The sequence below is a fragment of the Miscanthus floridulus genome, chromosome 8 (genome assembly GCF_019320115.1).
Source record: "Miscanthus floridulus cultivar M001 chromosome 8, ASM1932011v1, whole genome shotgun sequence".
NCBI classification, from domain to species: Eukaryota; Viridiplantae; Streptophyta; class Magnoliopsida; order Poales; family Poaceae; genus Miscanthus; species Miscanthus floridulus.
In genome coordinates this window covers 125,665,684-125,737,772 of record NC_089587.1, presented here as the reverse complement: position 1 = coordinate 125,737,772, position 72,089 = coordinate 125,665,684, and the positions used below count along the sequence as shown (strand labels likewise).

Here is a 72,089-nt window from a genome sequence, read left to right as displayed (position 1 = left end):
CGCCTTAGGTGTTGCTGGACCTTGCAATGGCAACTTGCCAATGGCGTAGCAAATGGTGCACTAGCAACGCCGAACGTGTGTTGCAACACAATGTATTGCCATTGCCACACATATCGATAGTGGTAAAAGGATTATGTCGCAACACCAAAAAGTGGTGGCAACATGTGCAATTGCAACGGCCAACATTTGGTCGCTATAAGGTGCCGCCGCTATTACTACGCAAAATGAGTGTGGCAACTTGGATTGTGTCGCAACACCTAGAAGAGGTGGCAACATGTGCAATTGCCACACCCAACATTTGGTTGCTATAAGGTGCAGTCGTTATTGCTACGCATAACGAGTGTGGCAATAAGAATTATGTCGCAACACCAAGAAGTGATGGCAAAATGGGCAATTGCCACGTTCACAATGCCGTTGCTATAAGGTGCAACCTCTATTGCTACGCCGATTATACGTTGCTATAGGATATATTACCACAAAAAATAGGGTTGCCAATATCCACTTTTACAACGCTTTTCGTTTGGTGCCACCGGACAATATTACAACACCATTAATTAATTCAAAACTCAATAGATATCAACAAAACATTTGAATGAAGTCATTGAACCAAAATAGACATCTATTCATTAAATAGACAATCTGTTGAAATGATATCTACACCGAGAATTTCATGAATCTCAAAACTTTCAAAACTACAACATATTCTAACATCTCTACAACACTTGCACCCGCCTGAGCGTGCTTGGGCGTAGCTTGTTTCATATTTTACAATTGCTTCACTTGTGATCATGTCAGGACTCCAAGCATTGCACTAAGTTGCATCTTCCTGATGAATAAAAACGTTCATATTAGCATGTGATTAGCAAATTTAACAACTTAGATGCAAATAGAAAAGATTAACTAAATAATTCAACATACAGGCTAGCAAATTCACAATGGCAACATCGTCTCTGATTTATCCGTAGTAGCTAGTTGATGTTAACTAATTCTCAACACACAAACAGCTATATATTCTATCAGATATAACAAGCATGGATTTATACAGCTCTAAGTCACAAACAACATATCAGGATTGAGGAAGCCGATGACAATGAAAACAGTTAGTCGTAGATGCTGTCAGTACACAATAAGATATATGTCCATCAGAGGAACTAGAAATAATTAAAAGGTCCATTGTAGAGGAACTAAACTAATAAACAAAAAGATTCAACAGACAGGCATTAATCAGGACTAAGTCACAAACATGCATTGACAGATAGTTCATCAGAAACATTAAATGAAGCAGAACATACAAGCAGTCCAAAACTCCAGAAGAATGTCATCCTGTGCACAGAACATAGAAGCTCTTTTAGTCTAACTGGTTCAGAACATACCTACATACCTTCCGGTCTAAAATTTTGGTATTTCTACATCCGAACACATCCAATTGGGTACAGCTGAACACTATGTAGGCTAGTAGAATTCAAAACATTATGTAGGCTATTAGAGAATCTGAAGTTCTGAATCATCATGGAAAGATGATGGCATTACTGTGGAAGCTTGTTCACTGATATCATGGAATTAACAACATTACATGTTTTCGAAAGAGCTGACGAGTTAAGTAGCCAACAAAGGAAATAAAAACATAAATTTTTAAGAACCCAACCTGCAGATTTGAAGAATTATAAGCTCCTAGCCTTCCCATGACATACCAAGCCTGTGTAAAGAACACTTCACGTCAAGATAGTATGTTGTTTTCTTTTTGCCTGATTGATAGATTAAATATTTATTCCTAAATATTGGCAAATTGCCTGTCAATATTTATGATTTATAAAATGTATTCTAATGGTAGCGATGAAGCATTCGTATAGATTAAGTTTACACTTACAGATTGCTACTAATTTAGTGTGACTCTCAGCAGGTAGTACACAAAGATGGCATTGGCGGGGCATGTGGATCCCTGCTTCATCACTTCCACTGTCATTCGTGTTAACTACTTTGCCCAGCTAGCATTGAGGGTGCCCTGCCACGGAAATACGTCATGGCCGACCTCCAGTTCTACGTCGGGAAAGTGCTTATAGTATTACTTGTTGATTGAATTTGGATAATATGAGAATGTGTTTTGTCCGTTCTAACCTACAATTTCTAGACTTATTCTTCTGCCACCAACTACTCAAAGGTTGGTAACATTGGTGTATTAATCAATACAATACTTGTTTATGATGTAAAATGTAAATTGATTGTACATGTGCACTTGCTCACCCGTGTGCGAGTCATCAAGAGCCAATAGCGACGAGGTACTTTCCCTTCTCTCGCCCAAGGATCAAGGAGCCTCCTCTCTTGATCGATGGATGGGCGTGCCATGCGCTGTCACGTCGTTTCCACGACTTTAGGACGTTAGGAGTTGAGGGGTCTTAGCGCGATAGCAGTTCACGTAAGCCGCCGGTTGAGATGATTCGTTTACAGGCTTAGGCCCTTTTGCTATACTCAAAGCCTACGAAATACATGTGTTTCTTACAACAGCATATTACAACGACACTAGGATTTTATAGCAACCAAACCGACACGTGGCAATAGCAACATACTATTACATCGCTTTAGATATTTAGTTGCAATAAACAGCTAGCTATTGCAATGGTCTTGATAAATATTACAACAAAACAAAACTATGGCAACAATAACAAACTATTGCATCGCCTTAGAAATTTTGTTGCAATACACGGTTTACCTATTGCAATGGTCGTGTGAAATATTACAACCAAGCAAAATTATGGCAATAATTTCAAGCAATAGCAACACTGCTCTATATGGTTGCAAGAGTACCAAACAGTTGTAACACCAATCAATACTAATGCAACGCGATGTCATCATGGCAATATTTTGAACATATAGCAACACTTTTCAAGAAAGAGTTGCTATAGGGCTCACCTCTTGCAACGGTGAACATAAATATTGCAATGCACTATTTTTGTGGCAACACAGTCCCCATATTACCACATTTTTGGACAAATGTTGCAAAACACACCCCTGTTACAACACAATTTGTGGTGTTGCAAAGGACGTCATGTGGCAATAGGGTCGAAATCTAGTAGTGGGTGGAGAGCGTGTTTTTCAGCTCCCACCTCGCAATGTAAATAGAATAGTGATTTTCATTAGCTTCCCACCAGAATCCAGTTGTATTTTAAGTGTTTATAGAGATCTACATAGCGGAGCTGGCCTTATTACTACCAAATAAGAGAGCTTTTATGCTATATTTTAGGTACTTGAATTTTCGTGTAATAATCTTAAACAACTAAATACTATAATTAAAAATAATTTACAATAGATAATTTGTTTGGCAATCAAACAATGATAAAATTATATGTTGTCCGAAAAAATCAAGTATCTGAAACATAGGAGACGTGACGAAATAAAATATAAGGTATAACGTGAAGACGCGGCATTGTCGAAATGACATGTACGGTATTATTTTATCTTAGAGGAGACTTAAGATGTGTTTGGTTGGTCTGTTCCACCCATCCTATACGACTGGAGTCTATAAAACTAAGCGAGTTGCGTGTTTGGTTGACCGAATGACTGCATGAGTGGATGCAATTGTATAGTTAGATATAGACTGGCAGGATATGTCCAATTGAGATTTATTCACAAGCTAGTTCCGGTGGATGCGGAGATGGGGTGAAGGGTCCACACGCCAGCCTCATATGTTAGACAGATTATCTCTGCTCATGCATCCATCGGAACAGCGTCTCAGTTTTTTTACATCTGCTTATATAATTCACTAAACACTCTTTTTGAGATACTATTTCACTTAGGCTGCATCACTCATTTATAGATATATAGGATCTAGGATGCAACCTTTATATGGCAACCAAAGACATCTCTAGAAGTTGTGTCGTGTACGTGTGAGGGAGACACGTACGTGCATAAACCATAGAGCATAATAACACTCCTATATATGGATCATATAATAAAGGAGCAAGCAATCAACGGGAAAATCCACTTGCACAACCTGTGTTGACGAGGCAGCAGGACCAGGAGGTAGAGGACTGCTGCCCCACTTTGCGGTAGTGGATGGTTCCTGTTCCCGTGTTCCGCACCCGCGTCGATTCCCGCTGTTACCATCGCCGTCGTGGGCGTCGCAACCTCCCTCGCGACCGCGACGCCGTACGAGCGGCGCCCCGCCCCGCCACGACACACCACCCACCCACTCATCCAACCAGGCCAACTCGCGCGCGCTCCCGTAGCCACACGCCCGCCTCAAAAGATTTGTCGCGTCGCGTCGCCGTCGTCGTGGAGCGCCCAGCCCGCGCTCCGCCCGTCGAACAGCAACGGTCCGCTCCTCCTTGACCGCAGGATGCGGCGGCCCTGCTGGCGACCCCGATCGATCGGGCCCGGCGTGGTGCCGAGCTGGCCGCGGGAGAGGGGGACCGGTGGCCCTCGCGCGGCCGCGGAAACAGGTGGAGCTGGAGGGGCGGGACGACCGTGAGTCGCTCACACGGGCCGGACTGCATTATCCGCTCGCTGCGCCTGCCCTGCTTCTCCCGCCATTCATTCCGTCTCTGCTTTCTTGGTCGCCTGCCCTGCTTTTTCCTGTGCTCTTGCCTGCAGCGGGTGATTCGGGGCAGATGGTTGTTCTCCCGCACCGGCACCGCCGTTGATCGCGACAGTCTCCTAGTCTTCGAGGGAAGGGGAGCATCACCGGCGTCCGTCGTCCATGACGGGGTCATCAAGGCAAGCGGCCGAGAAGGTGGAGAAGTGGATGGCGTTCCCGTCTGGCTCCGACGACGCCGGCAGCGGCTTCACGTTCCCGCAGCCACGGTCAGTGTCGGGCGGGGGCAAGGAGATCGTGGAGGAGGCGTCGTCCTCCACGGTCAGTGCCGGCAACAGGCAGGCCTCGTTCCAGCGCGGCCGCGACAGCGGCGTGGGCAGCGCCAAGTCGTCGCGTGGGTCGGGGGACTCTCTGCCGCGGGTGTCGCAGGAGCTCAAGGACGCCCTGTCCAGCCTGCAGCAGACGTTCGTGGTCTCCGACGCCACCCGCCCGAACTGCCCCATCATCTACGCCAGCGCCGGCTTCTACACCATGACCGGCTACGCCCCCAAGGACGTCGTCGGCCGCAACTGCCGCTTCCTGCAGGGCCCCGACACGGACATGGACGAGGTCGCCAAGATCCGGGACGCCGTCAAGACCGGCCGCAGCTTCTGCGGCCGCTTGCTCAACTACCGCAAGGACGGCACGCCCTTCTGGAACATGCTCACCGTCACCCCCATCCGCGACGACCACGGCAAGGTCATCAAGTTCATCGGGTACCCATCCTCTTGGTGGACTGACACTCTGCTCTGCTCAGCTCGTGCCCATGCCTGATGCCCTGACCTCAAGTGCTCTGCTCTGCCCTGCCTTGTGATTGATGGAATTGCCGTGACTGACAGGATGCAAGTCGAGGTGAGCAAGTACACGGAGGGGCTCAGCGAAAAGCGCATGCGGCCAAACGAGATGCCAGTCTCCCTCATCCACTACGACGGTGAGTCCACGACCCCCCTGCGTTCTCGGCTCCCTTATGCCCTGTCCTTGTCCTGCCAATCCGTCAAATTAAGCTTGTTGGCGGCGCTGATCACGTCTCTATTCTTTGATTTGATACCGTAGACCGGCAGAAGGAGACGGCCATGTCATCGATCACGGAGGTGGTGCAGACGGTGAAGCACCCGCGCGCTCGCTCCGAGGGCGAACAGGAGCCCGTGGAGCCTGCACCGCTCGTCACGGCGCCGCCGTTGGTGGCCCCTGGCACGCCGCTCTGGGACGTGAAGAAGGAGGACTCGCGGCTGAGCCGGAAGTTGAGCCGCCGCCGCTCCTCCCTCATGGGGTCAGTCAGAAACTCGGACACTTCAAACAAGCTCAGACTCAGGGCTCCATGTGACTGACATGACATATAAGGATGGTTTCTCGGCAGGTTCAAGATGGGGAAGAGGAGCTCGGTAGGAAGCAAGGAGGCCCTTCCAGCGGAGGTGGAGGCTATGGCGCCGGCGCCGGCGACACCGGAGTCAACGATGGAGAAGGAGCGCAAGAACAGCTGGGAGCAAGAGGGAAGGGAGAGGGACATCAGGCAGGGGATCGATCTAGCCACCACGCTAGAGCGCATCGAGAAGAACTTCGTCATCACGGATCCCAGGCTCCCCGACAACCCCATTGTAAGCACGGCATCCCGCCATAGCTGGACAGCTTCTCGCAGTTACTCAGCGTAGAATGCTTGGGTTGTGCTTGTGCAGATCTTCGCGTCGGATAGCTTCTTGGAGCTGACGGAGTACACGCGGGAAGAGATCCTCGGGAGGAATTGCAGGTGAGCAGTACCCAACCTGTCACTAAAGATAAACAATTTGGCAAATTTCTTTTCAAACTTGGCAACTTTGATTCAAGCTTTGCTACCTGACACATCCATTTGGATTGGTGCCGTTTGGACGAAAGAAGTGCCGTTACTATTTACCTATTCTAAAGTTTGTTATTTTAGTTTTTCTCTAACGAACCTATGCCATTGCTATAAGCTTTGGATGTTATTGGGCCCACATGAAAAACACCTTATTCTTTATGTCCCAAAATACCCCTCTTCCCTCTTATGTTTGTGTCACTGACACCAGCACCCCACAAGTCATCTCCTTCCTTTCCCATCATCTTCAGCAAGTCACGTTGTAACTTTCCCTGCCAAATCCACTGTTCATCCAAGATCAAACGGCTGCAGCCACTTTTAGCCTGGTTTCGGCTTCTCTCCCGCAAAGACTCAGGGAGCTCGTGGCCAGCGTGCGTGGCCGGCGCGACGGGCACGCGGCCGACGTGGTGAGCGCGCGGCCAGTGTGGAGTGAGTGCGCGTGGTCGGCGCAGAGAGCGACACGGCGAGCATGCGGTGGGCGCAGAGGGCGGCGAGGCAAGCTCGCGACCAGCACGGAGACCAAAGCTGCGAGAAACGGCGCGGGCCTGTAGCGCGGCGAGCGTGCGCAGCCACCGCGGAGGGCGGCGCGGCCGACGCGAGCTCTGAGTTTTCACCATGCGGGAGCATTCCAGGCAGAGGATGCTAGAACGGGCCATGGACCTGCTCTTCTCCTCCATGACGCCGCTTCTCCTCCATGACGCCGGGGGGCGCAAGAACAGGCATGTTGCTACCTGAGACGACGATGGCGACCCAGAGCTGGAGTCGCACTGGCACAGTGCCACCAAGCTAATGCTGCCGGCCGAGACGATAGACGAAGCCGACGCCCGCCGGATGTTTGACGAAATGATGATCCAAGACCACGAGCGCGACGGGCCTGGCCGCCTCCACGGACGAAGTCCCACGCGGTAGTGGTGGCGGCGGAGGCGCCTCAGCTCTACATCTACTCCGGGCTCCGACGCGCAGACCGTGGCCACGGACGACTGCCTGGCTGTGCACGGCCCGCTGGCGCACATCCGCCACCACTCCTCAGCCACGGGACTCTCGGAGACTCGGAGTTCACGCGTCTACCTCAGCGCACTCTGCGGCGAATTCCTCTGCGGCAGGCAGGGGCAGGGGCGACCTGGACCCTGCATGCTGGATTCTAGAATGCGAATGCACGGAACGTGCGGTGTGCCCACTGGAACATGCGAGGAGCAGAGGCATTTGCCGATGCCGAATGCGAACCGGAGCGTGAGCATGCGGACGCAGACTGGCCGACGGAGTGGGCCAGCGCGTCTCCTTCTCCCGCAGCAGCCTGGACAGTGGTGTTGCCCCACGCCTCGACGACCCCCATTGGAGACTTGGAGCAGGAGGGGCTAGCGGCGTCGCCTCCGGCCGCGTCGAGGCCACCTCCACTACGCTGCTCCCCTTCGTCTCGCGGGCGACCGACACGGCGCCGCAGCCGACCTGGGCGGCTTGGCCTACACCGACCTGCGACTAGGGCTACTCTGCTCCTCCTCGTCTGCAAAGCTGCACCGCGTCGCACGCGCCACTGCAGCTTGGTGCTCGGCTCCCTCTGCCAACGCGTGCTCGCCTGGCACGCACTCGCGTTCCCGGACAACATGGACGATGTGCCTGTGGGATGTCCCGCTGGGCTCTCGGGCCAGCCTGACCACCGCATCGTCGTGGGCGTGCTCCTCCCTCTCCTGAGTCTCGTCAGGGCGGCGCGGCGCTCAGGACGTTGATGCCCACAGCGCTGTCTCTCTCTACGGGAGAGAAGCCCATCCCTGGATGAAAACGTCTCCAACCCCACGATCTTGCTTGGACGGTAGATGTGGCAGGGAAAGTTACGTTATGACTTGCTGAAGGAAAGTCACCGAATCTGCGTCCGCTGGCTGGGGCATGAGGTGGGACTAAACTAGCATACTCGCACACACTGCTGAGTCTTGTGTCTTGACTGCTGCCGTTCGCACAGGCCCAATACAAGTAGTAGGATGTATTGGCCCAAGGCCGAAGCCCATGAAGCACACAACTGCCGAGTGTGCTTTTGCCTACTTGGGCTTGGTCAAGTTTAGTTATTTTATATTTGCCGGCACATTTTCTTTTTAAAGCTATGACAATGTAACTCAACTTTAAAAAAACATGACAATGCGACTTGTATATGAACTATTGATAAGTTGCTTCTACACGTATAATCTAGTTGTAATTAGGACTCATATAGTGGTCAAATGACTGCAGCACATGTTGTATATATAGATGTTGCTTTTACTCAATATTCGGAGAAATATTCGTAACCCACACTATCCGCATCGGACTCAACCCGTATTTGATATATATTTATTCGTATTCATATCCGAGACAATCTGTATCCGTAGTTGTATCCGATAGCTATCCGTATCCGAGGAAAAAATATGAAAACAAATATGATATCAATAGTATCAGTTTGTATTCAATCCGTTTTCATCCTAGTGGTGAGGATAAGTCGGACAAGTGGGCCCATGGCAGTGTTAGGTGGGACCTGCACCTCTGTGAGAGGAGCTTGAAAGGAGTAGAGGGGCGTTTTTGTCCATATGAAAATACGGTAACTCAAGAGTGAAATATTGTCCAAATTCTAGTATAAGGCTGAAATGAACTCATTCCATCAAAGAGATTTTTGTAAGCCAAGCTTGCTGAACATTGACCATTTGAATATAGCCAGATATGACAATCTGCGACCCCAGGCTGCAGGATCACATCTTTGACCAAATGTCATAGAGATAGAAATTCTGAGATAACTCCCACAATTAGAGCACCTTGGATATCAGAGACCCACAAATTATTTGAGAGGGCCTCGGTACAGTATAGCTCTTAGTGATTTTTCTTTTCTTTAAATGCATAATTGGTTCTCCTGTTTTTGCTTTGAATGGGTTGTGGTATGTAGGTGACCTAGTCTAATCCTATTGGTGTTTGCAGATTTCTTCAAGGGCCAGAGACCGACATGTCCACGGTCGATAAGATCCGGGAGGCTATCCGGGAACAGACCGAAATCACTGTCCAGCTAATCAACTACACCAAGAGTGGTAAATTTTGCCTTTCCTAACTGAAAAAAACTAGAAAGCATGGGCAATTGACATTTTACTACCATAGAGTTTAGTAAATGTATGTATGATTGATGTGGGTGCTATACTGATATTTTTCTACGGTTGTTGTTCACTGACTAGGGAAGAAGTTCTGGAACTTGTTCCACCTGCAGCCAATGCGAGACCAGAAGGTACTCAATGCCTGTAGCTCTTCTCAACTTGCTTTGCACTTGTTCATGTGGTGCTGTGCATACTCATTCTATTATTTGGGTATGTAGGGAGAGCTTCAGTACTTCATTGGTGTTCAATTGGATGGAAGCGACCATGTTGAACCCCTTAGGAATCGTCTCTCTGAGAACACTGAACTACAAAGTGCTAAATTGGTAGCTCAATTTATTCTTACTAATTTTCATTTTGATGGTTTAAACTAGATCTATAACTGGTACACAATAAGTCAACTTTAAAAAGTAAAATAAAATGAGGACTCGGTTATTTGGTTTCTATTCTTGTTGTCATGGTCCACAGTGATGAATTAGCTTTCAACCTTCTTTTGTGTGAGTAATACTTATAAAAGAAACCTGTGGACTTGGAAATTAACAAGTAACATGGGTATGTCATGACAAAATATGTATAGCTACTCCCTCCATTCTAAATTGTTAGTGGTTTTAGGTTTGTTCTAAGTCAAAATTCTCTAGCTTTGATCAAATTTATAGAAAAATCTACATACATCTTCAACATAAAAAGTAGATTCATTAAATAGACCATGAGATATATTTTGATAGTGTAATTATTTTATATTGTAGATGTTAATATATATTCTTGATAAACTTGGTCAAAGTTAGACAAGTTTAACTTAGGACAAAACTAAAATGACTAACAATTTGGAATGGAGTGAGTACTTGATATATAGGACTATAACATTATGTGAATGTATTGTTGCTTTCAAATTTGAAGTACACTAACTATTTATATGATAAAATTTAAATAGGTCAAAGCTACGGCAGAGAATGTGGATGAAGCAGTCAGAGAGCTTCCTGATCCCAACCTGGTAAGGTACATCTAATTTTTGTTTCACTATTTTTCAAAAGCATTTGCTAATTATTCTTCTTAATTCAAATATGCACATCCCTCTTGCATGTTCAGGGAAAAAGGATATGCTAACAAGAGATCACTAACTATTCTTAAACTTCTATAAATGTTATTATAAATATTCGGTAGATTTCTATTGTGGAGGTCAATTTAATGCTCTATATGGAAATGCAAGTTTTTATAACAAATAGACAACACCTACTATGATATGGGGGCAACCTTAGAAGAAAAGGATTAAAGTAATGGACACTGAATTAAACTATTCTCATAGTTTACTGCATATTATGAGCTTTGCATTACGAAACAGAAAACTATAGCTGTAATGTCGATACTTTGAATTAAAATGAATATTTAAGAGTAGTTTGTTTAGCCAATTCTTTGTCATATGTTGTGTTGTAGCTAATATGTGTATTTGCAGAGACCAGAGGACCTATGGGACATTTACTCAAAATATGTTTCCCCAAAGCCTCATAAACGTTACAACTCTTCTTGGATTGCGATAGAAAAGGTATGCTATATGAATGTTCCGTACAAGATTACAAGATTATGATGTAAGTAGAACTACACAAAAAGTAGTTATTTAAGCTTATTACTACAGCATATATAGACAAAGAGTTGGAAGCAAAGTAATTTACTATTTATTGCATTGAAGAAAGGCAAAAGCAGGATGACAATGCATTTGCCATATATGTTTATAAATAGTTCAGTTCATTCTTTCTCAAATTCTAATTTCTACCTTTGCTAAGCCTAAATAGTATGTTTACTACTCACTCTGTTTCAAATTATAAGATGTTTTGGCTTTTTGAGATACATTACTTTCACTATGTATCTAGACATAGTGTATATCTAATTGCATATAAAAAACTTGTATCTAGAAAAGCCAAAATATCTTATAATTTGGAATGGAGTATGTCGTGCAATGATCTTTGCTTTTGCATATAGTGTTATTTCATACCAATTTATGAACTTGCAATAACTTATATATTAAGATAACACTCAAAAACATTCTATGAGCAAAATGCTCAGGTTTTTTATTTTCATTTTGATTTTTATAGGATTTATTTATATAATCCAATATGCGGTCATACTTTAAGTATGCTTGAATATCAAATGGATTTTTTTTATTTTGGTTCCATAGTAGTATAATGACTTTTTGTATTTGTACTTCAGATTACAAAATCTGGGGAGAAGATTGGCTTGAAGCATTTCAAGCCTATAAAACCTTTGGGTTGTGGTGACACTGGCAGGTAAGGAGATCAACCTAACCTTTTGAAATTGAAACATACATAACTAACCATTTTAGGTATGTGCTACTACTTTTGAATGTTTGCTAGCAAGAAAATAAATATTTCATTAAATCAACCCAGACAAAAAATGGTAGATGTCAATCCACGCCCGTATATGATACTGCAAGTGTATTTGATGAGCCCTTCCGTGCCCCTCGGATATTTATTCCCGAGGAGATGTGAGGAAAATATTGAGAGGAATGAGTGGGAATTAGGGTTTAGGGTTATTGATACATGGTAATCAAATGAAGGTAAGATTTTTATGGCTATATAACACAAGTGTTATGATTGTGGATGTCGGACTTGTCTAGAAGATGTGGTACTCAGGATTTTATAGTTGTGCAAGGTCTTTTTATGGTTGCAGGTAATTTGGTTAGTTGGTTGGCACGTTGAATAATAATTCAATGCACTGGACATTGAATAGTATATATATGCAAAATGTACGTGCTCAAGCCAACCCAACCCAACAAAAAACCAACTAACATGGTCCACCAACCAACTAAACAATTGAGCCCAACTTTCACCATCCCATCTAGATGCAACCGTCCTAGTTGGTCACAACTCGTGACTTAGCTGGTTGCGACTGGTTGCAACTAGATCAATTGGTCATGAGCCCCGTCATCATCCAACCAGGTTCACAATTACGGATGATTTCAACTGGCTCAGTTGGTCACTACTTGTGACTGGGCTTGGATGCAACTTAGTTGTATGGTTGCAACTATAGTTGGTCACGACTCCCACCATTCCGTCTGGTTGTAACTCGGTTGCCAATGGTTGTAAGCTTAGTTGATCATGACTCGTGACTGGGTCTAACTGAGTCAAGCCTAGTTAGATCTTGTAGCAACTTGCTCAGCTAGTCATAACCACCTCAATTGGTTAGAACTCAGTTGTGATTGGTTGCAACTGCCTAATTGGTCATGACTTGTGACTTTGTGACATGGCCTGGTTACAACCTAGTTGTGACTGGTTGCAACTGTCTGAAGGTGTGGAGGGACAATAGGTGTGGGTAGTGTGATCCACGTGGAGGCGTGCAGTTGGTAGACGCAGATGGCGCTGTTTAGGGTGGGCACATTTTAGCAGTTTAGCCATCATGCCTCTATTCGTATGCATGTTAGTGTGGCTGGTATTCAGTGTTGGGTTCCTATGGGAATTGGGGTTTGAGAGAGACTTGAGGAAGCCTTGGTGGAGTTTGGTGGGAGGCAGACAGTATGATGTGTTTTTTAATAAGTGAATGACAAGAACATGTCGAAAATAAAGTGCAACTAACATTTACACATATGTGTACTGGGTATATACATAATGTTTCGGCAAAATTGTTGGGTATTCCTGGGAATACACAGGCGTCCATACTAGATCTGCCCTGTCCTTGGATTTCTTTATTACTACCATGTCTTTGCTTAATAAAGGGTATGATACTATGTCTATGTTTTTCTCCCTAGTGTACATTTGGTGGAGTTGCAAGGCAGTGGTGAATTATTTGCAATGAAGGCAATGGACAAATCAGTGATGTTGAACCGCAACAAGGTAAATTCTAGAAATAAATGTTAATAACATGCAGTGTTGTATCTTTTGATAGACACTTCATGCTATCAAACTCCTGGTCACACTGGTATGTATAGGTACAAGCAGTTGGAGTTTTTTTTGGATAAGTGGTAAAATTAGTAGTTGAATCTTGAATTATTAGTTTTGTATCCGTATGGTTGTGTGGGTGTGCATTCGTGCCACTCCTAGAAGGGAGTGTCAGTGGCTTAAATTTCGAAAATGAAGAATGAAAGGGCAACATGGTATCACAAATCTTCCAGGAGTGAAAACATTGATTAATTTTTGGATGTTTAGTATTTATCAATTTATTCAGACATATGCTATAAACAGATTCTTACAAGATAACATTTCCAAATATATGCATTTAGTTTCTGAAATGTGCAGGTTCATCGAGTTTGTATCGAAAGAGAAATATACTCACTATTGGATCATCCTTTTCTCCCAACATTATATACTTCATTCCAGGTCAGTCTTATGTGCTATGCTGTTGTGCCTTGTCTTAGAGTCATTTAAGATTGGTAAATAAAAAAAATGGTACACATAACTTCATCTGCATATGGTTTCTATATGGTTATCTACTGACCTCCATAATTGATTATTGACCATCATGTTTTGTATTTTGATAATTTATTTTGCATTTTAACTTTTGAATTTAACATATATGCATTACTAATCATTGTTTTTTCAGACACCAACACATGTTTGTCTCATAACAGACTTTTGTCCTGGAGGTGAATTATTTGCACTACTCGATATGCAACCCATGAAACTTTTGAGAGAAGAATCTGCAAGGTAGCTGTTACAAAATGCAATTTTTTTTATATAGACTACTCCTTGATGCATTATTTGTTTATTTAAACGTGCCTATTCTGATGTAAAATTTTGTTGTGCTTTTGAAAATGCCTTCCAAAATGGATGTGTTCTTTCCTTGTTCAGATACAAATATTAGCTTATGCTGTGAAGTTAATATAGGGCATTCCTAATGGTTTATAATTTATCTTTGTAGCTTGAGTTTATAAGCTTTGATGTTAACAACATATGAACCATTTCCTAATTGATATGAAAATTTGCAAAATAATGGCATTAATGAAAAGAAATCTCGTATCTTCATTAGGATTATACTTTTTGGCAAATTCAAATGCTATGATATGTTTATTCGATTATTTTTTCTCCAAACAAATAGTTGATCAAGCAAATAATTTTTCTGACACTTCAAATCTGAAGAACTCTTATGAACTATGCTAATACCATCACTACCTAGGAAGGCCCGTTCGGGAGCCTGCATAGTACCCCAAAACTGAAGCAAAAGGACAATTTAGTTTTTCTTTTCCATAATTTGGATTATAGAGATGTGATAGTCACTTAAACTATTGTATTACTAAATATTTTATTATGATATATTGCCTATATTTTTCTGTTTGTTACATTATTTTGATCAATTTTTCTGCAGGTTTTATGCTGCGGAGGTTGTGATTGGTCTTGAGTATCTCCATTTCCTTGGTATTGGTCTTATTTTTATTATTTCGCGTAGTTTCTAGACAAGTCTCTTCCTCAAGTGCAGTATGCAAATGTTACTGAGGCTAGGAAATTTCACTATTCTTGATGATTTCTCTAAACACGGCTTGTTGGGTTAATAATAGCTAGCCACGCTGTACAGTGTTTAATTACTAAACAAATATATAACAAATAAATTATAATCGGTCGAGTAAAAATTAATATCGTGTAAGTAAGATCATTTGCGCCATCTGTTCCTATTCTTTAGAAGGGATGCATTTAAATTCCTGTGGTGACATCAATGGTTGGTGATTATATAGTGTTTCTATTGCAGGAATAATATACCGTGACCTAAAACCAGAAAATATTTTGCTCCAAGAGGATGGCCACATAGTTCTGACTGATTTTGACCTCTCGTTTTTGACTTCTTCAAAACCTCATGTAAGTCGAGAGCAAGCTTTGAAAACTAAATCAATATTAGTATTTTGTTTGTGCATTTATTCCTCATCAGTCTACCGTGTTATTTCACCATATGGTACTAACAGAATGTGCAGCTATACTTCACATAGTGGTGAGTTTACTATTTTCCACTTGCATGATATTTGCAGTGGAGAACAAATAGTTTTTCATGTGTCAATGACATAGATTTAGACTGCTTATAGGTGCCGCAATCATGTATGTTTGTTTTCCATGAGAGCTTGTTGTGCACTTAATTAAATACAAAGCTATAAGCCAATAACCTTTGCTAATGATATACTTCAGGTGATAAAGCATTCTACATCAAGACGAAGAAGATCTAAGGAGTATCTGCCCCCAAGTTTTGTTTCAGATCCTGCCACTCCATCAAATTCTTTTGTTGGAACTGAAGAGTACATAGCTCCAGTATGATACAGTGCTCTATCTTTACTTTTTTTAGCATGGTTTTTTCGTATTTCATCAGTGAGATGACTGATTTCCAAATAATTTGAATGTGATCACCATCACATCCTAAGTTATTACTCCCACCATACTTAAAGTTGTGATAATTTAGCTTGTCAAGGTAAATAGTAATATCTCTGCACACACACACTTTTGTCATTCACAATGAGAGTTGTATGTTGTGGGAACTCCCCAAAGTTTCATATAAAAGAAAGTTGCTGAGAGTTTTGAAGTGCAGTTTGGTAATTTCATACCACTTTTTAAAATTTGTACCAAATAGATTATGCTTAGCACGTTGCAAATATTTTAAGATACCATACATGATTATATGGTTACTTCCACTCAAATATTTTTATCATTTTGCAATGATTGCCATAATTGTTATACTCCCAACCTCCATAAAAAGTTTCATAATCAAATATTCTACATATAAGAGAACATATCAGTTTTATAGAATTTTTTCTCTTCTTCCCCTGATTTGAGCCGAATCGGGGCAGGGGACGGCACCAGCAATGGTTGCGTCGAGGTACGCAGTTGATGCCAAGGGAGGCACCATGGCAGCAACTGAGACTGAGAGGTGGTTGCCCCATGTGGGGGTTCCTGAGCGCCTTAGGTGACAGGGTTAACAACATCACATAAGGGGAAGAACAGAAGAGGTGGTGCTTGTTGACGGCTAGTGAGTGACCTGCCGGTGGCTACAATGAGTGTATAACCCTGATGCCATGTTGTGAATCTCGAAATTAGCTCTCACATCCTTTCCCAAAAGGGCTGGTATATAAAACAGAGTGTAAAATATGCAGAGAGACCCCTCTACAAGAGAGCAATTACATGTAAGGACATATCCCATACGTTCGATAGAGATTGTCTTATTCATAAAAAACCTAGTTTTGTAATTTAAGTGCTGCAAAACTACGGGTTCTTTGGCATGTGGCACATGACACCAATTATTATGTCTTATATATAGTTATAGGGCAAGCTGGTAATCCTATGTAGTCCCCAAAAAGCACCAGCATGGATGGTACCAGTGCCACATTACCATGGGTTTTGTGAAACTTTAAGATAAGAGTATTTGGTGTCAATTGCATCAAGCCAAATACAAATTTTTGACATTGATCGTGAACCAATGGTTTTCTGAATCTTATTTAAACTTTTAGTGCATTGACTAAACCATTAATTCTTATTTCTTCACTTCTTGATCTCTAAATTAATAACTTTTTGTCATTGGTTGTGAACCTATGGTTTTCTGAATCTTATTTAAACTTTTAATGCATTTAACTAAACCCTAGTTTTGATTTCTTCACTTCTTGATCTCTAAATTAATTGCCATGCAATCTTTTGATATTTTAGGAGGTCATCACAGGTGCACCACATACAAGTGCCATTGATTGGTGGGCTCTTGGTAAGCAATAATATGTGGATTATAGAGTTTTGTTATCATTTAAGCTATAGCTAGTGAATACATTCCATAAGTTTACTCATGGATTAAAAACAATTTTTTTTTGCCTCTGAGTAGGAATAAGAACTATCACCTAAACGATGTAGGCAGGTGAAACGTTGAAGGATCAACTCAGTATCTAAATAATCATGATAACCTATGAAATGTTTGGACTTCCACCGGGAGAACCGGCAAGCTTACCAGTCTGGTGAACTTGATTGTTTAGTGCTTCCTGTTCTTTGTTGTGTTTTTAAACAAGAATTTCAGAATAATATGAGGGAAGTAACAGACTTTGGCCTCAAATTACTTGGTTCTGATGCAAAGATGTTCACTTTAATTGCCAATATAGAAAAGAAAAATTATATGGCGCTCAAGGAGGTTAACGCCCTCTTTATCTAAAATATCATGTTGCAATATTTCAAAAAATAATCACAAAAATCATTTATGTAGTACACCTAAATTAAGTATAGCCGCAACAATTCATTTTGAAATTCATCTTTTAATAAGATTAAAAAACTAGAAGTATCACTTTTAGCACATGATGAACAATGCCAGGTTGACTGCTTGTCTATTTTGTTTCTTGACATCTAGGATGAATTTTAAACTGAATTGTTGTGGATATGCTTAGCTTTATGTGTACTACATACATGATTTTTTATGTTTTTTAAAATATTGCAACATGGTATTTTAGCTAACGAGGGTGCCAAACCCCTGGGCGCCAAATGTGCACTTATATAAAAATCCCTAAGATGTGGTTCTAATCACCAATCCAAAAGATTATATACAAGAAATGGTAGAAATGAACTAGTATCGAAATAGTTGTGTTATATAGTTAAAATCAATCTCAGATGAAACAACATAGGATGACAGCCTGTGTGGCACCATAATACAACTTTAGGGCACATAATATATATAAATATATATGCTAACTTCAGTTTAGCTTGATGCTTGTAATCTATATGGTACCACAATACGAATGTGGAAGTAAAGAGATCTATATCAAGTATTCCCAAATGGGAATTCCTTGTTCAAGAGATCTTATATAGCATACCAGTTTGATACTGTCTCTGAGGTTGTCACATCCTTCTTCCCCATGATATAGGAATTCTCTTGTATGAAATGTTGTATGGACGTACACCTTTTCGAGGAAAGAACAGGAAAAGGACATTTCATAATATCCTGCACAAAGATCTTACATTTCCAAGTAGCATTCCGGTAAGAGATTTCATCCTTATTTTTGTTACCTACAATTACATGTAAATCTGGTCAAATTTGCGTGTGTCTGTGCAGTTAACATTTGATGGTATAGAAACAATTTTAAAACTATCTAGTGAGATAGTCCCTTGTTTAGTATAACTATTAGGCACTAGTTTACATTCTACAATGTTGTTTAGTCTGTTCATCTATTAACAAATATTTACTCCAGGTTAGTCTTGCGGCTAAGCAATTAATCCATGGATTGCTTCAGAGAGATCCCGCTTCTCGACTTAGTTCAAGTGCCGGTGCAAACGATATCAAGCAACATCCCTTTTTTAAAGATATATACTGGCCACTCATCCGTTGCATGGTGATCTGGAAATTGAGCCTTTGAAGAGTATCTTGGAAAAAAATTGTTTGGCACATCACTAATAAAGAAAATAACTTTGCATGTGCAGGAGCCCCCAGAGCTTGATGTTCCACTGAAACTAACTCGGAAGGAACCTGAATTAACAGTGAAGCCTGAGGAGGATACTCATGCCCAGATTGTTGACACATTTTAAGGTGAGCCTCAGCATTTAAAAGAACTTGTTGTCTGATTTAGATCTGCTATTATATATTACCGATTTTACTGGAAACAAAAGATGACCAATACTTTATATGATCAAATTCTTTAATTACTTTTGTGCTGATCGAAAGTCACTAAACACTATGTTATACACACACAATGACACAAGATTGTAAAAGCAATCAAAAGCACATGAATAAGTAATATGTCAGCACACATATCTTGTACAAAAAATTGGTCCGACTAGGGAAAAGAATAATGGTAAAAATTACTATAAAAGATGGTAAATATTACTTTTAACAGAATATTACTGTTAAGGGTAGCTTAAAGTAAGTCAAGCAGAGTATTATTTTTACCTAGGCTTTCCATGTTACATTTTGCAGGGCAGGCTGTACGGACACCAACCCCGGCGCCCCGCGTTGAAAGAACGTCGTTGAGCATGTATATAGTAATAAAAGAGGTTTCATGGGCAGGCAGGATTTTCAACCTGAATTGCACTAGAGGTCGTGGTGTACTTCAGGCATTCTTTTGGTTAGGTTAAGTGAATAATACATCAATGGGATAAAGTTCCTGTAAATGTACCGTTTTTTTTGTGCATATGGCTGAATAAAATGTAGTGATTATTTATATTACATCAAAAAAAATTTGAATGGAGTGAAATGCCCTAGGTTTCATAAATTATTCTCACGTCCTCACCTAGGCTACTACCGTAGGCAAAAGAAGTAGGATGAGTTGGTCCATCTGTTTTTCTGGGATGAGCTCACCCTATATCTAGGAAGTGTATTTTCTTTAGCAACTCTAAGAGCTCCTACTTTTGATTCGAGGGCTGCCCCTCGTACCATAGCCCTCATTTTCTTTAGGACCCACTTGCCAATCACTACTACAGCTAGGCTCTTTAGAGGCGACAAGGTTGCCTTTGCAGAAGTGGCTGGGCCTGCCGCCTCTCTTTATTCCGTCTCTACAAATCATCGATTTGCAGAGGCAGTTCTCCCCTCTAAAAAACGGATTTCTAGAGACGATTTGTAGAGGCGGTTGCATTTTGAGCCGCCTCTACATATCGTTGTCCAAATATTACAAATTTAGGCTAAAAATAGGGAAAAATCAGAAAAATAACAAAAAAAATTAATCTCAGGAGACCACACTAGGCACCACTGGGCAGCCACATAGGATTGCCATCACAAGTGGCGATTATTTAATCCGTGACCTGTGGCATCACGCATTCGTCCCCTAACCACTCCACCAATACAATACTTATGTCGAAATAGGATATTCGTTCTCCTTATTTTCCTTCCTCCAGTTTTCAAATTAGTATTTGAGACCCTAAACGAATTTGAATGAAAAAGTTATCAACTACAAAGTTGCATAGCTTTTCGAGATCTACAATTTTTTTTCATCATTTCTCCATCCCAGATCATTTAAAAAAATTCGAATTTCAAATGTGAGAAGTTCAAGCATAATTTTCCATGCATAGATGATTTCAAGTAAAAAAGTTGTCAACTACAAAGTTGTATAACTTTTTGAGATCTAAAACTTTCATTGTCGTCATTTCTCCATCTCCGGTAGTTTAAAAAATCGAATTTCAAATGTGAGAAATTTAAGCATAATTTTTCATGCATAGATGATTTCAAATAAAAATGTTGTCAACTACAAAGTTGCATAACTTTCGAGATATACAACTTTCGTTTTGGTCGTTTCTCCATCCGTGATCTATAACTTTCATTTTTATTGTTTCTCCTTTGGAAATCATTTGAAAAATTTAAATTTATTATGCAGCTCTTATTTTTAAAGGTGGTTGGAAAACAATTTTTAGAGGTGGCTCCCCTCCGGGACTTCTTTCATGGCCAGTCACGGCCGAGGCGGGGGGAGGAAGACCGTCCTAGGCCCAGGAAACGGATATGTATACAATATACACTAGTAATACACCATGCAGAGCCACTGACCCAACTCCCAAGAGCACGTACGGCAAGAGAGAAGAGTTCATACGCGGCGCTGCCGCGGTGTCTGACCTAGGTCAAACCTAGGGTCTTTGCGACCTTGATAGAGATCACTGCCGGCAAGGGACCTTGGCTCAACTCCGGTAGCCTCACTCAACTCCTCTAGGTGCGGCGCGCTCGGGCTGACAAAGGGGATGACGTGCTCAACAACCCGGCCTTGGTGTAATGCATCTGCTAGGTCTCGACGGGAGATTCGGAGGTCTAAGCACCATGTTGGCAGAGAGCTCGAAAATAGCTTCTAGGAGAGGAGATCTGGAGGTACCAGCAAGCAAAGATCCGATGGCGGCCTCCGGCGGGGAGGACCGCCGACAGCAATGAGTTGCCTCAGTTGGAACTATCGGGGCTTGGGCAACGCCGCGACAGTTAAGGAGCTTCATGTGAACAATGTTGCCTCTATCATGCTCTATGTTCTCGAAACCCATGTCCATCGAGCATGGGTGGAAGGTCTTAAAAGTACTCTAGGGTTTGATAACATCTTTGCGGTTATCAGCTCATGGCACAGTGGAGGTCGTGACATGTTTTGGAATAATAACACTAGAGTTGAAATTTTACCGTATTCTTAGTATCACATTGATTCCATTATATCTGAGAATGGGGGGAGGCATGGTGTTTGACTTGTGTCTATGGTGAGGTGCAAGTCGCGGATCGCCACAAGACATGGGAGATGTTGAAGTTCATTAAGGCGTCTTCTCATCTGGCATGGTTGTGCATTGGGGGTTTTAGTGAAGTACTCCTTTAGTCGGAGCATGAAGGAGTGTAGGAACCAGACTTCTGGTTTTCAGGAGATGTTAGACGTCTGCAGCTTGGTGGACCTAGGGTTCGAAGGCCGTAGGTGGACTTTTGAGAAGAAGCACTACTATAGGATGGACTTGTTGTCCCGGGCGGTAACGGCCTTTAGTCCCGGTTACCGCGCCGGGACAACGATTCCGGGACTAAAGGTGGAACCTTCAGTCCTGGGTCATCGAGCCGGGACTAAAGAGGGACCTTTAGTCCCGGTTGGTGTTACCAGTCGGGACTAAAGGCCCTCCAGCCAAGCATACGTGGCCGCACCCTTTAGTCCCGGTTGGTAACCCCAACCGGGACTAAAGGTTCCTTTTCCTTTTCTTTTTTTTTGTTTAATTTGTTTTCAGTTGAGTTACACATATTTGTTTAATATATAATATGTTTTTATGTACGTATTCTACGCTGCTAATATAAATACACGCACGCATATAATTACATCTAATTCTCATCTCGAGCATTATTATATTCGAATAAAGTATGAAACTATATATATTATAGATATATATGTATATATACAACACTTTCATAATCTTATTCTCGAAAATAACGATATCAATAAACATTTAATTTACATCATTAGTTCCTTAGGATCAAAGTAGAACTCGCCGTTGGGATTTAGCACTTTTTCTAGAAGATATCCTGCTATTGACTCTTGAACTGCTTTCAGATGGTCTTTTTGCATGACCCTTCGTTTCAACCATTCAGTCTTGCATTTGAAATAAAAGGAAAAGTATTAATACATATATATATATATATATTCATTTAAAAATTAATAAAAAATTGATATATATACGTACTCTGAGGACATCTTCAGGAGTTCTTATGTGTGTGGTGATAAATTCACAAACGTAGTATCCACACAAGTTATTACCTGGTTGCTGCCGCAAACACCACTGTACGAGAAGAAGATTATTCTCATCATCTCACACGTAAATTGAAGTACGATATAGTAATTAAACACGTGGGGAAGTATATATAGTACAACTTACTGGTATTTCAACTACATTAAGTGGTGCCTTGCAATCCTTGCGGTGTTGCCGAATAAACTCTTTCCAAACCCTATGCGACCAATAATGTACGATCGTTAATAAATTATGGCAAAGTCTATTCAATAATAGTTGTGCGCGAGAGATCGAAATTACCCCTGGATAATGTCTATTATATCTTGGTATAGTGCCCGCTCTTTTCTCAATGAGTCCAAGATTACTAACCGCCTTGAGTTTAACTCAATGACAATGAGTATCCAGTGAAACCTGCATTGGTTTATACACACACACGTACATGCATATAAGTTGTATTGATATTACATAAAATGTGTAGACTACATTATTATTAACACTTACTCAAAGTTGTACAGGAAAAGTATTGTTGTCTTGTCGTGCTACTTCACGAAGAACTTCATGATATTTGTCTGTGCTTCAGATACCCAGTGCTCCTTGACAATAATATCGGTTTTGAATACGATATAAGGATCAATGAAGCCAACACTGGTGTCTTGTATTCTTTGGAGCTCTGACATCTGGAATCTATATATAAATATAAGTTACATGTGAGGATAATTATATACATGTACGCATGGAAGTGAGTTTATTAAATAAAAGTAAGAATCACTTACAAACAAAAGGAGCTAATGATTGATTTGTCCAGAGCGTCCAAGTGGTATAGTTGATGTAATTCTTTGAAACTAATATGTAAGATGTTATCGCCACGGAAGTAATGATGGTCTCTAATCTGACAAAGATCCACTGCTCACCCCTGCCATACACCTGCATGTACTACTTGTTGAGCAAGTACATTTGCGTACCCAATTCATTCAGAGCCGCAGGGTTGTACAGACTTTTGCCAAATTTTTAAGTCTTCCAGGTATCAACTTCCAGGTTCTGGATTGGAGCTTTGCCCGTCAATTGATCCAAGGTTAAACCAGTTTGTTCAAAAAAAGCATTAAGGTCTTGAACCGACACTTCTCCAGAGTTGTCTGGTCGATAGACTTCTATGTTGGAACCATATTCATTAGCAACAACAAGATTTTGCATTGGTTGCTTCTATTGTCCGAGCTGTGGGACATCCTTCCCTGATGCTCTTTTCCTTTTCTTATGTGCATCATGTGACTTCACGAGGGAGCGGTCATAGTCTGATAGTGGTGGAGGCTTACGAACTTCAAGCATCTTTTTCTTGTGAGCTTTGACCTTCTGCCTCAGCTGATCTCGTGGTATGTAAAAGTACGACTTCTCCTTAAGCTTCGCTTGTCTCTGCTTTTAGATATCTATAAAAAATCTTTCACTTTTTTGTCTTCTTCAGCTGCTATTTGCTCATCAGTCTTTTCAGGAAGTATTTCTTGAGAAATAACTCTTTTTTTGGGGTCTTCTTTGCCGCCGGGACCTTAGACATCTTTGTAGTGCGTCGCTGTAGAGGGGGTGGGGGCGGTGTTGGAGACCGGCGTGGAGGCGATGAGGCCGGTGTTGGAGTCCGGCGTGGAGGCGTTGGAGATCGTTATGGAGGCGATGGGGCTGGTGTAGGAGTTGGAGATCGTTGTGGAGGCGATGGGGCTGGTGTAGGAGTTGGAGATCGCCGTGGGGATGAAGTCGTCTCGCCCCCCGCGACACTGTGATGAGATGGGGAATGAATGATTGGGCTAGGCTGGGGGAGACCCTGCTACAAAAACAAATTGTGGGTCAATTATTTTTGAAGCCAATATAAAATTAATGGAAAATAATATTTCATTCACTTTCATTCGTACCTAGGGTGAGGTAGGGGAAGCAGTGGCGCCCCAGGAATGATGATGAAGCGTTTGCGCCATTGAATAAATGTCTTCTCTGCTTCTCCTAGTGTCTTCTCCCCATCACCGCCTTCAATGTCAAGAGGAACATTGCTGTAACCTTTGAGCACTCTATCGACCGAGACGCTAACATATCCAGGTTGAATAATTGACCCATGGATTCTTGGTGTCTTCGTTCGGTCTATTAGAGATACAACCCCGACAGTCACCATGATTGATGCATTATTACCATCTGGAATGTGCAGCTCACATGTTGTTAGAGGCTCGGTAATGTCATCAACAGGGAAGCGCAACCCAGCGTCACCTTGAATAACTGACAGCTCCGTGGAAGCACAACTGCTTTTCATCTGACCAACGGGGCTAATGGTGACTCCCGGTGTTGATTGCGATTGCATTTGACTCATTGCTAACTGCACTTGCCTCTTGATCTCCTCCTACATTCTTGCCTTAAGAGATTTTTCTCGTTCACATGATTCAAGCAATGCTTGTCGTGACTCATTAACAAATTGCTCCAATACACGGATTCGGTCTGCCTCCTCATCCTTCTTTCTCTAGCGGATTCTGTAGGTATCCTTGTCTGCTGGGAATGCTTGTAGCCACGGAACCGCCCCATAGCCTCATGTTCGGCCACTGTGTTCGGGATTCTCTAGGGCATATGTCAATTCATCCTTTTCTCTGTTGGGCTTGAAAACACCACTATCAGCTTCTTCCCTAGCACGAGCTAGTCTCTGTGTTGCTCTCTCAATTTTTTGGCCAAAAATTAGCTTGCCAGTGTCTGGGTCTAGGCTTCCCCCATGAGCGTAGAACTAATTCTTTGTGCGTTGAGGCCAGTTCTTCTCTATTGTTTCAGGTATGATTCCCTTGACAGTAATATCTACTTCTAGGTTCTGCCACTTGGGAATAGCACTCCTATAACCACCTGATCCCATGCGATGATGGTATTGCTTCTGTCGGGCATTCTGTTGATTCCTCATCACACATTCCTCACTCTCTTGAGATGTCTTGTATTATACGAAATCATCCCAATGGGACTCCAACTTGACAAATGCCTTAGCATTAAAATTCGGCGTTTCATTCTTCAAGATAAACTTTTTATACAATGTCTTCTTCCAACTCTGGAACAATGTTGCCATCTTCTTCATTGTCCAATCCCTCACTAGCTCCTTCAAAGCATCATTTGCTTGTAATGTTAAATGCTGAGTGATATCTGTCCAAGCTATGTTCTTGTCACGATCAGATACAAAACTAACATTAGGAGCGGATATCTTCTGCTTCCATTCACGAGCACTAACTGAGATCCTATCCCTTACAATGAACCCACATTGATTGACATATGTCTGAGCATATGGTTCCAATGGTTTGCCGGTATCAGTGTCGAATTCTGATATTATGAAACGGCTCTCTAATGGCTTTTTTGGCCCTCGGACTTTCCTACTCTTCCCGGTGGTTGATGTAGATCCAGAGACCGGCTACATGAGTAGAAACACAACGATTAACAACAAATATACGTACGCATGCATCTATAAGAGATGATAGATAATCGAATATACCTCGCCTATATTTTCTTGCGCAACAATTTGTTGATCTTCAACCACCGGGATATTTAGGATATCCTCATAATCAGCAAAGTACTGACTCATGTCATCTACATCCGCATTGGTGCCGGCGTTGATAATATCCGTCATTATGTTATCATTCAAGTTATCATCCGGAGCAACCATTTGTATCTTCAAGATAACACATAGATAGAATTACTATGGCACATAACATAAGTACATGTGATAACACATAGAATTACTAAATCCAATTAAATATAATAACACATAATATTTTATAAGGATAAACAATAATAAGGTATAGGCTTTGGAATCGAATCAAAAACACTTTCGATCCAAAAACATAGAAATAAGTACATGTATATATACACATAGAATGATATAATTTTCTCTCTCTCTCTCAACACATAGAATAAGTGCATATGTATATATCTCTAGATATACATGTGATAACACATAGAATGTCTCTCTAGATACAATTTTCTCTCTCTCAACACATGAAAATAATTAAGTACATGTATATATACACATAGAAATAATTAAGTACATATATATGTATACATATAGAATCTCTAGATAGAATTAATTACTAAATCTAATTAAACCTAACATATATACATAGATAGATTTACTAAATCAAAATTAAATCTAACACATATATAGAGAGATAGAATAACAATTACTAAATATATAAAAAAACTATAATAAAAAACTATCTAAAAAAAGTACTAATTAAATTTTAATACATTTAAATCTAATTAACATATATCAAAAACTATTTAAAAACTAAGAATAAACTACTAATTAAATTTTAATACATTTTAATCTAACATATATATATCAAACACTACCTAAAAAAACTATCTAAAAAACTATCTAAAAATATGACCGAGCGCTAGCAGGCTAGGGGCGGATGGCCATGGTGGGCGTGCTGGCCGGCCACGGGGCCGAGCTGAGCCACGCGAGGACGACGTACGGCGGAGACGATCTCGACGGCCGCCGGGCAGGGCTCGACGACGAGGCCGAGCGGGGGTAGACGACGACGGCGGCGCGGCAGAGCTTGACGCGGCCGGGCGCGGCAGAGACGAGATCGACACGTTGTAGATCGAAAAGTAGAAGATGAACAGAGGAACCGTTCGATATATATAGGCCGGGACTCTTTAGTCCCGGCTGGTAAACCGAGCCGGGACTAAAAGGTTGGACCTTTAGTCCCGGTTCGACTTACCAGCCGGGACTAAAGGGTCTTTAGTCCCGGTTGGTGTTACCAGCCAGGACTAAAGGTATTTTTGGGCGGGCAAGTCCGCTCAACCCTTTAGTCTCGGCTCGGCTTACCAGCTGGGACTAAAGGATCTTTAGTCCCGGTTCCTGTCCTGGGCCGGGATTGAAGACCTGAAAATTTTGGCAGCCCGCCAAAGTAATTGAAAATGCCTGGGATTTTGATTTTGTTCTCCTCGTTTAATACTAATTAATTCTATAGTAACTTCAATACTTTGCAATATTTATTTTAAAAAATACTATTGATTAAATAATTATTTATTGTAAATAGGAAAATTTTGTAACCTAAAGTTTTTAATTTCTTTTATGAATATAGAATATAAATGTTACTAATACTAAGTATTTTGTTAATGCAAAAATATATTTGTAACTTAAAATTAATAAAACTAATATTATTCGATAGGAAATTTATTATCACATTATTGTAACGTCAATGTTTCAATTTTTTCTCGGTTTTTTGACCAAAATGACAGGAAATCTTTGTTGAACCTATAAAAATAAAAAAATATAGTATTTTTGTTCTATAACTTTTTCAAATAAAAAAATGGTCTATATAAGAATTGTAGATCTTGATGAGTTGAACAAACTTAATATTCAAAACTTTTCAATTTAAGATAATTTAGGGTTCCGAAAATAGTCTGTAGGTGTCGAAATTTAAAAATCACAAATTTGAATCATCTAAGCTTTCTCAAATGGAAAGTTGACCAAAACAACAATATTATATCTTGATGAGCTGAACAAACTTGGTATTCAAAACTTTTCAATTTGAGACAATCTAGGGTTCCGAAAACTAGTTTGTAGGCGTCGAAATTTAAAAATCATAAATTTGAACCGTCCAAACTATCTCAAATGGAAAGTTGACCAAAAACAACAATTGTAGATCTTGATGATTTTAACAAACTTGGTATTCAAAACTTTTCAATTTGAAGTCATTTAGAGTCCATAATACTAGAGTCAAAGTGTTGTTTTTTCATTTGACCAAATTTGACTTGGTCAAACTTGCTCAAATGAGACACTAAATGACCTCAGATGAAAAATCTCTGAATACCAAGTTTGATCATCTTAGCAAGATCTACAATTGTTACATAGCTTATTTTCTTATTTGAGAAAGTTTTATCAAACACTAGTCACAAATTCTTGAATCTCATATAGACTTTCTAAAACTATGTCACACTTGTGAAATTTGAACTATATTTTGTTCAAACTTTCTCAAATGAAAAAATGGCCTATATAATGATTATAGATCTTGATGAGCTGAACAAACTTGGTATTCAAAACTTTTCAATTTGAGACAATCTAGGGTTCCGAAAACTAGTTTGTAGGCGTCGAAATTTAAAAATCACAAATTTGAACCATCCAAACTATCTCAAATGGAAAGTTGACCAAAACAACAATTGTAGATCTTGATGATTTTAACAAACTTGGTATTCAAAACTTTTCAATTTGAAGTCATTTAGAGTCCATAATACTAGAGTCAAAGTGTTGTTTTTTCATTTGACCAAATTTGACTTGGTCAAACTTGCTCAAATGAGACACTAAATGACCTCAGATCAAACATTTCTGAATACCAAATTTGATCATCTCAGCAAGATCTACAATTGTTACATAGCCCATTTTCTCATTTGAGAAAGTTTTATCAAACACTAGTCATAAATTCTTGAATCTCATATAGACTTTCCAAAACTATGTCACACACTTGTGAAATTTGAACTATATTTTGTTTAAACTTTCTCAAATGAAAAATGGCCTATATAAGGATTATAGATCTTGATGAGCTGAACAAACTTGGTATTCAAAACTTTTCAATTTGAGACAATCTAGGGTTCCGAAAACTAGTTTGTAGGCGTCGAAATTTAAAAATCACAAATTTGAACTGTCCAAACTATCTCAAATGGAAAGTTGACCAAAACAACAATTGTAGATATTGATGATTTTAACAAACTTGGTATTCAAAATTTTTCAATTTGAAGTCATTTAGAGTTCATAATACTAGAGTCAAAGTGTTGTTTTTTCATTTGACCAAATTTGACTTGGTCAAACTTGCTCAAATGAGACACTAAATGATCTCAGATGAAAAATCTCTGAATACCAAGTTTGATCATCTCAGCAATATCTACAATTGTTACATAGCTCATTTTCCCATTTGAGAAAGTTTTATCAAACACTAGTCATAAATTCTTGAATCTCATATAGACTTTCTAAAATTATGTCACAACAGTGCATCGTTGTATCATGCGGGCACAATAGTGAATTTCTTCTTGACATATGACCCTTGGTTATGATCTTGTCATAACCATGGAGTGTCTTCATCATTTAACATGATGCTTGGATCTTTCTTCACTATGAAGGGTAGAATTCGGACATTTCTTTCATAATCTTCTGACATGTCTGACTTGTCTTCAATTTCCACTATATTTATTTTTCTAGAAAGAACTATGTGGTGCTTTGGCTCATTGATCATTGAGTTGATGTCTTCGTTTTTTCCTCTCTTTGATTTTGTAGACATGTCTTTCACATAGAACATCTGACTCACATCGGCAGCAAGGACGAATGATTCGTCTTTGTACCCAATATTGTTGAGGTCCATTGTTGTCATTCCATACTCTTTGTCGACTGTTACCCCTCCTCCGGTCAGCTTCACCCATTGGCACCGGAACAAAGGGACTTTAAAATTAGGTGCATAGTCTAGTTCCCATATATCTTATATGCGGCCGTAATATGTTTGTATATTCCCATTTGGATCTGTGCCATCTATGCGAACACCACTATTTTGATTGGTGCTCCTTTTATCTTGGGCAACTATGTAAAATGTATTCTCATTTATCTCGTACCCTTGGTACGTGAGGATATGCCATGATGGTTGCCTAGCCAACAAATACAGTTGCTCATCAATATTGTCATCGCCTTGACATTCTTTTCGCAACCAACCACTGAAACTTTCCATGTGCTGACGCCTAATCCAAGCTTTAGTCTTCCCTAAAAACTTGGATTGTAAGAACTCCTTATGTATCTTGATGTATGGATGCACCAATGACAAGTTCTGAAGAACTGTGTAGTGTGCTTTATTAAAATAATCGTCTTCTATGCCAATATATGTTTTCTTCCCTAAAGTTCTTTTACCACTGAGTCTCCCCTCGTGTCATGATTCAGGAATGCCAATCAGGGCAAGGTCAGGAATAAAGTCAACACAAAACTCAATGACCTCCTCTGTTCCATAGCCCTGGGCGATGCTTCCTTTAGGCTTAGAACGGACTTTCACATATTTCTTCAAGACTCCCATAAACCTCTCGAAGGGGAACATGTTATGTAAGAACATAGGTCCAAGAATACTAATCTTCTTCACCAAATGAACTAGGAGGTGTGTCATGATATTAAAGAAGGATGGAGGGAACACTAACTCAAAGCTGACAAGACATTGAACCACATCATTCTATAGAGTAGCTAGTTCCACTAGATTGATTGCCTTCTGAGAAATTGCATTGAGGAATGCACATAGCTTCACGGTGGCTAGACGTACATGTGGAGGTAGAATTCCTCTTAAAGCAACTAGAAGCAATTGCGTCATAAGCACGTGGCAGTCATGGGACTTTAAGTTTAGGAATTTCTTCTCTGGCACATTTATTATACCCTTTATATTGGAGGAGAATCCCGATGGGACCTTGATGCTGCTTAGACATTCGAACATGCTGTCCCTCTCTTCTTTGCTAATCGTGTAGCTAGCAGGACTTAAGTAATGACGTCCATCATCTGTCTTCTCTGGATGAAGGTTGTCTCGTTCTTTCATGCCCTGCAAGTCTTGGCGTGCTTCAAGTGAATCCTTTGGCTTCTCGTACACACCCATGAATCCTAACAGGTTCACACAAAGATTCTTTGTCAGGTGCATCACGTCGATTGCGTTGTGGACCTCTAGGACTTGCCAATAGGGTAGCTCCCAAAAGATGGACTTCTTCCACATGGGTGCGTGTCTCTTAGCATCTTTAGGAACAGATTCGCTGCCTTGTCCCTTTCCAAATACTACTTTGATATCCTTGACCATTGCGAGTACATCTTCCCCGGTTCGGTTATGAGGCTTCTTTCGGTGGTCTGGCTTACCTTTAAAATGCTTACCTTTCTTTCTTACTTGGTGATTCAAAGGAAGGAATCGACGATGGCCAAGGTACACGACCTTTCAACATCTTTTCAAATATATACTGTCAAGGTCATCAAAACAATGTGTGCATGCATTATATCCTTTGTTTGTCTGACCTGGAAGATTACTTAAAGCAGGTCAATCATTGATTGTTACGAACAATATTGCTCGTAGGTCAAAGTGTTCTTGTTTGTACTCATCCCAGACACGTACACCTGGTTTGTTCCATAAAACTAGAAGTTCTTCAACTAATGGCTTCAGATAGACATCAATGTCATTGCCAGGTTGCCTCGGACCTTGGATGAGGATCGACATCATAATGAACTTCCGCTTAATGCATAACCATGGAGGAAGGTTGTAGATACATAGAGTAACTGGCCAAGTGCTATGACTAGTGCTCTGCTCCCCAAAAGGATTCATACTATCTGTACTTAAGGCGAACCTTAAGTTTCTAGCCTCATTTGCAAACTCTGGAAATTCCCTGTCTATCGCTCTCCACTGGGACCCATTAGCTAGGTGTCTCAGCATATTGTCTACCTTACGGTCTTCTTTATGCCACCGCAACAACTTTGCATGGTCTTTATTTCTGAACAAACGTTTTAAGCGTGGTATTATAGGAGCATACCACATAACCTTGGCAGGGATTTTTTTTCTAGGACATTGTTCACCCTCGATGTCACTAGGATCATCGCGCCTGATCTTATACCGCGCTGCTTTACATACCGGGCATTTATCCAAATTCTCGTATTCATTGTCATGGTAGAGGATGTAGTCATTAGAACTTGCATGTATCTTCTGGATTTTTAATCCCAAAGGGCAGACAACCTTTTTTGCTTCGTACGTAGTAGTGGGCAATTCATTTGGCTTCGGAAGCATCTTCTTTATGAGGTTCAATAAATTCCCAAATGCCTTGTCGGATACACCATTCTTTGTCTTCCACTGTAGCAATTCCAGTGTTGTACCCAACTTTTTTTGCCCCTCTTCGGTCGTCGGGTATAGCAACTTCCTATGATCCTCAAGCATGCGCTCGAACTTAACTTTCTCTTTTTCACTTTCGCATTCTTGTTGTGCATCACGAATGGCATCGCCAAGAGCGTCACCAAGATCATCTTCTGCCGCTACCTCTTCTTCATCTCCCCCCATTATAGTATCATCAAAGGCACCATACTGAGCAATAATGTCATCAATGTCTAAATCTTCTCCTTCACCTTCTTCCATCATGACCCCGCTTTCTCCATACTTAGTCCAACATATATAGTTTAACATGAAACCTGACTTAAGCAAATGTGAATGAAGACTCATTGAGCTTGAATATTCCTTTAAATTCTTACATATGGCATATGGACAGCACATGAAACCATCCCGCTTATTTGCCTCGGCCACACCTAAGAAATAGTGCACGCCCTCAATAAAATCTTGGGAGCGGCGATCGGCATTGTACATCCAATGGCGTGACATAATCTGCATTACACGACAAATTATGAAAACCTTGAACATAATTAAGTATTTTATTACACAACATAGATTACACACACGGTTGATTAATTAACTAAGCCTGGCTACAACGTAAGCAATCCCAACTATCACTAAACAAACTAAAACTACAATGCACTTCAGTAACATAATTATTTCGTGACCGTACGCAACTAAAACAGACAAATCATTCTTCTGTTGAATATCAATAAGCTTCTCCTGCTGGCTCACTGCCTCATCATCAGCAGCCGCTACCTCAAGCGCACCTGAATTCTGCACGTATGTAGCATAATCTTCCTTCTAGTACCAACCATCGCATCCATTGCCCTCCCACTAAAATTAAAGCCAAAAAATATTTAGTCAAAAATATTCAAGAAAAACAGGTCAATTAGCCATAATAATCAAATGCGTAAGAAACTCACATCGCGATCCGGGCACTTGTAGAAAACACGACCCTTGTTGGGTCCCTGTCTCTGGACTCGGTACTCCATCACAATCTTCTGCTTACACTTGCCGCAGATAATGAGAGGGAGTTATGGCCTCAGTCGTTTCGCAACCGAACGAGAGGCCGAGGATCCGGTACCAGTTGTCATCTACTTTCTATACTTATTTTTACAAAGTAGTGTAAATTTCACATTTTCTAAAATAATATATTTAAACAAAACTAAAATTATTTATTTATCTAACTAAACCATGAAATATGTACTATGTATAATAGTAAAATACCAAACTATCAAGTGATTTTACTATTGTAAATCATCATGTGATTTTGAGCTAAAAATAACATAGAAATCACATAGCTCAAAAATATGTTTTAATAAATAACCATCCGTACTAGTTGACCTTGCTTACGTGATCATCTCGGCGAGCATTTCTCCACCGGACGGCACCGTACTTGGCCAAGGATGAGCTCCGATTCTACAAGGAAGGGAACATGGTCTTCCACGACCGTTGCCGCTCTCCCACGTAGAATCAAAGCTCCTCCTTGACGTCCGTTATCGCTCGGCAGAGAACATGCTCGCCGAGATGAACACGGTCCGCAAGTTCAACTAGTACGGATTTTCTATAATTGTCTAACTATTTTCTAAGTTTTTCATTTTATGAAAAATTTAATTCTAAAAAATAAAAGACATGATTTCTAAGTATTTCATTTCATGAAAAAAATAATTCTAAGTGACCTGCTCGATATCGGCGAGCTCGCGGGCGTTTAGGTTGCCGAGGATAGTAACATTTATAGATGACATTTGTAGGTCTGAAGTTATCAAATATCCATCAAATTATAGCTCAAAAACATGTTTCAATAAATAACCATCTGTACTAGTTGACTTTGCTTACGTGATCATCTCGGCGAGCATTTCTCCACCGGACGGCACCGTACTTGGCCAAGGAAGAGTTCCGATTCTACGAGGAAGGGAACACGGTCTTCCACGACCGTTGCCGCTCTCCCTCGTAAAATCAAAGCTCCTCCTTGATGTCCGTTACCGCTCGGCAGAGAACATGCTCGCCAAGCTGAACACGGTCCGCAAGTTCAACTAGTACGGATTTTCTACAATTTCCTAACTATTTTCTAAGTTTTTCATTTCATGGAAAAATTAATTCTAAGATCACGTAAGCCGCCGGGGACGAGGATGGCGCGTGCTCCAGCGAGGACGAGCGAGGCGTGATTTTGATGAACTAATTTAACTTTTGTTTATCCAAACATATATGCAAATCATCATGTGATTTTGAGATAAAAATGACATATAAAATCATAATAAAGTCCAACATATAAAGTTACACATGCATCTACATCGCAAAATGAGATAAGCTACTGATAAAAGATTAAGTTTGTTACCTCCAAAATCGAAGAGCAACACCAATGGAGGGGGAGAGAGCAAAGCAAGCTGAAGAACAGAGACAGTGAGTTTGAATGGAATGGCTCGGGCTCGGGGAGGAAGAAATGAGCTAGTCTATAGGCCGGAATAATTAGTCCCGGTTAGGGGGCCAAACAGCCGGGACTAAAGATCCTTGCCCCACGGACGACCGTTGGGCAGGAACCTTTAGTCCCGGTTGGTATTACCAACCGGGACTAAAGAATCCTTTGATCCTTTAGTTTCGGGGAAAAAAAAATGCCGAGGCTAATGCTAAATTAGGACATCGTTCTAAAGTCTGTTCTCTGGTTGCGGATGGCTCATACTGCTGTGTTCGGCTGGATCGGGCGCTGGCGTGTACCGACTGGAGTGCTTGGTTTTTACTGGCTCATGTTCAACATCTTACCTCGGCGGCATCAGATCATGGCCGATTGAGCTATGGTGGGATATCAGACCACCGAATACAGGGAGCCAACATGGGAGGCGGTCGTTTCGGTATGAGCTTATGTGGGAGAGACACTTGTTCCGAGACGTGCTTGCACAAGCTTGGGAGAACCAGCCGCGTGCAACGATGGAAGGGTTACACAGGAAGCTTGGGGCCGTGTCGAATAGCTTAAGGGGCTGGAATAACCAGTCTTTTGGCAATGTGATGCGGGAGCTCAATAAATTGAACTTAAGGCTTGAGGACCACCGCTCCAAGCCCATGCAAACAGGTCCATCCCATGAGGAGATCAAGACAGTGGACAGGATTGTGGAGCTAAATTATAGAGAGGAGATTATGTGGAAACAACGCTCACGGATCACCTAGCTCACTAAAGGAGATAGGAACACATAGTTCTTTCACTTGAGAGCCAACCAAAGGAAGAAGCGAAACAAAATTAGTAAGCTAAAAAAACGAGGATGGAAGCTTCACTATGGTTGAGGGAGATGGCTACCCTCACGATGGCGTTCTATAGGAACCTGTACACGTCGGAGGGGGCAGAAGATATGGATCAGCTGGTGAACACGGTGCCCGTGAAAGTGACCATAGATAAGAATGGTGCGCTTCTAAAACCTTTTAGCACTAATGAAATTAAGTCTGCATTGTTTCAGATGTTCCCGACCAAGGCGCCAGGTCCAGATGGCTTCCTGGCACATTTTTTCCAACGACATTGGAATATTTGTGGGGAGGAGGTGTCCTTGGTGGTGCAGCGGATTTAAATGGGGAGGATGATCCAACCATGATCAATGAGCATTTTCCTTATTCCAAAGGTGGACAAACCAGAGGAACTCGGACAATTTCGACCGATCAACTTATGTAATGTGGTCTATAAAATTGCATCCAAGATAGTGGCCAACAGATTGCGGAGCATTTTGCCTAAGGTTGTTTCTAAGGAGCAGTCGGCCTTCCTTCTAGGCCGATTGATTACAGAGAATATTATTACAGCTTGTGAGTGCCTGCGCTTTATGAAGAAGAAGAGGACACGAGAGAATAGATTTTGTGCTCTGAAGCTAGATATGAAGCAGGCATATGACAGAACGGAGTGGGACTACCTGCAGAAAATTATGCTCAAGTTGGATTTTCACATGCTATGGGTAGAGATGATTATGAGGATGATTAACTCAGTGTCGTTCTCTGTGATGTTCAATGGCCAAAATCTGGATAGCTTTAAGCCTTCGAGAGGCATCCATCAAGGGGATCCAATTTCCCCCTATCTTTTCTTGTTGGCAACAGAGGGCCTTTTGTGCCTCTTAAATTCAAGAATTCGGTCATAAGATCTCATGGGTATAAGGGTGGCTCCATTGGCTCGGATGGTGAGTCATCTACTCTTTGCAAATGACAGCCTGCTGCTTTTCAAGGAAACAGGGAGAATACAGAGGTTATGAGGGATGTTATGAATTTGTATTGCAATGCGACCGGCCAGCAGATAAATTTGAAGAAGTCATCGATCCATTGTGCCAAGGGGTGCAGTGCTAGTGTGAGTGGTGAGATCAAGGAAATTTTAGAGGTCCGCAATGGGACCTTGAGTGAGAAGTACCTGGGTATGCCAAAAGGTGTGGGCACATCGGTTAATGGTGTCTTCCGCTATCTCAATAAGGATCGAGTGTGGAAGAAGGTTCAGGGCTGGATGAAGCAATGCCTTTCGGCGGGAGACAAGGAAGTTCTAATTAAAGCCATTGCTCAAGCCATCCCGACATACTCTATGTCTTGCTTCAAACTGCCAAGAGGTCTATGCAAGAATATCGATGGTGTTTTGCGTGACTTTTGGTGGGGAAGCAAGGAAGGTAAATGGAGGACCTGCTAGGTGTCTTGGGACAATATGTCGAAGCGTAAATGTATGGGAGGCCCAGGTTTCAGAAACATTGAACTCTTTAATCTGGCCTTACTCACACGTCAGGCGTGGCGTTTGCTGTAGGATCCGGATGCGCTCAGTGCAAGGGTCCTAAAGGCCATATATTTTCCAACTAGTGATCTCTTAGATGCTGAGCAAGGTGCATCACCATCGAGGGTGTGGCGTGCAGTGGTAGACGGCGTTCACGTCCTCCGCCAGGGTTTGATCCATCGAATCGGCTCCTAGGAATCATCAAGGATATGGAACATGTCGTGGATTCCAAGGGATGGCCTCATGCTACCTATGGGAACAACAAGGTCGGATTCACCACAGTTGATGTGCGAACTCATCGATTAGGCGTCTCAGAGCTGGGACAGGCAATTAGTGCAGGGTTCATTTAACTCACTGGATTGGGAATTTATTGAAAATATTCCTTTGAGTACTACTTCGCAGGAGGATTATTGGGCCTGGCACTATGAGACGACCGGGGTTTTTTTCAGTTCGATCAGCCTATCGTCTGTTGGTGAGGAGCTAGGAGCCATTGGCAGCTTCTGTTGAGGTGCGACCGAGCCAATCTAATGTTAGTGCTGAGGAGAAAGAATGGACCGAGCTATGGAGTATTAAAGTACCATCGAAAGTTTGGGTATTTTTGTGGAGATTGGCTAGGATCTCCATCCCAACAGGGGACATGCGACACCATAGGAACATGGCACCAAATGAGCGTTGTGTTTTGTATGGTGCAGCCTACTCGTGGATACATGCTTTATTGGAGTGCAATCTGGCTAGGAGTGTTTGGGCTCTTGAGAGGGAGAATATCAGTGAGTTCTTGAGACAGGTGCTCTAGATGGATGCTCAAGCGTGGCTAGCGGAAGTCATGAATTCACTAAAGCATGAAGAAGTCACAAGGTTGGTTGTCCGTCTATGGGCGGTGTGGTATGCGAGACATAAGGCGATCCATGAGAATCAGTTTCAGAGCCTGTTCTCGACACATAGTTTTGTTGAATGCTTCATCGGGAACCTTGAGGAGATCAAACAAGGGAGCCTGGAGGTGAGCCCGGCAGCGGTGCATGTCCCGCGCTGGATAAGGCCCCCAACGGATTGGCAAAAATTAATGTGGATGCGGTGATGTCCAAGAACTCGGGCTAGGTAGCAACAGCTATTGTGGCTCGCGATAAGAATGGCCACTTTTGGGGGGCATCTGCCCTATTGCTCGAAGGGTACAATGACGCGGAGGTGGTCGAAGAAATGGCTTGCCGTGAAGGGCTTGCTTTGGCTAGCGACCTTGGCTTGTACTCGTTCTTCATAGCGAGCGACTGTGCCAATGCGGTGAGGAGCTTCGAGGGTGAGGAGTTCGACAGGTATTGAGCCTTCATCTGGGAGATCAATGCTAGGAGATGGAGCTTCACAAGAGCTGATTTTGTCTCTTTGAAGGGCAAAGATCGAATGTTGACACCCATCTAGTTGCTAGAAGCTCTGTAAATTTATTGATAGATAGACATGTTTGGTTTTTGAAGCCTCGTGATGGAGTTTGTAATTCTTATTCTGCTGATTGAATAAGTCAAAGCTCCCCTAAAAAAACTAGTATGCTAGTTCCCGACTCCCCGTGTCCCGTGATCATGCATGCTCCTGGGCAGGGATGAAAACGGTACGGATATTTTCCGACTGTATTCGAAACCGAATCCGTTTAGAGGGGTTGAGATCTGTCCGTATCCGAGTCTGGATATCTAACATCCGATACCGTATCCATATCCGAATACTCAAATCGCATATTTATGATGTCGATATCCAATCGTATCCTATCCGACATAGTTGACACTATCCGTATTCGAATCCGAATCCGGACAAAAATATGAAAACAAATATAATATCGGTGATATCCGTCCGTATCCGATCCGTTTTCATCCCTACTCCTGGGGGTCCCATGACATGACCTTCCACCTTTGGTCTCCCTTCCTTCCTGCGCGTGCGGCTTGGGTGCGTGACAAGCCTGACGACGTTCTTGGTGGCGTCCCAGCAGAGCGGAGCAGGCAGCAAATTAGTGAATCACAAGTAGAGAGATCTAACACAGGGCCCTAGTCTCACCTCCCAGGTTCTCACGTGATCCCTGATCCCTATTTCGGAATTCCCTCATCCCTGATTCCCTATTCGGCTGTTCCAGCAGGCAGCAGAGAAAGGGCAGGCGCCAGGTGGCAGCACACCAAGGTAGGAATCTGAAATTTAGTAACTAATTGTTCCTCACGTGATCCATTCTTTATAAAATTGTAGTTACTAATTGTTTCTCTAAATTTTAACAATACCATGTCATCAAGAAAGTATGTTTCTGGCAACAACAAAAGAAAGAAGAAAAAGCAAATAGATGATTTGATATAATCATAGATGGGTTCTTCATAAATTTCTTAAGAGTAATACAAGCACTTCAAGTGATACAGATGCATTGGCGATAGTTGTTGTGGAGGAACCGGCTAATGCTAATCAGATCATTGAAAAGTAGATTTGAACAACTCCAGGAATTTAATGAAATATTTGGGTTTTTAATGAGTACAACAAACTTGAAGTCCTTGGATGGTCCTGAACTAAATTTGTGTTGCACAACGTTGGTAGTAGCTTTCTCTCTAAATGGCTCATCTGACATTGATTTAAATGATCTAATTTCTGAGCTAAAGGTTCTGCAATCTGCTTTGCCAGATAGTCAAATGACAGCTATGGAGATTTTTGAGTTTGTTATAGAAAGTGATTGTCATCCCTGTACTTCCATTGCTTATCGCATCTTGTTTACTATGCTAGTGACTATGGCATCAGCTAAAAGAAGCTTCTCAAAATTAAAAATGCTAAAGAATTTGATATCTACAATGTCACAAGAGAGGCTAAATGGATTGGCAACATTATGCATTGAGAAGCGATTGTTGGATGAGATTGATATTGACACCATCATCGATCACTTCACATCGAGAAATGTTAGAAGAAATCTTTGAATTAATTTGATATGTGTACCAACTGTTTCATATGAATATTGATTTTGTATTTAGTTAACTGCTTAGTAGTAACATTTCGTATATGTGTATATATACTAGCAATGAGCAGTACTAGTAATATTAACATGTTTATATAAAAATCCCTAAAAATTTAGCTTCGTTCTAGGTAAAAAAACTCAGGACCGGTCCTGTCCATGGCATATGGGCACGTGGTGATTTCTTTGGTTTCTTGCATCCGTGCCCTCGCTCCAAATCTCATCCATGGAGTGGGAAGGGAAGCCGATCGATCTCGGTGTGAGTTTCGTTTGCTTTTTCTCTCGGCCTCCAAGCCTCGTCCATGGAGGTGGCCGGAGACAAAGAACATCATACACTCACTACTAAATTTTGACCATGTTTTAATGCCCGAAAAGTGTTGCAATAGGCCCAAAATAGTTGCAATATTAGAAATAGCAACACTTTTTTCGTTGGGAGGCGTTGCAGGCGCTTGCGTGGGTAAAGCTTTGGACAATGCTTTTCTGCTTAGGTTGCAAAATGCGTTTTTGATTTGCAATACCTAGGCATTGCAACATAAGCTTTTGCTACGGTTGTAGGTGTGGCAACAGCAACTAATGCAACACCTTAGGCATTGCTGGACTTTGCAATGGCAACTTGCCCATGTCGTAGCAAATGGTGCACTAGCAACGATGAACATGTGTTGCAAGACAATGTATTGCCACGCATAACGCGTGTGGCAACAAGAATTATGTCGCAACACCAAGAAGTGGTGACAACATGTGCAATTGCCACGTCTAAGGTTTGGTTGCTATAAGGTATAGCTTCTATTGCATCGCATAACGAGTGTGGCAACAAGATCTATGTGGCAACACCAAGATGTGGTGGCAACATGTGCAATTGCCACGTTCGCATTGTCGTTGCTATAAGGTGCAGCCTCTATTGCATCGCATAATGAGTGTGGTAACAAGACCTATGTGGCAACACCAAGAAGTGGTGGTAATATATGCAATTGCCACGTTCGCATTGTCGTTGCTATAAGGTTCAGCCTCTATTGCTACGCGGATTATTTGTTACTATAGGATATATTACCACAGAAATATATGGTTGCTAATAGCCACTTTTACAATGCTTTTGGTTTGGTGCCACCGAACAATATTATAGTGCCATTAATTAATTAGAAACTCAATAGACATCAACAAACCATTTGAATAGATTCCATTAAACCAAAATATTAACTTGTTTAATTTATTCGTATCTGGAATTAAACGATCCAACTCCGCCTATGTTGTCTCAACATAGCAGGTCCCAAGCCCTGATAAGGAGGAGGGTTGTGATAGGCGTGGCGAACCAACGTTAAATCTAGCCATTCTAATGGAGATGAAGCCTGAAAAAAACCGTTGGGGCGTAACCCTCATAGCGACGCGCCATATCGGAACCGGGTATGGTGTTAAATGAGCAAGGGCTGGGTTGTCACTCCCGTGATGCGCCATGTCGCGATTTGGGCACGATGTTAAGTGAGCAAGGATCGGGTCGTCGCATCCTTAGTGGCGCGCTACATCGGTGCCCGGGTGTAGTGAAAAATGAGTAAGGGTCTTCACATCTGAGTCGACGGGTGCGAAGGGTAAGGAAGCTAGTCGAACCAACTAGGATCCGTTTAGGTAGTTGGAATGTAGGGTCGCTTACAGGTAAGTTAAGAGAATTAGTTGATCTCGCGACTAGGAGGCATGCAAATATATTATGCGTTCAAGAGACTAAATGGAAGGGTCAGAAGGCGAAGGAGGTGGATAATACAGGTTTCAAGCTTTGGTACACAGGGACAGTTGCAAATAGAAATGGAGGAATTTTGATTGATAAGAGCCTCAAAAATAGTGTGGTGGGAGTGAGAAGGCAAGGAGATAGGATTATCTTAGTCAAGTTTGTCATTGGTAATATGGTCTTGAACATAATTAGTGCGTATGCCCCCCAAGTAGTCATCGACGAGAGTGCTAAGAGACAGTTTTGGGAAGACTTAGATAGCTTGATTAGAGATGTACCTAGTAGCGAGAAGCTTTTTATAGGAGGAGATCTTAATGGGCATGTAGGTACTACAAGCGCAGGTTTCGAGGTAGTTCATGAAGGTTTTAGGTATGGTAGTAGGAATTAGGAGGGGGAGGAAGTTCTGGACTTCGCGATAGCTTTTGACCTGATGATAGCCAACACTTTCTTTAGAAAGAGAGAATCTCATATAGTGACCTTCAGTAGCGGATAACACTCTAGCTAGATTAGGGTCGATCCCCGCGCCTTCCCCTCTCTTCCTTCTCTACTTCCGGCGAGTCGAGGTGCAGATCCACACCACGAACGCCCCCTTCGTGGGGGAGTTTATCGAGCATCTACACAAACGTGCTGCCAGGGAGTGAGGGAGGGGCTGGTGGCACCTCGAGGACGGCGATGAGGCCGGGGACTGGGCCAGACGCGGTGAGGGCAGCGGGACCACCGCCATCTCCATGCTCAAGCAGATGCAATCCCTCCTCTCCAGGGACAGATGGATCATCTATGCCGGCTTCGCTTCCCTCATCGGTGCTACGGTAATGCTTGCCAGCCATGACAGTGTGCTAAGGTTGACTAGTGATTTATCTATTTTTTGGTGAGCGTATTGATGTGCTTTGGTTGCCATTGCAGCTCGCGGAAATCGCCATATTCAATTGACCCGTTTGCTCACAGTCAATGGAAGCAGGTGACCATAGCTCTACTGTTTATATCAGTAAAATGTGTTTTTTGTGCAGACTGTAGTTTGTAATGTAGGGTTCTGACCATGTTATATTCCTTATGTTGTAACAAGTTTGTCCATTCCATACTCCTTGCATATGATGGGGACTGAAACTAGTCTTGATCTATTACTGTTTTTATAAATCTTCTTGTCTAAACGTGAACCTAGTCTAGTGCGCATTAGGAAAAAGACACTAAATATATACCTGTTTCCATACAGCTCAAGGCCCTGTTCGCTTCTCTTATAATCCGTACTTTTTAGCTTTTTTTTCAGCTGGAACAATATTTTTCTCTCACAGCAAATCAACCGGAACAGTGTTTTGGTTGTTTTTTCAGCGAAGCGAATGGGGCCCAAGAACTAAAGTTTTAATCATATCTGCCATCAATTATGCAAAAAACTTGACATAAAAGAACCTGAGCAAAATTAGTACACCATTCTCAAAAGGTAAATTAAACTTATGCAGGTGCTTCATTTTGTCAACATCAAGAAACGATGAAAGTTTTACCTTGTCACAGTACTTCTATTAATTATGCCTTAGCATTAGGATGTTGGCTGCCATCAGAAGTCATGTTACATAAACATTTGCATATGAAGATGTGTGTAACACATTAGTCAATGTAGCACCTTGTTTTAAGGATAAAACCAGATACACACCATATATGAGTCTAGGAAGTCAAATCTCACATATAGCTACAAATATGGGTAATATCATAAGACAATGCTTAATATATAACGTACTCTGTTTAAAGGATATAACCTTAGACAACAAGCAGCGGTAGGACAACTCTGATCTTCGGGTGTAGTCACCAACACTACAGGGATAACTGACTGGTTGATCACAAGCCTAACTCCTCCAGACTAGCAATCTGATATCCATCCGGAATTTTTATCCAAATAATTGAAAAGTAAAGTAAGCGTAAGTACATATCGTACTCAACAAATATAACATAGGGTACATGAGGCTCAAAAGGTTGACACTGGTTTAACTGCATTAGCTTTTAGTGAGTCACAATTTTAAGCAATTGAGTAGCATCAAATTTATCATAAGCCCGTATAAACACATGATCAGGCAAACATGAGTAATGAATAACATAAACAATTAATCATTAATGGTCATCTATTCCATAAGGGTTCCAAGCCCGCTCGTGACTGTGAGCACAGCTGATATACTAGTTTTACACTCTGCAGAGGTTGTACACTTTCACTGTAAGTCATGGTACCCATATGCCTGGGTTTATAACTCCTAAAACACTTCCAAGGTGAGCAGGCAGGGGTCACTATGAAGTCTTTCAAAGGTTCGTCTAACAAGTTAGGACCGCTAGGATTCCAATTGGCAAACAGATGTAGAGCTCTCCTTCCAAATGGCACATTCCGCGTAGGCTATACACATAAGGATAGAGGCTGCACTATACCCGATTTGGCAAGCCCTTTTTGCGCCATGAAGATAACCACTAACAAGCTAGAAAAAATACTCATACTTGACTAAAGCTAGAGCCATGTGGCCCTCACAGTTGTAGTGTAAGTTCCAGATGATCACTTACAGATAAGTCCTTAAGGAGAGGAATCTAGAGCATCTGGAAAGTAGCCAAACACTCTAGCCCCCTTTAGTCATGTTGCTAAAAAGTCATCTTTTAGTGTTTATTGCATATTCCATTAGTCAAATTATAAGATCATGACTTTAGTTGAGCACTAGCATCATACTACCCAATGCAATAACCCATAGGTGACAAGGAATCCAGGATATCAAATAGCTAGGAAAATTACTACGGTTGTCAAGGTAGACACATGCATATGATTAAGTTATTAAAGTGAATAGGACAACAAGAATAATCCTATGCTATACTTGTCTTAAACTTATATCCTTTTTCTAGTCCAAAGCTGAGGAACTCCTTTTTTATCACCATGTAAAGCTCACCGACTAGACAATATCATAAAGCACCACACAAGCATCCGAACAGACATGCATAACAGACAAATATGATTAAATTAGAACAGTACACCAATCAATAAAAATGTTTGAAAACTAATTTACACATTGCTATGAGCACACAGACACGAAAAACACTCTAATCGGAGCTACGATGAAAAAGAAACAACTACCGAAATATTATTTGATAGATGAAAAGAAAACTATAGGCTTTGTTTATTTTAAATAAATCATGTATAAGATAGTTTAGAAAAATAGTTGGATTGAATTAGGTCAAATTATATTTGATTTGGAAAACCAAAATAAAACTAATCTTATTTTATTATTTAGAAAAGATCGAGGTGGAAAGCCTAAATTGTTTAATGGGAAACTAATTGCATATAGATTGATTAGATTAATATTTTATTTGAAAGCACAAAACATGCTAAACAACGTTACTAACACGTAGATCATGTCGTTACGAATCTAACGCAACTTGAACTGGTCAAAATGGAGTTAAAACGGAGATTTGATGCTTAAAACACATCAGTGCCAAAACTGCAAATAATTGGATTTTATTTTGAATTAAAATAAATAAAAAATCAGAATTTTGAATCTGGAGTGGACTACGGGTTTGAAATTAGAAAAGTAGAGGGGCTCTTATGCAAAAACGCCAGTCGAAACGGTATGATTGAATTTGAGCCGTTGGATTAGATCTGGACGGCTAAAAATAGAAAGGATGGAGAGGGGATCGCCGGTGGTGCTGTGAGCGGTGGCGCATGGCCAGAAAAGCAGGGAACCTCGCCGGCGTTCGGCTATTTGTTGATTCCGGGCATCACTGGCCAAGGCAAGAGCACAGGGAGAGAGAGGGGCGCACGGCAAACTCGATGAGGGCATCGAGGTGGCCCAACGCAGTACTGCGGCGACACGGGGCTAGGCTGAGTGACTTGGGTAGGTTCGGCGGTGGCGCACTGATGACTAGGAGCGAGAGGGAGAGATAGCGCGGTACCGTCTGCTTGCTTACCAGATAGCGAAGCTCGACGAGCGGTCCCAGACGACGGCGGAGCGGTGGAATGGCGAGGCGAGCACGGCGGCGGCTAGGGTTTGCGGCAGTTGCGAGCTCGGATGGAGGCGGTGGCTTGTGCTAGGGTTGGGTACGGGGGCGGCGCACGCACGACTTTGTTTTATAGGGGTCTAGGCGTGGCACGCACGCCAAAATCCCGAGAAATCGGGGGGAGTGGCGGCGGAATTCCATCGGTTGGAGTCCAGCTCTCCTACGGCCAGAGATAGGAGAAGCGGCTGACCGGCGGGCTCGAGGCGTCAACGGCTCAGGGAGCGGGCCCGTTCATCAGCCAAACAAAGGAAGAGAGGGGGCGCGAGCGGGCTTTCCACTTGGGCCTTCGTGCTGGACCGCGCGAGAGAGAGGGTGAGCGCGCGTGGGCTTCGGCTCCAGTTGGGCCTGTCCACCGGAATGGGCCTGCGGGAGGGATCAGACAGGCCAGGCCTTCTGGCCGAGAAAGAGAGGGGGAGAACTGGGCTGCTCGGGCTAGAAATGAGAGAGGGAGAGTTTTCCAAATTCTCTTTCCTTTTCTTTTTATTTCAAACAACAACAACAAAGCCTTTAAGTCTCAAACAAGTTGCCATTTTCAAATCCTTTTTGAAAGCAAATTTCAATTGGTTTGAATTTGAACCAAAACCACCCAGTACAAATAAAACAAATGCACCAACATGTATGCATCAAACAAGTTGCTAAACCCTATGATTAATTTTAATTTAATGAAAAATTTTATTTTCCTATGCTTTCATGAGCACAAAAATACATAATTAAATCAATTTAACTTTATTTCAGAAGAAGCAAATTTTAGGGTGTTACAGTCACCAAGAAATCATTCTATTTCCTTGTTCGCTGAAAATCATGTACTGCAAACATGTTCTTATTTCATTACTAATGTACAGTATTAATGTTGTATCAATTCAAAAGAGATTAATGAATGCCATCCTTATTCCAGTTAACTACTATTTTTTTGCTCTCTCTGTTAGAACTTCTGTTGATGAACTTAATATGTGGAGTATCTTTGACCCACATATATTCAGCTTCAAGGGCTACTAAAACAGCTATACATTGCTGCACCTCTATCCCACATAGTTGTAATTCACCTGGCCATATTTCATTCTTGTGTTACTTAGGGTTTTAATCTTTGGTGATGAACTGACAGTGGGCTGTTATGCGAGAATGAAGTAGGATCTCTGCACCTTCAAGCAAGGAGTGAAAAGCATGGAAAGGTACATGTCAGATCAGCTACTCAGCTAGCTATCTTTAATGTGCAGTTCCCAACCAATTTAGATGATACTGGTTGTGATAATGTACCCTTGTAACACTAAGGAGTATGAACAGTTAGAGCCTAGAACTTTTCTGAAATTTGTGTTGGAGATCAACTTAAGAAGTATGCCTTATAGTTTTCAGTTCAAAGTAATCATGTTGTTATGGTAACATGGGACCATCTATTTTATGTACCTCTTTTAAAAACCACACCTGAATATCTCTGTTTGCTAATAACTATTGTTTGTATTTCCATTGTACATCATGGAAGCAAAGAAATGGATGAGACAAGCATCTCCATAAAGAAGTGCTGCTGTTTTTGGGATTATGGAATGCATTTTTGTTAGGATTCCTGCTTTTGTGCATTTATATTCAGAAAATTGGTCTAATAGACACTACTGCTTTCTGGAATTTGAATATTATTACATCATGGGTGGCACTTCCAGCTATCTATTCGTTAAAAAAAGAATCTGAATATTATTGAAGCTATGAACTTACATTTTGGGAGATTGCCACCTAACTTCACTGTACATGATTGTGAAGATTGCACTTAGGAGGTTTGTTTTGCAAACTTGTTCTGTACTTCTAGTACAGATTCTAGACTGAGTATTTGGAAGTAGGGAAGTAGTGGCTTAGCAATAAAAAACATTGTACTCTTAATATTGTTACCTCTGCAGTTTTTCAGAGTATTTGGAAACTTAGAAATGAACTCTTAATATTGTACCCATGCATATGTATGCTAATTTGCCATGGATAGGCAGAGTAAGTAGTAACGTTTTCTCACGGCCACATAATCATACCATGATAGGAACAGACGAACAATGTGCAAGACCTTTTCTTGAGGCTATTATGTCCTTGTGCTGTTCTTTTTTTGTCTTCATTTTTATCAATAGATTTTTCTAGTTTAAGCATGCATATAACCGGATTATGAATAAATTAAATGGTTAGTATGTATGTATGTCTCAAGATTGGAGTACGGATACTCCGACCTTTGCCTAGTCGATTTAGAATTTTAAATGAGAACATGAGATTACTCATTGTTTCATTGCTTCACTTCACTGCCATGCTTTGTTGTGTACTACCTCTGCCCCCAAAAAAATGCAATTCTAGAACAGTGTCGTGTTTTAGTATATCAAGTTTGACTAATTATAGATAAAAAAATACAAATATTTATAGTATCAAATTAATACCATTAGATTAGTTACAAAATGTATTTTCATAATAAATTAATTTAGAGCTATAAATGTGAATATCATTCACTAGAAACTTAGTCAAACATGAATCACTTTTCGTGGCACCTAACCCATAGTTGCATTCTTTCACGGACGGAGGTAGTAGTTGTGTTGTGTCAACATATCTCTATTTATTGCAGGATAGTGCTTTTGCTTTTGTTTAGAAACTAGCAGTATGCAACAATATGTTAGTGTGGTGATGCTTGGTCATGTCTTATCTTAACATCTTATAAGCCAACCTTTTTCCTTTCATTAGTTGATGAACACGACTCTACAATAATCTGATATATTGCCTACCTTTGCTCTGTAGAATAGAAACCTTTCCATTCCTGAACCAATATAGCTCTCACCTTTTCTTTTTCTTTTTCTTTTTCTTTTTGTGCAGAACATAAATCTTTACTTGAGTGAGATGATGCAGTATTGCAGTAGCCAAATAAATGCATAGCACTTTACTTTTTTTCATGGTACCTGAAAAATTGTTGTTCAGATACAGTACTTCATTTCTGTAAAATGTAGGTGTATATATCATTGTTGCAAGTAACTTCAGAACCTATGTAAGTTCTTAGTTTTCCTGAAAGATCATTTGGTTCAGCTTCAGATCAGGTGATAAGATTAAAGGTTAATTAGTCCATTTCATTTGGGACATGCATATTGGCTATTGTGCTCCCTTGCATGTTGAGATGACAGCATCCTTGCGAAGTTAATTACAAAACTGATCTGACGAGATCCGTGATCACAGCTAATGTTTTGCTGAGTTGGTATATATATTCCTCTCCCCGTCAACCTGGATTAACCTCTGTACGTGGAGGGATTCCTATCAATTTCTCATTTGCATTCTGTTCCTTGCAACTGAGATCTGATCCATGGCTAATTTCTCAATAAAAAGTCAGTTGGGATTATGGGATGCTACTCTATGCTCTTTAAGTCTTTAGTTAAATTCTTCTTAGAAGGGCTCTTGTCTCCAATTTCAGTATCAGATCAAATGAATGAAAGCCATGGTAATATGAGTTTACTCATTCGATTTTTATTTTTCTGTAAAAATTAATCTACAATGAAGGTGCCAAATTTCATAATCAATATAGAAGTTTAATTTAGTAATCCTGTGGAATCTGTGTTCCTATTCAGAGTGCAAACTATTTAATCAGCTCATACAATGAAGTGCTCATGTTTTATTACTCTAGATTGCTTTAGCGGGATCATTTCTAGACATATACACCCAAAAAGAGGATTTATGCATGCTTGATTTGTTTGTATTCTTTCATTTGTTTGTATACTGATATAAAAAATTCATATCGCAGGAATCAAGATAAAGAAGAATGATAGAACTTACAAGCATGGCAAGAGAATTGTCGGTGAGGAGGCCGGTGATGCGTCCATGCATTCAAGTAGACTTACTGTTGATAGTTCTTTAGACAACAAACATATGAAGGAATGTACTGTTTTTTTTTCTCTAGTTGAGGTGTCGCCTATTCTTTCATCATTGCATGAGCTGTAATTTTTGCTTGAAGTTGACCAAGAAGCAAGAAAATATTATTTATAGTTATCTATTACTGCTCTGTGAACCTTATCTCATGTATGGAAATTAAATTGTTATATTCTGATTTGTGCAAATGTGCCCCAAAACGTACTTTGAAAAAAAAATCATTGAATCCTTTTTGCTACTCAATTGTTGATTTATCTAGGTGCATCCAACTCATACTATCACATGACATACTGGTGGTTCAATACAAAACACCATAATGCAACGAATCATGGTCTGTAGCAACCAAAAACAGCCGGTGACTTGCACTTGCAAAAGAAGCAAATATCAATTGCCGATCGAACAGTGGAGACATGATCAAAAGTATCAAGTAGTTGGTGACTTGCACTTGCTACGCACTCACAGTGCACGTTGACAAGAGCCACACCAGCGACACCAGCAATGATTCTACGTTAGCTTCTCTCGCCGGAGAGCCTTTGCTACCAATGATGGGTGTCGTGTGCGCTGGCATTTCCACGTTCCCTTCTAAGGCACCAACATCTGGAGTTGGGGGATGACAGTAGCGATAGAGGATCACGTATGTGATCGGTAGGAGTCGATTCGTTGGCAAGCCTGGGCCCATCTGCTATACCTAAAGCCCACGAAATATGGGTGTTTCCTACAACAGCATATTACAACGACACTAGAATTTTATAGCAACCAAACCGACATGTGGCAATAGCAACATACTGTTGCATCACTTTAGATATTTAGTTGCAATAAACAACTACCTATTACAATGGCCGTGATAAATATTACAACCAAACAAAATTATGGCAATAGCAACAAACTATTGCATCGCCTTAGAAACTTAGTTGCAATACACGGCCTACCTATTGAATGGTCGTGAGACATTTTGCAACCCAACGCAACTATGGCAATAATTTCAAGTAATAGCAACACTGTTCTGTATGGTTGCAAGAGCACGAGACAGTTGCAACGCCAATCAATACTAATGCAACGTAATGTCATCATGACAATATTATTAACCAATAGCAATACTTTTCAAAAAAAAGGTTGCTATAGGTCTCACCTCTTGCAACGCTGAACGTAAAAATTACAATGCACTATTTTTGTGGCAACATAGTCCTCCATTGCCACCTTTTTGGACAAATATTGCAAAACACACCCCTATTACAACATAATTTGTGGTGATGCAAATGGCGTCAAGTGACAATAAGGTCGAAATCTAGTAGTGACTTTTGCCTTTTACACAACAGTTCAGATATCTTTTCTCTTCTTTGTTGATGGAACAAACAAAATGTAGCCATCCCACTTTTATTGTTTTTTCATGGTGTTTTTTTTCTCTGCAAAGGGGTGTCCGATGCTCGGACGCACTAACGGATCATACCCAGATGAGCTATATATTGCTGCCAAGACAAAAATGACAAGCATGCAGTCATCTGAGCCTTCTTTCCACTTGTTTTCTGTTTCAGTGTATTACTGTACTCTTCGGCTTCTTCTCTCCCTCTTCTGTTTTGGTTACTTGTTCAGTTGTTCTTGTTGAAAAACTGCATAAAAGAATTTCTCCATGGCCACGGTGTCGTCGGGGTCAGGACAAGGCTTACGGCTGGGTGATTGCATTTCAGTTCATGGTTAGTTAGAATTTGATTTTGTATTGATTTCCTGGGTTTCTTCAGCTTTACATGTGCGTTTTTCATCTCTAAATGTTTTTCCTCAATTGATTTCCTCGGCTCGAGTCCGGCAAAGAACTATCCAGAGGTTTTTTACCCGTATCGATTTCCCTTCGTTCTTTTTTGTGTTGCTCATCGTTTCGAGATTGCACTTAAATGTGTATGCTACCTTATGTCAGTGGACTTGCGAGAGGCTAGCTCGCACACGATGCGCGCAGGGACGATGTGTTTTTTTCGTTCTTTTGATTTATAGATCCCGTTTTATGCAACTTGGTGATCTCAATTTCCTCAGCTTGGTGTTGGTCGCTCGTCCCTTGGTGATCAAGATCCGTGCCCCTTCAATTCCTTCGTGGCGTGCTGGGCATGTGGTTTTATCTTTCATCTTATGGCCTTTGGCGGAGGGATCGTCTCTCATTTTAGGGTATATACCATGATGTGCCGAGGGCTAACCTACAGATTGGGAGTTGGGTGTCGATCATTCACCTTTGCATTCTCTTGTCGTTTTTTGTCTGTTTCGGAATTTTAGGATATATTTGGGCTTTAGAATGGGAGACAGACAGAATTGTTTTTGATTTACTCGGTTGTGCCCTGAATATATTTTCTAAGATGCCTCTGTGTTGTGTTCTAATCTTATTCTTGCCGAAATATGTTCGTATTTTTTCTTTTGCTACCGTCATTGTCATTCTCACTACAACCGACAATCTCCTAATATAGGGCCTCTGGCTTTGTGGGGACACACTCATCAAGGCTATGGTGAGTTGCAACAAGTTCTACGCCACTTGGAAGAATGCGTTCAATGTGGTGGAGGCCCTAGATCTTCTGTGCTGGCTCATGTCCTCCACTCTCGAGGCCCCGCTCCATGCTAGGCGAGATCTTGTGCTGGTGGAGAGGGACGTCAGGTCCATGCTAGGCGATACCAACTAGTAGGTTCACCAAATCTACTCCTAGTGGCAGACCCGGGATTTGTAACTGGAATCAGAACTCTACAAAGGGTTTAAACTTGAAACTTGGAATCAAAATTAGTAGAGAAATAGATTAACAATTGCTGGAACTTGGGTTCTCAATAGGTTAGGGAGCGAGTAGAGAGGAGAGAGATGATAGCTAGGGTTTGCAAATGAGTGGGAGGAGGGAGAGAGACCCCTTGCCCCCTTGCTCTTGGCACTATATATAGGAAATGACAATTTACAAGTGTCCCCTCAGTGGGGGAGGATTTCATAAGCTACTATACTAATCCCTATCGGGCCTCTTCTAGTTGGAGGATTGGCCCATATGTCATATGGGCTCTAGCAACAACCAGTGGAAGAGTGTGCCTTAAAGCCAAGGGGAGCAATTCTATAATCTTGCTAAATAGTTAAATGACACTAAACTATCCGTACCGAAAACTAGTGTGACAAAAACAAACTAAATCTGACAAAAATACGTACTGGCACCCTGCAAGTGCTGCGAAAAGTGCATGCTGCGATGGTGTTGACGGTCGTTACAACAAAAATAAACCATTAATTTAACTTGCATTTATTCTTAAATCAATCACCAACATAGGTGTAGAGGTTTAAACTAAGTATTTCCACGAGTCTTGGTGAATTTTTGTATGCAGGAGGATTTATCCAGAAATCGGACCAAGTGGGTTATGTTCATTACTAGAAATATCCACTTCTATGACGAAAATCTTAATGATGAATCCAAAATTGTCATAGAACAACGCTTTTTACGATGAATATTTACGTTTCGTCATAGATCAGTGGTGATGATCCTCCAACCCTCGCTATCTATGATAAAATCAGATATCGTCACAAGAAGCATCATAGAAGAGCACACGGTTTCATCATAGATCACTCGCGCGACTCATCTGTGATGATCCTCTTTAGAACTGTGACAACTAGGGATTCGTCATTGAACTAATTACACATCTATGATGAAGTTTTCGATTTGTAACGAACGACACTTCATCATAAATCTCCACACTGTCCTTTCTCCATCCGACGTGTGTTTGTGGGACCAACAGTTATTCATCCGTGATGCTTGCAATTCATCATAAAGTCTCCCGCACGGTCCTTTCTCCATGCGATGTGTACATGTGGGACCATTCTCCATCCGACATGTACCTGTGGGACTTGTAGTTACTCATCCATGACGCTTGCAATTCATCATAAAAGTCTCCGCTCGGTCCTTTCTCCATCCGACGTGTATCAGCGGGATCCTTCTCCATCCGACCAGTGGGACCCGACGGCTTATGTGTCACGTGTACCTGTGGAACCGTTCTCCATCTCCTTCCGACCTATGGGACCCGACGATTTGCGTGTCACGTGTACCTATGGGACCATCTGACCTTTGGGACCCGATGACTTATGTGTCAGTGTATCTATGAGACCTTTCTCCATCTCCATCCGACCTGTGGGACCCAATGGCTTACGTGTCACTTATTGCCATTGGGGTTTAATAAATTCAAACTCAAAAAAAACATGAGACCTAGGAGTCGAACCCGGGACCAAGATCAAGGAATAGACCGTCTTCACCATTGCGCTAGACGCCTAGTTGTGTTGACATATCTTTGGAGTCCTAATAGTAGTATATGTCCTCCATGTGGATAGGTTGACTTATATATTGGATGTATCCCCTATAAGTAGAAATAAATCTGTGCCCGTTGGACTTACGGTGATGACAGCAATGGAGGATCCCCGGTGTGCTATGGTGGCTCAGGCGTCCTTTTGGAGGCTAGGCGGTGGGTCTTCCCAGTGGAGCACGGTGGCATTGATGTTCGTGTCCGTCATGTGCCACGGTAGAGGCGACAGATCCGATGCGCAGGTCTCCTTTCTTGCCTTTTCCTGTTCGCTTCACTGTTTTGGTCCTTGCTTGAACATGAGGTATACAAGAAACATTGTAGCATTATAGATCTAGTTAGGCCAATGCTGATGAAAAGAACTAGGAGGTGGCACTGGTTGGTTTTCTGCTGGTGTCTTGGTTTTCTACATATGTTCTAGTTCTTACTATAAATGCCTATGTGCAACTAGGCCTGTTAATTGTCAAGTGCTTGCTTGGTAATACCTATCTGTCTAGGCAAACATATAGGCCCTTCGCTTCTGCCTTAAACTATTTTTTCTGTCCAGTGCTTGCTTGATTCTACATTTTTGTTTCGTATGCTCTAGTGTCATTAGTGAGTCCTTGTGGTATTTTGAACTTGTAACATATATGAGGCCACATTTCTATGCCAATGACGTCTACATGGCTGTTGGATGTATTAGGATGCATGTCATATGTTTGCTTTCTGTGTCTTCTCCTTGTTGACAACCAAGTTATCCATTTGGTTCCAAACAAGAGGAAGGCATCGAAAGCAAATCAATGCTTTGTGTCCATCATTCACATCACTGAGGCCAATAATGTTTAAGCTGCACATGTTGCTACTGATGCCAATGATGATCACTACCACTTGTTCACTGACATTCTACTTGTGAAAACTGAGGAAGCTCAATTAATTGCTGAAACTATAATGGTTATAGCCCCATTAACTGCTACTCTAGTTTAAGTTATATATATTTATGTGGTGCTACTCTAAATTTACATGAGGTCGTACCATGAAAATTATTTATGGTTGTTAAAGTTGTACTTTGGTATGAGTTGTGGACTTCACTGATGGATCTTTTGTAACACCCCCAAAATTTGCCACTTTTGAAAATAGAGTTAAAATGATTTAGTTTTGAATTTTTGAGCACATGAAAACATAGGAAAATAAAAATTTCATTAATTTAAAATTTATCATAAGGTAGAAACGTGTTTGTTGCATTCATGCCGGTCGCACCTCATGTTTCTATGTGCAAAATATGTGTTTTTTATATGTTTAGGAGACGAATATCTATCTCTAGGAATTTTCCAGCTTCTTTCTGGAATTTAATTCCTACCTCCTTCACCTTAATCTTTATGTTTCAAGTTTCTAACAATCTTTTTATGAGCTCTAAATACTTTATTTGGGTTCATCATGTTCCAAAGTGTCTCTGAGAATTTTCTCTAAATTTTAGGAGGTCTCGGAGTATTTTTCATGGCTTAAATATTAATTCTGGACTTTTCTAGAATTATTTTATCCATGAAATTAATTAATTCCGAAAATAATAAATCTCTCATTTATCCCAACGCTCAAAGCCCATGTGCAATAATCCTAATAAATCCTAAAGGCCCATGCATTTATTTAGTAATGGGCTTTAATGATTATTTAGACCCATTAGTAAATGTGGAGGGGGTAACATCAATTAGTACCATATCGCTAGTTGACGTGGATGCGGGGAGTTTTTCCTCCTATATATATCTACCAACCCCTTGGGCAAAGCATACCAAAACTACCGTATGGGGAGTCCCTAGTTTGAGAAATCCCTCGTGTAGTAAATTATATTTTTCTCCTCCTCTCGCCGTCGCCGCCGCCGTTGCCGCCGCGCTGCCCAGCCCGGTCATCCTCGCTGCTTCTCGGCCATCGGTAAGTGCCCCACCAACACTCTTGTTCCATCTATCTTCTACATTTCCCCGAGCCCTGCCCCTGACCGAGCCGCGCCGTCCTGCTCCATTGTTGCCGTGTAGTCGTGACCTGCAGGAAGCCAGGCAACGCCAGAGCAAACCGATCGACGCCACCACCGGAGAATTGTTGCCGTCCCACGTATCTGGGAGCCAACGTTGCTACCGTGCCACCGTGGCCGCTCCATGGACATGCATCTTCCCTGGCCGCACGATGCCGCCGATCTTCTTCTAATGCCGGTGAGCACACGCCCAAGCTCTTCACCACCTCTGTTATCTGTGTTGGTCTTCTCCTAGACGTTCTGAAATTGCTCCTTTGCAAATCTGTAGCCGAGCACATCAGTTTCGCATATACAACTGTGTTTCCTGCTGTTGGCTTCCAGGAGCGCTAGTCGTCTTCTTCAAAATCAAGAGCCATGCCATGCTGCACGATCAGTTTATCTGGAATCATCATCGTCGGAGTTGCGCTGCTGTTCCCTAACCCACCGGCCGAGACACCTGTTGCCATAAGACGCGGTAACGCAGATGCATGCAGCTGTTGCACGTTCTTCCTTCACATTCAGAGGAAGCCAAGTCACGGCTCCTATTTAGCATGCAAGGATTCTGCAGAAAATTCACCTAGTGCACATGTTTGCCTGTCATGTACGTATCTTCAGCCTTCCGTACTATTCACGTGCACATGCAGATTTATCATCCACTCAACTATCTGATGCTTTTCTTTTTCCAATCAATGCATATTAAATCTCGTAGATACCTGCTCATGGAATATTCAGCAACTTTCCCTATACCCTTTAAACCTCCCCTGATTCATCACCATCTTAACCTGTTTTAGTCCATTCATGTTGCGTTAGTACCGTATCGACGCGATCCACGTGTTATTAGCGATGCTAAATGTTTTTTAGCGTTATAATTTAAATATTAAGTTGATGCAACTAGTTTTATAGTTGAAATCAATATAGATCTTATACTTCGGTGTTTTATATACAAATATTAATATGATTAATTGCTAACATAAATGCGTTTCTAAATTATAATTTGCTTAGGATAAACAAGACCATATAAAACTTGTTTATATGCTCTCACATGCACCATTGTTTTTTTAATGTTAAAGTTTAATCTGACTTAAATTAGATGGCCGTATTTTATTAATAAAATATGACTAGTCTTAAACTTCGACTTTTGAATTAAAAGATGATTTTGCCTAATCTGAATTAATATACTTCACATGGCTTTTGCTTAGCTAAAATAAAGGAAGCTTATATTTATTTGTTTTATAATACCAAAATCTTTCAATAGCCGGTTTCTTTTTAACGGTAGTTTACTTTTCGGCGTCTCTTGCATTCTCGTGACCGTAGCAATGAGCCATCTCTTTAGACCCTTTTTATTATGATTGGTTACTGTGTGTAGTTATTTATGTTTGGTTGCTGTATGCTTCTGTGTGCTTAGTGTTTGCTACGAGTAGAAGAGAACCGTACGTAAGTGCCAGAAGATGCAGAACGGAAAGATAAGTTGAGGCTTCTCTAAGCAAGTTGCTTTGGGTGTAAAGCAAGTTTAAGGCAGTATAGCATGGGACCATCCTTGATACCTATTCACCATTAACCATTTTATTCATGATGCATGTGTCTACCTTGGCAACTGTAGTAAATTCCCTAGCTAATTGATATCCTGGATTCCTTGTTACCTTTGGGTTATTGCATTGGGTAGTATGATGCTAGTGCTCAACTACAACCATGATCTTGTAACTTAACTAATGTAATATGCAATAAACATTAAAATATGCTTTTTAGCAACATGGAACAAGGGGGATAGAGCATTGGGTTGTTTTATGGTGCTCTAGATTCCTCTCCCTAAGGACTTATCTGTAAGTGATTTATCCGGGACTTACAGTACAGTTGTGAGGGCTATATGGCTCTGGCTTTAGCTCAGTATGAGGACCATTTCTAGCTTGTTAGTGGTTACCTTTATTGGCATAAGAATGTCTTGCCAAATCGGGTATAGTGCGGCCTCTATCTCCATGTGTATAGGCTGCGTGTCAATGTGCCATTGGGAAGGGGGGCTCTACATCTGTTTGCCGAGTGAATCTAATGGCCCTAACTTGTTAGACGAACCTTTGAAAGGCTTCATAGTGAACCCTGCCGACCTTCCTTGGTAGTGGGTCAAGAGGTTGGCCGCCTCGGGCGAAAGGGTAAATCACGACTCACAGTGAAAGTGTACGACCTCTGCAGAGTGTAAAACTGGTATATCAGCCGTGCTCACGGTCACGAACGGCCTTGGAACATTTATGGAATAGATGATGGACACTGATGATACTAATGATGAAGATGCTCACTAATGGTTAACTATTTATGCTATTCATTATTCATGTTTACCTGATCATGTGTATATGGGCTTGTGATAAACTTGTTGCTACTCAATTGCTAAAATCATGACTCGTTAAAAGCTAATCGCAGTGAACCAGTGTCAGCCTTTTGAGCCCCATGAACCTCATGTTATATTTGTTGAGTACGACATGTACTTACGCTTGCTTTACTTTTCAAATATTTGGATGAAAATCCCGGATGGGTACCAGATTGCTAGAGTTTGGAGAAATTAGGCTTGTGATCAACCAGTCAGTTGTCCCTATGGAATTGGAGTCTTCGCTTGAAGATCGGAGTTGTCTTTACGTTATCTATACTCTGAGGTTGTACTCTTAATACTAATACGCTATGTATTTAAGCATTGTCTTTTGATATTACCCTTATTTGTAGCTATATGTGAGATTTGACTTCCTGGGCTCACATATGGTGTGTATCTGGTTTTATTCTTAAAACCGGGTGTTACATCTTTGTTGGATTATTTTCCTCTTCAGTGATCTCATTATTGAGGAAGCTCTCATCGCACTGCACACTGACAAAATAGAGGAGGCCCCAACAAGAGGAACGCACAGGCTAGCCTCACAGAGGATGTCATTTTCAAGATCCTACGTCGCCTCCCCACCTGCTCCTTGTTCTGCTGCAAATGTGTCTATCGCTCTTGGAAAAACCTCATCTTGGATCCCAACAACCATAAGAAGTTGCCTCAAACTATGGCCAGCTTCTTCTACGACAGTGAGGACGACAATCGAAACTTCACCAGCACCGTCCGTGGTGTACAGCCCCGCTCCTTAGAATTCTTGCCCTTCAACATTGAAAATGTAGCTGTCTTAGATTGCTACAATGGCCTCATCCTATGCTGATGCCTTAGGGCTGATGGATACCGCTATGTCATCTGCAATCCAATGACCTAGAAGTTTAAAATTCTACCGCCTAGCACCCATGATGTTAGCCATGCTGTTGGTGAGGCTCGCTTGGCGTTCGATCCGACAACCTCCTCGCACTTCCATGTGATTGAATATGTGGATGTCAACACTGTGTGCGCATGTGTGGAGATCTACTCTCCTCAAACTGCAGCATGGATCTATAAGGAATCTAAATGGGGCGAGCATACTGATGTAACATTTTACAGACAACCAAGGGTGTTTCTTAATGGTTGTCTGCACATTATGGGACACTCTAGGGAGTACCCTATGATGCTTGTTGTGGATATGGAGGGAAATATATGGAGGAAAATTGATGGGCCTTGTGGTCTTCAACACTCCATGCATCAAGCTCAAGGTCATTTGTGTGTATGTACTATTTTCAATCTGGATCTTTGAAGACTATGATACTGATAATTGGACATTAAAGCATACAGTCACCATGCAGATCCTGTTTGGAAGGATTAATATTAGATTTGGTTAGATTTTGTTGACAAGGACATAGTGATTACAGTTCACCCAGAATGGAATTTGATTTTCTTTGCTGGGGAGGATGGAACAATCATCGCATATGACATGGACCGCATAAGTGTTTGTGTCATCCCTACTCGTGTCTTTTGGTATGGTAGACATACCATTAAAAAAGAGTTCATCTACAGACTATTCTATCTTCCTTATGTTCCCTTGTTTTTGGATTCATTAGCAGAGCGGTAAATAAAGCTGCATTTGATGTAACTCTCTGTCATGCATTTTAAATAGACCAATGTTGTTTGCTTGTCTATGGACATGTTAATTTCCTCAATGATGGGTGTTGTAATTATTTCAGCTAAACTAGTGTGCCATCTTTGTTTTGTTTGCAAATTGAATTATTTGTTTGGTGCACACATGTGTTACGGTGGTGTTACAGCTCCCGTCGCCGTTTCATCCGTTAATTCAGCTGTAGTAGAATACTTATATTGATTTCTAATGGCATGGGTACATGGGGTATGCTAATGAGGGCACTCCAAAATACACAAAAATGATACTTCAAAAGCACTACAATGCACCCGCCATATTGTACTACTAGGCTATGCTACTATTAAGTTAGCCAAACTTAAAAATCTTAAATGACAGAAACAAGCATCATAGGAAGAAGAGGAAAACTATGGAGGATACTGTCAGACATGTTCAAATGTATAGAGGTCGGACTTTCTTACGTGTGCAATAACATTTCAACACCAATGGCTCCTCTGCTCTGCTAGACTGAGGCGAGACTTACAGTCAGATTTTCTTACGTGTGCAAATAACATTTCAACACCAATGGCTCCTCTACTCTTCATTAGACTGAGGCGAGACTTGCTCCTCACTGCAAGGTTCTTTCAAGTTTAACAAATTTTATCAAAGACACAAGTTGGCTTCAATAGAGATCAAAGGCACTCATGAATGCTTAGCATATTATAGATCAGATCAAAGACAACTAGAAAGAAATCTACAGCGAAAAGCAACCAACAGGGGCTACAAACCAGCTACAAAATGACCAAAGGACCTGAGCTACACCACGCTCAACAGAGTTTAACCCACCTAAGGCCCTGTTTGGATGTGCATGTATTCATCTCAATCCACATGTGTTGAAGTGGATTGGAGTGGAATTAAACTAAATTCCATTCCATTCCACTCCAACACATGTGGATTGAAGTGGATACACATGCATCCAAACAAGGATGTCCATGTATTCATCTCAATCCATATGTGTTGAAGTGGATTGGAGTGGAATTAAACTAAATTCCATTCCATTCCACTCCAACACATGTGGTTTGATGTGGATACACATGCATTCAAACAAGGCCTGATACAAAGTTTAACAAAAGTTAACACCAACACGCAAATAAGAGTTCACATATTTTGCAAGGGCGTCCCACAGATCAAACTTATTCATGATTACTAATACTACTGATATGTCCCATAGATCAAGGGTTGAGGTTGGCATGTAGGATCTCGTCCACATCCACCTTCGGTAAGACGGAGTTGGCGACTGGCTCAAAACTCTCGATCAGATAGGCGATGTCATCATCCGCCGAACACGGTGGAAAACCCTACTCCACTACTTTGAGGTTCACCGCTGTGCCAATCTAAAGATGGGCAGTAGCCAGTGCCGTGGCAACCCCCTAACGAACAGCTTTGGTCACCATAGCTCGAAGGTGGCCCGACAGGGCTCGAAGGTGCTCCTCTACGGCGAACAGATTATCCACTTTTCCAACAGGGAAGGCCGCATTACAGGCGGCTAGCATGGACTGCTATAGGGTGCTGACCTACGTGCTCAATACCACAGTAAGGTTCATCATGTGTTGGGCCTGCTCATTGGTGATCGCCAATTCACCTCGCACCTGGGAGACTAGATTCTTGGAAGCTTGAAGTGCATCACGCGTGGCGTCCAGCTCACCATGCAACATCTCGGCATTTAACCTGGTCAATGAAAAAAACTGCTTGGACCTCACGGTAATCCTTCAATAATTGACGGTAGTCTATGTTGTCTGAGGATTCACACTCTTCTGAGGATTCACCCACTTCAAAACCAGGGGGTTGTGCGGGGACAGACAGGTTCGATGGCGATAAGTAGCAATGGGATGACTCTCTGGCACCACTGGGGGAAAGCCCCATGACTATGGATGGCACCGCCATCGAGTAAGCACTGTACAATGCAAGCCAAGTTCAAGCCCATATAAGATAAGGGGAAGAGAGATCTGATTGAGAAGGCAAACGACTTTTACCGAACTGATTGGGTGTAGCATGGCACAGAATCACGGGTGGCTGCCTCCATCGGGGGATGCCTTGCAGGGCTGCTTTCTGAGCGCGACTGAGGACGAAGAACCCAACAAGGCTCAGTACGCCATCATGCCCATGATCACCTGTTGAGATAGTAGGCAAATTCCAAATACTAGTTAAATTAAACAACATGAACATAAATACTAGTGTGAGCATTGCTCGCATACTCTAGTTAAATGAACATAAACAACATGAAGAGCGGTGTCCACCTCCAAAGGGGAACTGGTGGGTTAGAGGGCAGGCCAATGAGAGATCCATCTGTTGGTGGAGGATTGCCGGCGTTGAAGGCCTCTAGGGACTCCACATCGGTAGATGACCTCGTTCGCTCTGCCATGGTCCTAGCAGGAGGTGTCGGTGGTGCAGTAGGGTGGAAGGAAAAAGCTTTGGGATGGAATTAGGAGCTCTAGAGAGAAGGCAGTAGGTGTAACCTTCCCTCTCGCTCATTGTCTCTGCTGCTATAGTTTGGGGGCCATCGACCACCCCATGACCGAGACATTTGTGTGGGTGGGTAGTGGGGCTTGCCCCGTCATGTCAATGTGACAGGCCAGGAGGTGACTCTCCTGCTGCAATTGGCTGCTGATGCCACCCACGTGCATGTGCCTGTGCCGAGAATGCAGGAGCACGTCATCTAGGGTAGTCAAGATTTCAGAAGGTCGGACCTTGTGTGATCCTATAAAGTACAAAATTTCTGACTAAAAATAATCCTTGATGCATGGTTCTTGCAAGTTCAACAAATCTTAGCAAATACATGAAAATAAGATGAGTTGGGTTCAACACAGATCAAAGCCACTCATGACTACTACTACTACTACTAATACAAATATTATGACTGAGTGCACTCTGTAGGCAATAGTTTTACTTACAGCTCTGTATTATATAGTGTCCTGACGAGATCAAATGTGCCGTATTTCAGACTTTCTTACGAGCGCAGTAAAATATGAGAGTGAAGCGGTTACATTAGGAAAGCTAGACATAAGAAGTGATTTGAGAAAAGGAGCTTTTGACATGCTTGAGACTTGAATGCCTGGTGCATTTGTGATTGGTCTTTTCTGTACTTATTTGATTCCAATCCAAGAAGTCACAACAGTCGAGGGGCAGACTGAAGGCATGTCCAGCTCGGTCTGATTTACAATGCTTGTACCATCACAGGGACTCTAGGGCAAGGCAAGATAAATATTTTTTCCAACTGGTGTGCTTTGCCTCAGATACCATTGCGCTCCCTAGGGAATCGCAACCTGTCATACCACAGAAGGTGTGTTCAACCGGAGATGCAGGAGCATTGATGTTCCCAACCGTACACTGATCAAAATAGAGCATATCTCCTCCATTTATGTTGATGAGCCAACATGATCCTCGGCGCTAGGTTTTTACTACATGTTAGTTCCTCCACTGATGCCCCATCAGTGTGTGCACTCCATGCATTTGTGACAACACCAGAAAGACAAAAAAAGAAAGGAGAATGAGAACAGAGATATATCCGCAAGGATTACTCAAGATTGTCAAGTTCCCTAGTTGGCATGATGAAGGCTGCAAGAAGACATGGCAGGACTGAGCTAGAGCGACCTAGAGTGCTTGAAGATCCTTCATCCTAGAATGTATGCAGAAAAATTGGTAAGTGCCCAGTTTTCTGTTTGCTAATCCTGATCTACTGGGGTTTGCCATTGGAATGAACTTGTCCCTCTATCTGGCTATGTGGATCTTTATGAATGCAGAAGCTGTCCTAATGCAATTGCCCAGGCTATTAGAGGTCTCTAGAAACTCAAGCTTATGTCTAGACGACTGAGCAAAGCCTGGCCTTGGTGGAAGGTGGAGGTGTTCACTGATGTCACCGATGGTGGCCACTTGTACCTCTGACGGGGATGGAGTCACTTTGCCTACACTCTCGACCTCCACGTGATGGGTACTCTCTTGTATTGCGGTATGACGGCTGGTCACTAGATTAACAGTCAAGGTCTTCGACATTACCAACTACCAGCAAGTAGTACCCGCATGACTTCGAGCTCTTCAGTACCTATCACTGGAGCTGAGGAGTTTTGCAGTGATCCTAAAGAAGTACTACATCAAAGCTAAGTATCTGGTGAGCACTCATGCGAGACGTAGAACATACCAACGATGTCGCAAGTTACCATTGTCCTCTTTGTCATCAGTCTTTTTTTGTGCAAGGCGAAGAACATGCCAGTGGACTTCAAGTGAGTGCACTGACTATAAGCAGCGGCGCATCAGTCGAGCTGCAGATGGCTAGGATAGTCCTGGTTCATGGGCTTGGAGAGGACCTTCACAAACAAAGTCTCCTGAGTGTCATTCAAGTACATGTGGGGCGACTTCTGTGCTGACAACAACCTCAACATCAGTGACACCTACTTCTTTAGTGTGATCCGTGAGGCCACCTATAGCAATGATGACAGAGGAGGAGGAGCTAGAGGAACAGGAGGAGGAGCTAGAGGACGATGAAGCTAAGCTCAAGGTGGAGGTGCTCAAGACAAATGGCGGATGGAGGCAGGTGAACTCGGTGCAAGAGTTGACACCATATGTATTTTGTTGTTTATTCAAAAGTATTATCCGGCCTATCAAGATTTCTTAGTATCAGACTGTCTTAGGCCCTATTTGGATGGACTATGACTAGTTAGCCATGGCTAAAAATTAGCCAATTAGTTGTTTTATTAGTCCATACATGTTTGTATCCTGAACTAATTATTGGGTTCTATGGACTAGTTGGATGGCTCCTGATAATTGCCATCACTGTATTTCATTGTTCATCAACTCATAGTGATTTAGACCATCTATATTTCCTAGGGTCGGACTGTCTTAGGCTTTAGAAAATTCAACATCTATATGCCCACGTCCTCTGATCAGAAAGGGCGAACACCGTTAGTATACTACAGATCAGAAAGAGAACTAGGAAGGGAACTGCTGGCAAAAGCAACCAATAGGGGCTAGACAGAGTTTAACCCACCTAATACAAAGTTCAACAAAAGTTAACACAGACATAGCAATTGGGTGGGTTAAACTCTGTTGAGCGTGGTGTAGATCAGGTCCTTTAGTCATTTGGTAGCCGTTTTTAGCCCCTGTTGATTGGTTTTGCCTGCTAGTTTTTTTTCTGCTTCTCTTTCTGATCTAGTAGTATGGTAAATATGCATAACAGGAATTCATCCAATCAAGTCTCCCATTGATCTAATGCCTAATAGAGGAGCCATATAGCTATTCAAAGTTTACTGCACACATAAGAAAGTCCTAAGCATTGTAAATCTGACTGGACCAGGACACATCTCATGTTATATAGGGAAACCTATTTCATACTAGTACTCTCGTTGAATCCCTGAAGGAAACAAATATAATTGAAAGAAAACAACTAGAAACGCAAAAGCAACAGGGAATCAAAAGCTGTAGAATACACTATATTTGAGGACAAATTTCAAATGCCAGAATACATTACATTCAAAAAGAGTGAATTACTAGTTTCTTATTCCAATTTCCCATTTAAAAAAATGGATTTCTTGGCAAAGCCTATAGTCCTCACTACAATACAGAGCCCTTCTTTCCCATCCGTCTGCATAGCCACAGACGCCGCCTGTGCACGAAAGATCATCACGCACCTATGCCAGTGACGATAGCGACAACTTGCCCCATGTCGTTTGGAGGACCACCTCGGTGGTCGGAAGGCGGCATAGCACACACCCCTTTGGCTAGCTATGCCAAACCATCAGGCAACTCTAGGAGGAGGAGAAGAAAGCGATTGGGTGAGTGGAGAAACTGGCCGAGGAGCTGAAAGATGAGTACTTCATGGTCAGAGTTACTACCGAAGTAATTTCTTTGCTTGACAGATCCTTGTGATGCCTACAGAGTATCATCGGAGGTCTAAGGCACAATTTGATATGCTAGAGTAGGAGGCCAGAACCCAGAGGAGCAAACTCGATGCGATAGTTGCTAGAGTCAAGCTGATGCTTGATTGTGTCGACCTAGAAGTGGCTCCTCAGCCTGATGGTAGGCCGCCGCATCCGGACACCATCATCGACAGGTGCAAGGCGGCGTGGGAGAACTTCAAAAGCTTCAACTGTGATGCCACCGTCACTGCCATTACACACGCACTTGTAGTGGTCGGTCCCACTACCTAGCCGTTGACCTTCAAGTGATAGGTGCTGGATTCGCCAGAGGGACGGGCGTGATAGAGCACCAGCAGTTGGAAGATGAGGTAGAAGACGCAGTGAAGAAACTAGCCGGTGACATCGACCTGTTTGGCGAGATGGACGACAATGGTGAAGCCTAATGATCTGCTCGGAGAATATTCTATAATAACTAGAGAGGGTAGTTAAAACACGCAAGGGCACAGACAAACATTTATGTATATGTATAAATGTTGTAAAGGGACATGTGCATGTTTATGCAATTTGCCAGTATTTCGGTGAAAAAATCATTGTAGTGTTAACCCTAATGCAATTATACATAGTATAAGTAGCGTCCGAGCAGTTAGTTCTTTACTGAACTCTTGGCCTTGGCTAGCCCATAGCCCATAACGTTGAGCACGGAGCCCGTGCACATGTAGGAGGAACAGGCGTGACCAAGGAACCACAGCCGACCACCCATAACACAGAGCGTAGAGCCCGTAGCACGTGTAGGGAGATATCGGAGACTAGGTCTTCTCCAAAGAACACAGAGCAGAACGTGCTGCTCGGCGGTTGGTGAAAAATCTTAGAGATATACGTAGTATAAGTAGCGTCTGAGCAGTTGGTTCTTTACTGGACTCTTGGCCTTGGCTAGCCCATAGTCCATAACATCGAGCGTGGAGCCCGTGCATGTGTAGGAGGAACAGGCTTGACCAAGGAACCACAACCGACCACCCATAACGTAGAGAACGAAGCCTGTAGCACGTGTAGAGAGAGATTGGAGACTGGGTCTTCGCCATAGAGCATAGAACAGAACGTCTGCTGCTCGGAGGTCAGCAAAATATCTTGGAGATATGGAAAAATGTGGTGGAGCGTTTATGGAGATCATGTATTGGAGTTTGTTAAGTAGTAGCCTAGAGCTAGCGACCTGCAAATGGAGATTAAACCATAATGGAGAAATAATGGAGACAAATTATGGCTGACCAAAACTTCATTCATTATGGAGTGGAGAGTACATATCTGGAGCATTTCAAGGATAGAAACGTATAAGGTGCTCGATGTGCCATGAATTAGGGGATATCGATTCCGTCCAAGTTCGCATAGCCAGGTAAGACCCTGGCTGGGTAACCTCTTTGACTACATAGGGCCCTTCCCAGGGGGAGGAGAGCTTGTGCATCCCTTCAGTTTTTTATTTTGTGCGGAGAACGAGGTCACCAACAGCAAATGAATGACCTTTGATGTTGTGGTTGTAGTATCTTCGCAAGCCTTCTAGATATTTGGCTATGCGGATACAAGTGATCAGGCATTCTTCCTCGGTCCTATCGACTGTCCTTTGTCCAAACAAGCTATGGCTTGCTCTTCATCATAATGTTCCACCCTAGGTGCTCGGAAGGCAATAGTTCGCTGGTAGTATGGCTTATGAGACTGTAGACCAAAAAATATGGAGACACACAGGTATTGCGACTAGCTTGAGTGCATAGTCCCCTAGACCATAGCTGGTAACTCTTTGAGCCATCTACCCAAATGCTTTTCTTCTTTCTGATACAACCTCTTTTTGAGGGCATCAAGGATCATGCTGTTCGCCCATTCAACCTATCCGTTGGCTCTAGGATGGGCAATAGAGACGTAATTGATAGAGATGCATCGATCTTCGCAGAAGTCCCAAAAATGATGACCAGTGAACGTAGTTCCAAGGTCGGTGATAATGCTATTCGGGAGACCAAATTTGTGGATGATATCTTCGAAGAGCTCGACTGCCTTCTTTGCAGTAGCCAAAACAAGCGGTTTGTATTCAATCCACTTGGAGAACTTGTCAATGGCGATGTACACGTACCAGAAACCACCTAGCGCTAGCTTGAAGGGCTCGATCATGTCTAGTCCCTAGCATGCAAAAGGCCAGGAAGCTGGGATGGTCTACAGTTCTTGTGCTAGCACGTGTATTTGCTTAGGCAAAAAATTAGCATCCTTCACAATGCCGGACTGAGGTCTTTAGCATCGGCGATGGCCGTGGGCCAGTAAAAACCAGCTCGAAAAGCTTTACCGACCAAGTTTCTCGAGGCCGCATGGTTGCCGCAGGAACTAGAGTGAATTTCAAGAAGTAGTTTCACTCTAGTCTTCTTGGGTGATGCATTTCTATAGTATCCCTTCCTTGGAACTCTACCTCATCAAGTTCCCCTCTACCAGCATGTAATGCTTACTTCGACTGGATTAGGCATTCAGTTTTAGTCTTGTCGGTAGGGTACTTCAGTCGCTGGTGAGGTACTTGATGAACTATTGCCCTCCAATCGGTGGCCAGCGAAGGTACTGTAAGTACCAGCTGTTCGGTGGGGGGAATTTCTTGAACTTCCTTCTCTTCCTTAATGGATGGCGTAAAGAGATCTTGAACAAAGTCCCTAGGTAGAATCGTGGTGCGAGAAGACCCTATCTTAGATAGGTGGTCGGCTGAGCTGATTCTGATCTCGTACCACAGTGGTGGTACTCGATACTGTAGAACTTCTATTCGAGTTTCCTGATTTCAGCACAATATGCGTCCATCTTCTCACTAGAGTAAGACCAGTCTTTGTTGAGCTAGTTGATGACTAGCACGTGGAGTCCCCAGTATACCATGAGGCATTTGACACTCGAGCTCAATGGGCAATACAGAGTCCATGGAGACACGCTTCATATTCAATGGTGTTGTTGGAGGCCGAAAAAATGTATTCAGGAGAATGTATCGAAGCTTATCCTTGGTCAGCGTAATGAATAGAATGCCAACACCAGCACCGTTGATATTGAGAGCACCATCGAAGTACATCACCTAGTGCTTAGGGCAAGAAGCGGTGATGGGCTCTTGGATCTCAGCCCACTCAGTGATGAAATCAGCGAGTGCCTGTGACTTGATGGTAGGCCTACTTCTGAATTCGATGGAGTAAGATGCCGAGCTCGAAAGCCCACTTGATGATGCGGCCATTGGCCTCTTTATTGTGGAGAATGTCCCCCAGTGGGAACTCGATGACCATGGTGATCTTGTAATACTTGAAGTAATGGCGGAGCTTGTGTGACGTGATCAGAATAGCATATAGTAGTTTCTGAACTTGAGTATAACAAGTTTTGGGCTCATTAAGGACCCCGCTAATGAAGTAGACTAGATGTTGATAGAATATCCTCGATAGTCCTTCGAGGGGTATCCTACGAAGGTAGATTGATCGGCAGAGATGCGTGTAATCGAGAACAAAAAGGCAATAGAAACACATGAGTTAGACATGTTTTGGCCATCAGTTTGACATAATACCCTACTCCTGTGGTCTGTTGGATTATATTGCCTATTGTATGATATTGAGTGAGTTTGGAGGGGGTTCCTGTCTGCCTTATACAGTCTGGGGGGTAGGGTTACAAGTCGGTTAGATCTAGGAGATAACCGAAAAGTAATAACAGATTACAGGAATCATGGGATCATACGTATCCTAACAGATCTCGTAGTATCTTTAGGATATCTTCTTGATGTCTTGTGGGAGGCGTTGAGCAGCATCATGCCCCATAAGGCTTCAGTTTTGTGGGCTGGGCCACCCCTAGGGGCACAACCCATGTGGTCTACCGTGGGTATTCAGGGGTCATGCCCCCCCACAGCTAGTCCTCGAGCACCTTGTATCCATTATGTGCAATGCCATCTTAAGCATGTCTGAGCAGGTGCGAACAAAGCCTGAGTAGTCAAACTCATGGTCCGACCACCAGTGATGAGTTGCCGAGTAGTTGTGAGCCATCACCTGAGTAGCGTGAACCAGCCGTCGAGCAGCATGAACCATCGCCGAGCAGTGTGAATCATCGCCGAGCAGTGTGAACCATTGTCGAGCAGTGTGACCCAAGTATGGCTTGCCATAAGGATGTAAGGAGCTCAAGTTCAGAATCAAAAATTTGTTTGTAGTGGACCAAGTGTGCCCACTTAGAGTCTGACCACGAGAAAGGGAGATAATCTTCTTCAGCTTCAAGAGGTGCGAAAGTCTTCGAGAATAAAGCAAACACACTCACTGCGAGGTGAAGTGTGCCTACTTAGTCCCTGAGACTGACAGTAGGTGACGTAGTCACGTGGTGCCATGGTCCATAGTAGAAGAAAAGTAGAAGACCAGCCAAGTAGGTAGCTAGTCCCTAGGCATAGCCTCGAGATGAGAAAAACACATTCACCACAACATGAAGTGTGCCCACTTAGTCCCCAAGCCTGACAGTAGGTGACGTGGTCATGTGGTGCTAGGGTTAGAAATAGCAGTCAATAGAAGAAAGTCCCCAATGCAGTGAGGAACCAAAACGTAGTGCTGATGCAGTCCCTGAGCCACAAGAGGAAATCTTAGACAAAAACAAATCTTGGAGGAAAAACCAGAGTAATGGCTGTACAGTAGTAATTATTGAGCCGTAATAGATGGTGGACAAGTCAGCGAATATTTGGTGAGCAGTAACAACTTGCGGTGATAAATGGGTGATATAGGTGGCAGTTGCGCAAAAGCCTAGGTAACGGCCCACCACGTTGTTGCAGAGAATTCAGAGAGGCGCAAATCATGGAGCGGTTTCCCAAAAACCCTCGAATGCGAAAGGTGGGGAGTGCTTTATAACTGTGCTGCCCTGCACCCCGCTGCTCCCACCTTTGCCACTTTGCCATTTCATCTTCCTCCTCAGCCCTCGCACTTCCAGATTCTCATCCACACGCACTTTTGCTACCAGTCCCAATTTGGATCTGAGAGATGGCACCGAAGAGGGGAGCTATGAACCCAAAGAAAGCGAGCGCTGGAGCCAGCCAGTGACTGAAGAGTGGGTGCCGTCGCGCACATGGGGAGGCCGAAGCTAAATAGGTTGGTGGAGGCGGGCATTCTTCCTTACCGTGTCATCGCTGGATGGTGGCCGGCCAGCGGTGAGCCCTATCCAATGCCTCATACTAACGAAGCTGTAGTATTTGAGGATTACTTCTAGGCACGGGTTAGGATTTCCTATTCATCCTTTCTTGAGAGATCTATTGGAGTTCTAGAGAGTCAATCTGTGCAACCTCCACCCAAACACCATCTTGCACATTTTGATTTTCATTCATTTCTATGAGGCGTATCTCGGGATTCTTCCCCACTTCAACCTCTTCTATCACTATTCTGGCTGAAGAAGAAGGGCGGCGGCGGTTCGAAGGTGGTCAGCGGTGTGTATCTTCAACTATGTGATGGAATGGCGGGCGAATACCACACTGTACCGCTGGACACTTCGCTGAAGGGGTGGAATGCCAAGTGGTTCTACATGAAGCAGAGCCATCCTACCATCTGCTATGATGTTGACCACATCCTGGAGAGCCAGAAAAGCTGGTCAGAGAGGCCAAGCAATGTCAATATGGAGCAGGTGAGGGAGCTCCTTAACCTAATAAAGGGTGTGAAGACCAATGGTGGACTGGTGGTAGCAAGCTTCATAGTGCACCGTGTCCAGCCCTACAAGGAGAGGGCCCACATGGGCTTTGACTTCAAGGGGGACACCAACGGCACCCGAGAGAGGATGGAGATGCTGTTGAGGGATGATGTGCAAGAGCGGGCCATAGAGTTATTCACTCCATTTGCCTCGTTCAACGTGTTAGGGCAGACGAGACCCTTTAATTGCAAGAACCCACCCCCTCAGGTAAACATCTCATTGTGTGTTCCTGATCCTTTTTTATCCTATACCATTGTCGAGCAGTGAACTGATTCACTTATGGAAAGATCCATTCGTAGGAACGAGCGGTGTACTTCTTGGGCATGTCGAGGGGCAATTGGCCATAGGCAGTAGACGCCCGGCCACCAACATAGTCTGAGGAGGGTGCCATTAGCGCCTTGTCAGAATCCAGAGGCATCGGCGCTGGTCGGATGGAGAGTACCCCCCTAGTGTCGGAGAAAGTCTAGGGGAAGAGGGCAGTGGCAGATGAGCTAGCCCAGAAGAAGAGGAAGACGGTGGGTGCTGTCCCCTACAAGCCGGGTGACATCTTGCTTGGCGGTGACTAGACCACTCGGGTGTG

General features: G+C 42.3%; 2 protein-coding genes and 1 long non-coding RNA gene across 5 annotated transcripts; all 3 read left to right on the top strand.

The window, feature by feature from the left end:
- The first annotated feature begins 4,452 nt into the window (after window positions 1–4,452).
- LOC136477262 (phototropin-2-like) lies at window positions 4,453–19,640 on the top strand. Of its 3 annotated transcripts, none has more exons than XM_066475383.1 (22): window positions 4,453–5,283; window positions 5,407–5,498; window positions 5,621–5,837; window positions 5,925–6,162; window positions 6,241–6,311; window positions 9,327–9,433; window positions 9,575–9,624; window positions 9,712–9,816; window positions 10,422–10,481; window positions 10,941–11,030; window positions 11,693–11,769; window positions 13,248–13,332; window positions 13,719–13,815; window positions 14,067–14,142; window positions 14,801–14,850; window positions 15,179–15,285; window positions 15,607–15,726; window positions 17,110–17,161; window positions 18,300–18,412; window positions 18,624–18,764; window positions 18,853–18,958; window positions 19,346–19,640. In XM_066475383.1, exons 1-21 carry the CDS (start codon window positions 4,694–4,696, stop codon window positions 18,955–18,957), a joined length of 2,643 nt encoding a protein of 880 aa, XP_066331480.1. In that variant the 5' UTR covers window positions 4,453–4,693; the 3' UTR covers window position 18,958; window positions 19,346–19,640. The 3 variants fall into 3 exon arrangements, with proteins under 3 accessions (XP_066331480.1, XP_066331481.1, XP_066331479.1); XM_066475382.1 differs by having other exon boundaries at window positions 4,455–5,283; window positions 13,735–13,815; window positions 14,039–14,142; XM_066475384.1 differs by lacking the exons at window positions 18,300–18,412; window positions 18,853–18,958; window positions 19,346–19,640 and having other exon boundaries at window positions 13,735–13,815; window positions 14,039–14,142; window positions 18,624–18,762.
- A 16,100-nt stretch (window positions 19,641–35,740) lies between these two features.
- Window positions 35,741–37,954, top strand: LOC136469865 (uncharacterized). Its single transcript, XM_066467896.1, has 4 exons — window positions 35,741–35,929; window positions 36,050–36,373; window positions 36,622–37,063; window positions 37,854–37,954. The coding sequence occupies exons 1-4, from the start codon at window positions 35,741–35,743 to the stop codon at window positions 37,952–37,954; spliced, it is 1,056 nt and encodes a 351-aa protein (XP_066323993.1).
- Window positions 37,955–42,733: 4,779 nt separating this feature from the next.
- On the top strand, window positions 42,734–49,855 carry LOC136473491 (uncharacterized). Its single transcript, XR_010762638.1, has 3 exons — window positions 42,734–42,789; window positions 46,945–47,011; window positions 49,579–49,855. It is a non-coding gene; the product is annotated as an uncharacterized lncRNA (long non-coding RNA).
- The last annotated feature ends 22,234 nt before the right edge of the window (window positions 49,856–72,089 follow it).

Excerpts from the sequence above, each read along its gene's own strand:
- LOC136477262 (XM_066475382.1), top strand. The coding sequence starts at position 4,694 with ATGACGGGGTCATCAAGGCAAGCGGCCGAGAAGGTGGAGAAGTGGATG. Across the intron at positions 6,312-9,326 it reads ATCCTCGGGAGGAATTGCAG|ATTTCTTCAAGGGCCAGAGA; the intron begins GTGAGCAGTACC and ends TGGTGTTTGCAG. Across the intron at positions 13,816-14,038 it reads CATTATATACTTCATTCCAG|ACACCAACACATGTTTGTCT; the intron begins GTCAGTCTTATG and ends TTGTTTTTTCAG.
- LOC136469865 (XM_066467896.1), top strand. The coding sequence starts at position 35,741 with ATGGCGTTCTATAGGAACCTGTACACGTCGGAGGGGGCAGAAGATATG. Across the intron at positions 35,930-36,049 it reads CAGGTCCAGATGGCTTCCTG|GTGGACAAACCAGAGGAACT; the intron begins GCACATTTTTTC and ends CTTATTCCAAAG. Across the intron at positions 36,374-36,621 it reads TGGATTTTCACATGCTATGG|CCTGCTGCTTTTCAAGGAAA; the intron begins GTAGAGATGATT and ends TGCAAATGACAG.